Source organism: Hypanus sabinus, unplaced genomic scaffold, assembly GCF_030144855.1.
Source record: "Hypanus sabinus isolate sHypSab1 unplaced genomic scaffold, sHypSab1.hap1 scaffold_135, whole genome shotgun sequence".
Classification (NCBI taxonomy): Eukaryota; Metazoa; Chordata; class Chondrichthyes; order Myliobatiformes; family Dasyatidae; genus Hypanus; species Hypanus sabinus.
The window spans coordinates 7,334-79,422 of NW_026779420.1; positions in this window are offsets into that span (position 1 = coordinate 7,334).

Sequence of the window (72,089 nt, forward strand, 5' to 3'; positions counted from 1 at the left end):
GTAATCGGGAGTGAGATCTGAGGATGATTACGGGTAATTGGGAATGAGACCTGAGGATGGTTACTGGTAATCGGGAGTGAATTCTGAGGATGGTCACTGGTAATCGGGAGATAGATTTGAAGATGGTCACTAGTAATCTGGAGTGAGATCTGCGGATGGTTACTGGTAATCGGGAGTGAGATCTGAGGATGGTTACTGGTAATTGGGAGAGAATTCTGAGGATGGTCACTGGTAATCTGTAGTGAGATCTGAGGATGGTTACTGGTAATCCGGAGTGAGATCTGACGATGGTCACTGGGAATCGGGAGTGAGATCTGAGGACGATTATTGGTATTCGGGAGTGAGATCTGAGGATGATTACTGGTATTCGGGAGTGAATTCTGAGGATGGTTGCTGGTCTTCGGGAGAGAGATCTGAAGATGGTCACTGGTAATTGGGAGTGAGATCTGAGGATGGTTACTGGTAAACCGGAGTGAGATCTGAGAATGGTTACTGGTAATCGGGAGTGAGATCTGAGGATGGTTGCTGGTAATTGGGAGTGAGATCTGAGGATGGTTACTGGTAAACCGGAGTGAGTTCTGAGGATGGTCTCTGTGAATCGGGAGTGAGATCTGAGGATGGTCACCGGTAATCGGGAGAGAGATTTGTAGATGGTCACTGGAATTCGGGAGTGAGATCGGAGGATGGTCACTGGTAATCGGGAGTGAGGTCTGAGGATGGTCACTGTGAATCGGGAGTGAGATCTGAGGATGGTCACTGGTAATCGGGAGTGAGATCTGAGGATGGTTACTGGTAATCCGGAGTGAGATCTGAGAATGGTTACTGGTAATCGGGAGTGTGATCTGAGGATGGTCACTGGTAATAGGGAGTGAGATCTGAGGATGGGTACTGGTATTCGGGAGTGAGATCTGAGGATGATTATTGGTAATCCGGAGTGATATCTGAGGATGATTACTGGTAATTGGGAGTGAGATCTGAGGATGGTCACTGGTAATCGGGAGTGAGATCTGAGGATGGTTACTGGTATTCGGGAGTGAGATCTGAGGATGATTATTGGTAATCCGGAGTGATATCTGAGGATGATTACTGGTAATTGGGAGTGAGATCTGAGGATGGTTACTGGTAATCCGGAGTGAGATCTGAGAATGGTTACTGGTAATCGGGAGTGTGATCTGAGGATGGTCACTGGTAATAGGGAGTGAGATCTGAGGATGGTTACTGGTATTCGGGAGTGAGATCTGAGGATGATTATTGGTAATCCGGAGTGATATCTGAGGATGATTACTGGTAATTGGGAGTGAGATCTGAGGATGGTCACTGGTAATCGGGAGTGAGATCTGAGGATGGTTACTGGTATTCGGGAGTGAGATCTGAGGATGATTATTGGTAATCCGGAGTGATATCTGAGGATGATTACTGGTAATTGGGAGTGAGATCTGAGGATGGTCACTGGTAATCGGGAGTGAGACCTGAGGATGGTTACTGGTAATCGGGAGTGAATTCTGAGGATGGTCACTGGTAATCGGGAGAGAGATTTGAAGATGGTCACTAGTAATCTGGAGTGAGATCTGAGGATGGTTACTGGTAATCGGGAGTGAGATCTGAGGATGGTTACTGGTAATCGGGAGTGAATTCTGAGGATGGTCACTGGTAATCGCGAGTGAGATCTGAGGATGATTACTGGTAATTGGGAGTGAGATCTGAGGATGGTTACTGGTAAACCGGAGTGAGTTCTGAGGATGGTCACTGGTAATTGGGAGTGAGACCTGAGTATGATTACTGGTATTTGGGAGTGAGATCTGAGGATGGTCACTGGTAATCTGGAGTGAGATCTGAGGATGGTCACTGGTAATCTGGAGTGAGATCTGAAGATGGTCACTGGTAATTGGGAGAGAATTCTTAGGATGGTCACTGGTAATCGGGAGTGAGATCTGAGGATGGTCACTGGTAATCGGGGGTGTATTCTGAGGATTGTTACTGGTAATTGGGAGTGAGATCTGAGGTTGTTTGCTGATAATAGGGAGTGAGATCTGAGGATGGTTACCGGCAATCCGGAGTGAAATTTGAGGAATGTCACTGGTAATCCGGAGTGATATCTGAGGATGATTACTGGTAATTGGGAGTGAGATCTGAGGATGGTCACTGGTATTCGGGAGTGAGATCTGAGGATGATTATTGGTAATCCGGAGTGATATCTGAGGATGATTACTGGTAATCGGGAGTGAGATCTGAGGATGGTTACTGGTAATCCGGAGTGAGATCTGAGGATGATTACTGGTAATCGGGAGTGAGATCTGAGGATGATTACTGGTAATCGGGAGTGAGATCTGAGGATGGTTACTGGTAATCCGGAGTGAGATCTGAGGATGATTACTGGTAATCGGGAGTGAGATCTGAGGATGGTTACTGGTAATCGGGAGTGAGATCTGAGGATGGTGACTGGTAATTGGGAGAGAATTCTGAGGATGGTCACTGGTAATCTGTAGTGAGATCTGAGGATGGTTACTGGTAATCGGGAGTGAGATCTGAGGATGGTTACTGGTAATCGGGAGTGAATTCTGAGGATGGTCACTGGTAATCGGGAGTGAGATCTGAGGATGGTTACTGGTAATCGGGAGTGAATTCTGAGGATGGTCACTGGTAATCCCGAGTGAGATCTGAGGATGGTCACTGGTAATCCGGAGTGAGATCTGAGAATGGTTACTGGTAATCGGGAGTGTGATCTGAGGATGGTCACTGGTAATCGGGAGTGAGATCTGAGGATGGTTACTGGTATTCGGGAGGGAGATCTGAAGATGATTATTGGTAATCCGGAGTGATATCTGAGGATGATTACTGGTAATTGGGAGTGAGATCTGAGGATGGTCACTGGTAATCGGGAGTGAGATCTGAGGATGGTTACTGGTAAACCGGAGTGAGTTCTGAGGATGGTCACTGGTAATTGGGAGTGAGACCTGAGTATGATTACTGGTATTTGGGAGTGAGATCTGAGGATGGTCACTGGTAATCCGGAGTGAGATCTGAGAATGGTTACTGGTAATCGGGAGTGTGATCTGAGGATGGTCACTGGTAATCGGGAGTGTGATCTGAGGATGGTAACGCTTTTCGGGAGTGAGACCTGAGGATGGTCGCTGGTAATCGGTTGTGTATTCTGAGGATGGTTGCTGTTAATCGGGAGTGAGATCGGAGGATGGTAACTGGTAATCGGGAGTGAGGTCTGAGGATGGTCACTGTGAATCGGGAGTGAGATCTGAGGATGGTCACTGGTAATCGGGAGTGAGATCTGAGGATGGTTACTGGTAATCCGGAGTGAGATCTGAGAATGGTTACTGGTAATTGGGAGTGAGATCTGAGGATGGTCACTGGTAATCGGGAGTGAGATCTGAGGATGGTTACTGGTATTCGGGAGTGAGATCTGAGGATGATTATTGGTAATCCGGAGTGATATCTGAGGATGATTACTGGTAATTGGGAGTGAGATCTGAGGATGGTCACTGGTAATCGGGAGTGAGATCTGAGGATGATTACGGGTAATTGGGAATGAGACCTGAGGATGGTTACTGGTAATCGGGAGTGAATTCTGAGGATGGTCACTGGTAATCGGGAGAGAGATTTGAATATGGTCACTAGTAATCTGGAGTGAGATCCGCGGATGGTTACTGGTAATCGGGAGTGAGATCTGAGGATGGTTACTGGTAATTGGGAGAGAATTCTGAGGATGGTCAATGGTAATCTGTAGTGAGATCTGAGGATGGTTACTGGTAATCGGGAGTGAGATCTGAGGATGGTTACTGGTAATCGGGAGTGAATTCTGAGGATGGTCACTGGTAATCGCGAGTGAGATCTGAGGATGGTCACTGGTAATCCGGAGTGAGATCTGAGAATGGTTACTGGTAATCGGGAGTGTGATCTGAGGATGGTCACTGGGAATCGGGAGTGAGATCTGAGGACGATTATTGGTATTCGGGAGTGAGATCTGAGGATGATTACTGGTATTCGGGAGTGAGATCTGAGGATGATTATTGGTATTCGGGAGTGAGATCTGAGGATGATTACTGGTAATCGGGAGTGAGATCTGAGGATGGTTACTGGTAATCCGGAGTGAGATCTGAGGATGATTACTGGTAATCGGGAGTGAGATCTGAGGATGGTTACTGGTAATCGGGAGTGAGATCTGAGGATGGTGACTGGTAATTGGGAGAGAATTCTGAGGATGGTCGCTGGTAATCTGGAGTGAGATCTGAGGATGGTTCCTGGTAATAGGGAGTGAGATCTGAGGATGGTTACTGGTAATCGGGTGTGAATTTTGAGGATGGTCACTGGTAATCGCGAGTGAGATCTGAGAATGGTTACTGGTAATCGGGAGTGTGATCTGAGGATGGTCACTGGTAATTGGGAGTGAGATCTGAGGATGGTTACTGGTAAACCGGAGTGAGTTCTGAGGATGGTCACTGTGAATCGGGAGTGAGATCTGAGGATGGTTATTGGTAATCGGGAGTGAGATCTGAGTATGGTCACCGGTAATCGGGAGAGAGATTTGTAGATGTTCACTGGTAATCGGGAGTGAGATCGGAGGATGGTCACTGGTAATCGGGAGTGAGGTCTGAGGATGGTCACTGTGAATCGGGAGTGAGATCTGAGGATGGTCACTGGTAATCGGGAGTGAGATCTGAGGATGGTTAATGGTAATCCGGAGTGAGATCTTAGAATGGTTACTGGTAATCGGGAGTGTGATCTGAGGATGGTCACTGGTAATCGGGAGTGAGATCTGAGGATGGTTACTGGTATTCGGGAGTGAGATCTGAGGATGATTATTGGTAATCCGGAGTGATATCTGAGGATGATTACTGGTAATTGGGAGTGAGATCTGAGGATGGTCACTGGTAATCGGGAGTGAGATCTGAGGATGATTACGGGTAATTGGGAATGAGACCTGAGGATGGTTACTGGTAATCGGGAGTGAATTCTGAGGATGGTCACTGGTAATCGGGAGATAGATTTGAAGATGGTCACTAGTAATCTGGAGTGAGATCTGCGGATGGTTACTGGTAATCGGGAGTGAGATCTGAGGATGGTTACTGGTAATTGGGAGAGAATTCTGAGGATGGTCACTGGTAATCTGTAGTGAGATCTGAGGATGGTTACTGGTAATCCGGAGTGAGATCTGACGATGGTCACTGGGAATCGGGAGTGAGATCTGAGGACGATTATTGGTATTCGGGAGTCAGATCTGAGGATGATTACTGGTATTCGGGAGTGAGATCTGAGGATGATTATTGGTATTCGGGAGTGAGATCTGAGGATGATTACCGGTATTCGGGAGTGAGATCTGAGGATGATTACTGGTAATCGGGAGTGAGATCTGAGAATGGTTACTGGTAATCCGGAGTGAGATCTGAGGATGATTACTGGTAATCGGGAGTGAGATCTGAGGATGGTTACTGGTAATCGGGAGTGAGATCTGAGGATGGTGACTGGTAATTGGGAGAGAATTCTGAGGATGGTCACTGGTAATCTGTAGTGAGATCTGAGGATGGTTACTGGTAATCGGGAGTGAGATCTGAGGATGGTTACTGGTAATCGGGAGTGAATTCTGAGGATGGTCACTGGTAATCGGGAGTGAGATCTGAGGATGGTTACTGGTAATCGGGAGTGAATTCTGAGGATGGTCACTGGTAATCGCGAGTGAGATCTGAGGATGGTCACTGGTAATCGGGAGTGAATTCTGAGGATGGTCACTGGTAATCGGGAGTGAGATCTGAGGATGGTTACTGGTAATCGGGAGTGAATTCTGAGGATGGTCACTGGTAATCGCGAGTGAGATCTGAGGATGGTCACTGGTAATCCGGAGTGAGATCTGAGAATGGTTACTGGTAATCGGGAGTGTGATCTGAGGATGGTCACTGGTAATCGGGAGTGAGATCTGAGGATGGTTACTGGTAAACCGGAGTGAGTTCTGAGGATGGTCACTGGTAATTGGGAGTGAGACCTGAGTATGATTACTGGTATTTGGGAGTGAGATCTGAGGATGGACACTGGTAATCTGGAGTGAGATCTGAGGATGGTTACTGGTAATCGGGAGTGAAATCTGAGGACGGTTACTGGTAATTGGGAGAGAATTCTTAGGATGGTCACTGGTAATCGGGAGTGAGATCTGAGGATGGTTACTAGTAATTGGGAGTGAGACCTGAGGATGGTCGCTGGTAATCGGGAGTGAATTCTGAGGATGGTTGCTGGTCTTCGGGAGAGAGATCTGAAGATGGTCACTGGTAATTGGGAGTGAGATCTGAGGATGGTCACTGGTAATCGGGAGTGAATTCTGAGGATGGTCACTGGGAATCGGGAGTGAGATCTGAGGATGATTATTGGTAATCCGGAGTGATATCTGAGGATGATTACTGGTAATCGGGAGTGTGATCTGAGGATGGTCGCTGGTAATCGGTTGTGAATTCTGAGGATGGTTGCTGGTAATTGGGAGTGAGATCTGAGGATGGTTACTGGTAAACCGGAGTGAGTTCTGAGGATGGTCACTGTGAATCGGGAGTGAGATCTGAGTATGGTCACCGGTAATCGGGAGAGAGATTTGTAGTTGGTCACTGGTAATCGGGAGTGAGATCGGAGGATGGTCACTGGTAATCGGGAGTGAGGTCTGAGGAAGGTCACTGTGAATCGGGAGTGAGATCTGAGGATGGTCACTGGTAATCGGGAGTGAGATCTGAGGATGGTTACTGGTAATCCGGAGTGAGATCTGAGAATGGTTACTGGTAATCGGGAGTGTGATCTGAGGATGGTCACTGGTAATCGGGAGTGAGATCTGAGGATGGTTACTGGTATTCGGGAGTGAGATCTGAGGATGATTATTGGTAATCCGGAGTGATATCTGAGGATGATTACTGGTAATCGGGAGTGAGATCTGAGGATGGTCACTGGTAATCGGGAGTGAGATCTGAGGATGATTACGGGTAATTGGGAATGAGACCTGAGGATGGTTACTGGTAATCGGGAGTGAATTCTGAGGATGGTCACTGGTAATCGGGAGAGAGATTTGAAGATGGTCACTAGTAATCTGGAGTGAGATCTGCGGATGGTTACTGGTAATCGGGAGTGAGATCTGAGGATGGTTACTGGTAATTGGGAGAGAATTCTGAGGATGGTCACTGGTAATCTGTAGTGAGATCTGAGGATGGTTACTGGTAATCGGGAGTGAGATCTGAGGATGGTTACTGGTAATCGGGAGTGAATTCTGAGGATGGTCACTGGTAATCGGGAGTGAGATCTGAGGATGGTCACTGGTAATCCGGAGTGAGATCTGAGAATGGTTACTGGTAATCGGGAGTGTGATCTGAGGATGGTCACTGGTAATCGGGAGTGAGATCTGAGGATGGTTACTGGTATTCGGGAGTGAGATCTGAAGATGATTATTGGTAATCCGGAGTGATATCTGAGGATGATTACTGGTAATTGGGAGTGAGATCTGAGGATGGTCACTGGTAATCGGGAGTGAGATCTGAGGATGGTTACTGGTAAACCGGAGTGAGTTCTGAGGATGGTCACTGGTAATTGGGAGTGAGACCTGCGTATGATTACTGGTATTTTGGAGTGATATCTGAGGATGATTATTGGTAATCTGGAGTGAGATCTGAGGATGGTCACTGGTAATCGGGAGTGAGATCTGAGGATTTTTACTGGTAATTGGGAGTGAGATCTGAGGTTGTTTGCTGATAATAGGGAGTGAGATCTGAGGATGGTTACCGGCAATCCGGAGTGAAATCTGAGGAATGTCAGTGGTAATCGGGAGTGAGGTCTGAGGATGGTCACTGGTAATCGGGAGTGAGATCTGAAGATGATCACTGGTAATCGGTGGTGAATTCTGAGGATGGCTATTGGTAATCTGGAGTGAATTCTGAGGATGGTCACTGGTAATCGGGAGTGAGATCTGAGGATGGTTACTGGTAATCGGGAGTGAGATCTGAGGATGGTTACTGGTAATCGGGAGTGAGATCTGAGTATGGTTACTGGTAATCGGGAGTGAGATCTGAGGATGGTTACTACTAATCCGGAGTGAGATCTGAGTATGATTACTGGTAATTGGGAGTGAGATCTGAGGATGGTTACTGGTAAACCGGAGTGAGTTCTGAGGATGGTCACTGTGAATCGGGAGTGAGATCTGAGGATGGTTATTGGTAATCGGGAGTGAGATCTGAGGATGGTCACTGGTAATCGGGAGTGAGATCTGAGTATGGTCACCGGTAATCGGGAGAGAGATTTGTAGATGGTCACTGGTAATCGGGAGTGAGATCGGAGGATGGTCACTGGTAATCGGGAGTGAGGTCTGAGGATGGTCACTGTGAATCGGGAGTGAGATCTGAGGATGGTCACTGGTAATCGGGAGAGAGATTTGTAGATGGTCACTGGTAATCGGGAGTGAATTCTGAGGATGGTCACTGGTAATTGGGAGTGAGATCTGAGGATGGTTACTGGTAAACCGGAGTGAGTTCTGAGGATGGTCACAGGTAATCGGGAGTGAATTCTGAAGATGGTCACTGGTAATTGGGAGTGAGATCTGAGGACGGTTACTGGTAAACCGGAGTGAGTTCTGAGGATGGTCACTGGTAATCGGGAGTGAGATCTGAGGATGATTACTGGTAATTGGGAGTGAGACCTGAGGATGGTTACTGGTAATCGGGAGTGAATTCTGAGGATGGTCACTGGTAATCGGGAGAGTGATTTGAAGATGGTCACTGGTAATCCGGAGTGAAATCTGAGCATGGTCACTAGTAATCGGGATTGAGATCTGAGGATGGTTACTGGTAATCGGGAGTGAGATCTCAGGACAGTTACTGGTAATCGGGAGTTTGATCTGAGGATGGTCACCGGTAATCGGGAGTGAGATTTGAAGATGGTCACTGGTAATCGGGAGTGAGATCTGAAGATGGTCACTGGTAATCCGGAGTGAAATCTGAAGATGGTCACTGTTAATCGGGTCTGACATCTGAGGATGGTTACAGGTATTTGGGAGTGAGATCTGAGGATGGTTACTGGTAATCGGGAGTGAGATCTGAGGATGGTCACTGGTAATCGGGAGTGAGATCTGAGGATGGTTACTGGTAATCGCGAGTGAGATCTGAGGATGGTCACTGGTAATCGGGAGTCAGATCTGAGGATGGTTACTGGTAATCGGGAGTGAGATCTGAGTATGATCACTGGTAATTGGGAGTGAGATCTGAGGATGGTTACCGGTAATCGGGAGTGAATTCTGAAGATGGTCACTGGTAATTGGGAGTGAGATCTGAGGATGGTTACTGGTAAACCGGAGTGAGTTCTGAGGATGGTCACTGGTAATTGGGAGTGAGATCTGAGGATAGTTACTGGTAAACCGGAGTGAGTTCTGATGATGGTCACTGGTAATCGGGGTGAATTCTGAGGATGGTCACTGGTAATCGGGAGTGAGATCTGAGGATTGTTACTGGTAATTGGGAGTGAGATCTGAGGTTGTTTGCTGATAATAGGGAGTGAAATCTGAGGATGGTTACTGGTAATCCGGAGTGAGACCTGAGGATGGTCACTGGTAATCGGGAGTGAGAGCTGAGGATGGTCACTGTGAATCGGGAGTGAATTCTGAGGATGTTTGCTGGTATTCGGGAGTGAAATCGGAGGATGGTCACTGGTAATCGAGAATGAGATCTGAGGATGGTCACTGGTAATCGGGAATGAGATCTGAGGATGGTCACTGGTAATCGGGATTGAATTCTGAGGATGGTCACTGGTAATCGGGAGTGAGATCTGAGAATGGTCACTGGTAATCGGGAGTGAGTTCTGAGGATGGTCACAGGTAATCGGGAGTGAGTTCTGAGGATGGTTACTGGTAATCGGGAGTGAAATCTGAGTATGGTCACTGGTAATCGGGAGTGAGATCTGTGGACGATTACTGGTAATCGGCATTGAGATTTGGGGATGGTCACTGGTAATCGGAAGTGAGATCTGTGGACGATTACTGGTAATCGGCAGTGTGATCTGAGAATGGTCACTGGTAATCGGGAGTGAGATCTGAGGACGATTACTGGTAATCTGCAGTGAGATCTGAGGATGGTCACTGGTAATCGGGAGTGAGATCTGAGGATGGTCACTGGTAATCCGGAGTGAGTTCTGAAGATGGTCACTGGTAATCGGGAGTGAGATCTGAGGACGGTTACTGATAATTGGGTGTGAGATCTGAGGATGTTTACTGATAATCGGGAGTGAGATCTGAGGATGTTTTCTCCTAAATTCAGTCGGTCTTCTGAATTGATGGCCAAGATTGTCACGGACATAATATGAGGTGTTGAAGTGGTTCTGTTGGTGCTTGGAAAGTTATCCCCTTTGCTGGAGAAAATGCCACTCGCTATTTACAGCACTGAGTACCACGATAATTTCCATTGTTTGCAGTTCCATAACTGATTCACTAAAGTAACTAGAGTGATGCCCCGCGGGGATTGCACTTGCGTGATATAATCGGTTCGAAAATAACTTAAGCACCTGTAGTTTTAAATCTGTTAAACTCCGTCCTTGGGGAGTCGCAAAATGGTATTAAAACCTCAGGCATGCGCTGCCGCAGCACCTCATTCCAGGAGATCTCCTGTGATACACGGGGACAAATCACCGGCCGGAGAGGATGCCTGCATTGTTAGATAGGTTCTCGAGTGTCTATAAAGTATCGAACGTGTTCATTGCCGTCATCGGAGTTCCCGGTGAGTGAGCGGAGCAACTCGTGTTTAGTACGTCTGTGTGTTGACCGGTGTGAACCTGTTCAATGGGATTTTACGTGCATCTCACTTGGTGATCACAAGTCGGACTCCGGGAAGGTTCTGATTGTCTGTTTCTTCAATGCCTCCCTTTCCAGAGTTGAGGCAGTTCTGGGGACAGGGGCCTCCCGAGGAGGGTGTGATGAGGAGAGTTTTATTGGCAACGTTTCCAGACCTCTCCCAGTATTTTAGCCAGACAGTTCCATGGCAAGCGGTGACTATGAGAGATGCAGTCGGACTTTGCCCAGTGCTGGGGATAGGCCGCTCTCTGCGAAGGCGTGATGTGAAGATTTTGAGTGGAAGCGCCTTCCGGAGTTGTCCCGGGCTTGGGTCGGGCATCTCCCCGGAGAGATGTGAGTGGGGGAGGTTACCTTGCGAAGTTCACTGTTTCTGAGTGACTAATCTGATTGAACAGCTAGTCCTGTGTTTCACCTTTCCCCCTGTCACAGTCCAGCTCCCTGCCTGCTGGTCAGCAGTTGGGTCTCAGCACAGGAATATGTGTCCACGGATCTACTGACGAATTGAACTGCGCCGTGGAACTAATCCATTGCTGGGCACTCAGCATCTGATCACTGAGTTGTTGCTCCATCCCCTCCGTACCGTACGAGTGTTTCCTCCAGAAATCTGTGGGTTTACTTGCATCTCGATCCCTTTCCGGCCCGGTTCGCTGCTGAATTTAGTCACGGATTACCCACGCATCGTCTTGTCTCCACTCTGAAGAAGGCAGGTTAAAGATAATGTGACCTGTTACGTTTGTTAGACAAGCAGCCTTTTCGCCGAATCTAGCACACCTGAGATTTTTCCGAAAACCAATCCTACGTTCATTCCAAGAGAATATGTTCAATAATGCCCAATAACTGTTCTCTCTCTCTCTCTCTCTCTCTCTCTCTCTCTCTCTCTCTCTCTCTCTCTCTCTCTCTCTCTCTCTCTCTCTCTCTCTCTCTCTCACTCTCTCTCTCTCCCTCTCCCCCCACTCCCCCACACTCTCTGCAGTGAACTTAGTCGCGATTATGATCCTGTCCCGGGGAAAGTGCGGCCTCTCTACCTGCACCACGCGCTACCTGGTGGCCATGGCAGCGGGGGATCTACTGACCATTGTAATCGAGGTTATTTTGCGTCAGCTCATATACAGGTATAATTATCTTTCGTGGATTTTTCTGAACATTACCTCTGTGTGCAGCGTTCTCGAAGCACTGAGGCAGGCAGCCACCTCCTGCTCTGTCTGGTTCACCGTCACCTTCACTTTTGATCGGTTTGCCGCCATCTGCTGTCAGAAGCTGAAAACAAAATATTGCACCGGGAAAACTGCGGCCGTGGTTCTCACAACAACCGGCGTGCTGTCCGTTCTGAGAAACGTTCCCCGCTACTTCCTCTGGGAACCCAGACAGATAGTCAACAATGTGCCGTGGTTCTGTGAACTCAGGGCCAATACTTACACTGACCTCGGGTGGGTAGTTTACGATTGGCTCGACATAGTTTTAAATCCGTTCATCCCTTTCGTTGTGATTCTGCTGCTCAACGCTCTGACGGTCAGGCACATTGTTGTGGCCAGTCGTGTCCGTAAGGGGCTGAGGGGTCAGAGCAAGGGGGAGAACAGCAGGGACCCGGAGATGGAGAGCCGGAGGAGGTCTGTGGTTTTACTCTTCACCCTCTCCGGCAGCTTCATCCTCCTGTGGCTGACGTGGGAGTTAAATTTCATGTATTATAGGATCGCAGGAATACGATTCATGTATTTCAATGATTCTGAATGGATCTTTCACTACGTCGGAGCCTTGCTGAAGAATTTCAGCTGCTGCACGAACTCATTTATTTATGCGGTCACTCAGTCGAAATTCAGGGAGCAGGTGATCAGCGCGGTGAAATACCCGGTCACCTCGGTGTGTCAGTTGATTAATAAAGCCGCTCTCTGAGAGTAACCGCTAGGCGGCCACAGCGTCTGCAGTCCGGGTATCCCTGACATTCACCGCATGATCTCCCAGCTGTTATTCCCGGGTGTATTGACTGGGATCAGTGCACAGTCGCTGTAAACTCGTAGGATTTTGGTGAATAACACGTTGCCGAGTCGTTTCTAGTGTTCAGAAAAGCCGCGGACTTTTACTTCCATTACGAAGAAACCGAAAACCAATCGGCTTACACTGACCTCATTCCGTCAGGCAGGCGCCGTCACTCACACCGCTGTGAGTGTGAAGAAAAACATCTTGAAACACTCCTCTCTTTTAAACATCCGGAGTCTGGTGCAACATGACTGTCTTCAATTATACTAATTTCTTTTTCGGTTACAGTGCAGGGCAAATATACAGAGTTACAGGAAAATACAAAACAAATAAATTGTTTTAAAAACACTAATCAGGCAGTGTTCTCTCCTTAATTACATCCTCTCTGGGTGTGGACATTTCCTCCTGGGCAGATCATGATAAAGTTTCTCTGGAATCTCTCAACACTATTGATATCTACGTCAGTCACTGTCCAGTCTCCTCCTGTCCGGAGCGCTCCAGTCCCGGCCACAACAGTCCTGACTGCACACCGCGCCTCCCTACGTCAGTCACTGTCCAGTCTCCTACTGTCCGGAGCGCTCCAGTCCCGGCCACAACAGTCCGGACTGCTCACTGCGCCTTCCTACGTCAGTCACTGTCCAGTCTCCTCCTGTCCCGAGCGCTCCAGTCCCGGCCACAACAGTCCTGACTGCTCACTGCGCCTTCCTACGTCAGTCTCTGTCCAGTCTCCTCCTGTCACGAGCGCTCCAGTCCCGGCCACAACAGTGCTGACCGCTCACTGCGCCTTCCTACGTCAGACACTGTCCAGTCTCCTCCTGTCCCGAGCGCTCCAGTCCCGGCCACAACAGTGCTGACCGCTCACTGCGCCTTCCTCCGTCAGTCACTGTCCAGTCTCCTCCTGTCCGGAGCGCTCCAGTCCCGGCCACAACAGTCCTGACTGCTCACTGCGCCTTCCTACGTCAGTCACTGTCCAGTCTCCTACTGTCCGGTGCGCTCCAGTCCCGGCCACAACAGTCCTGACCGCTCACTGCGCCTTCCTACGTCAGTCTCTGTCCAGTCCCCTCCTGTCCCGAGCGCTCCAGTCCCGGCCACAACAGTCCTGACCGCTCACTGCGCCTTCCTACGTCAGTCACTGTCCAGTCTCCTCCTTTCCGGAGCGCTCCAGTCCCGGCCACAGCAGTCCTGACCGCTCACTGCGCCTTCCTTCGTCAGTCACTGTCCAGTCTCCTCCGGTCCCGAGCGCTCCAGTCCCGGCCACAACAGTCCTGACCGCTCACTGCGCCTTCCTACGTCAGTCACTGTCCAGTCTCCTCCTGTCCGGAGCGCTCCAGTCCCGGCCACAACAGTCCTGACTGCACACCGCGCCTCCCTACGTCAGTCACTGTCCAGTCTCCTACTGTCCGGAGCGCTCCAGTCCCGGCCACAACAGTCCGGACTGCTCACTGCGCCTTCCTACGTCAGTCACTGTCCAGTCTCCTCCTGTCCCGAGCGCTCCAGTCCCGGCCACAACAGTCCTGACTGCTCACTGCGCCTTCCTACGTCAGTCACTGTCCAGTCTCCTCCTGTCCCGAGCGCTCCAGTCCCGGCCACAACAGTCCTGACTGCTCACTGCGCCTTCCTACGTCAGACACTGTCCAGTCTCCTCCTGTCCGGAGCACTCCAGTCCCGGCCACAACAGTCCGGACTGCTCACTGCGCCTTCCTACGTCAGTCACTGTCCAGTCTCCTCCGGTCCGGAGCGCTCCAGTCCCGGCCACAACAGTCCTGACTGCTCACTGCGCCTTCCTACGTCAGTCTCTGTCCAGTCTCCTCCTGTCCCGAGCGCTCCAGTCCCGGCCGCAACAGCCCTGTCCGCTCACTGCGCCTTCCTACGTCAGTCACTGTCCAGTCTCCTCCTGTCCCGAGCGCTCCAGTCCCGGCCACAACAGTCCTGACCGCTCACTGCGCCTTCCTACGTCAGTCACTGTCCAGTCTCCTCCTGTCCCGAGCGCTCCAGTCCCGGCCACAACAGTCCTGACTGCTCACTGCGCCTTCCTACGTCAGTCACTGTCCAGTCTCCTCCTGTCCCCAGCGCTCCAGTCCCGGCCGCAACAGCCCTGTCCGCTCACTGCGCCTTCCTACGTCAGTCACTGTCCAGTCTCCTCCTGTCCCGAGCGCTCCAGTCCCGGCCACAACAGTCCTGACCGCTCACTGCGCCTTCCTACGTCAGTCACTGTCCAGTCTCCTCCTGTCCCGAGCGCTCCAGTCCCGGCCACAACAGTCCTGACTGCTCACTGCGCCTTCCTACGTCAGTCACTGTCCAGTCTCCTCCTGTCCCCAGCGCTCCAGTCCCGGCCACAACAGTCCTGACTGCTCACTGCGCTTCCTACGTCAGTCACTGTCCAGTCTCCTCCTGTCCCGAGCGCTCCAGTCCCGGCCACAACTGTCCTGACTGCTCACTGCGCCTTCCTACGTCAGTCACTGTCCAGTCTCCTCCGGTCCCGAGCGCTCCAGTCCCGGCCACAACAGTCCTGACTGCTCACTGCGCCTTCCTACGTCAGTCATGTCCTGTCCCGAGCGCTCCAGACCCGGCCACAACAGTCCTGACCGCTCACTGCGCCTTCCTACGTCAGTCACTGTTCAGTCTCCTCCTGTCCCGTGCGCTCCAGACCCGGCCACAACAGTCCTGACCGCTCACTGCGCCTTCCTACGTCAGTCACTGTCCAGTCTCCTCCTGTCCCGAGCGCTCCAGACCCGGCCACAACAGTCCTGACCGCTCACTGCGCCTTCCTACGTCAGTCACTGTCCAGGCCCCTCCTGTCCCTAGCGCTCCAGTCCCGGCCACAACAGTCCTGACCGCTCACTGCGCCTTCCTACGTCAGTCACTGTTCAGTCTCCTCCTGTCCCGAGCGCTCCAGACCCGGCCACAACAGTCCTGACCGCTCACTGCGCCTTCCTACGTCAGTCACTGTCCAGTCCCCTCCGGTCCCGAGCGCTCCTGTCCCCGCCACAACAGTCCTGACCGCTTACTGCGCCGTCCTACGTCAGTCACTGTCCAGTCTCCTCCTGTCCGGAGCGCTCCAGTCCCGGCCACAACTGTCCTGACTGCTCACTGCGCCTTCCTACGTCAGTCACTGTCCAGTCTCCTCCGGTCCGGAGCGCTCCAGTCCCGGCCACAACAGTCCTGACTGCTCACTGCGCCTTCCTACGTCAGTCACTGTCCTTCCTGAGAAGGTCGAACGGAGATGCAGGCAGTACTGCAGCTTTGTCATTCCGGTTCAGCACGGGATCAGGCCCGTTTCCTCACCGTGTTGTTCTGAACGAATGGAAGTGGGGTTTTCATGCCTCATTGATTCCAATTCTATCTGCCCGCACAAGGGGCACATACCTGCATTGTCCGCCCACACATGTCCTATCAAATAGCCTCTGTCGCATCTGCAAAATTCCAGACATACATCACTGTGAGTGTGAGAAAAACATCTTGCAACACGCCTTTAAACATATTTAAACATCGGGAGTCTGGTTCAACTTGGCTGTCTTCAATTATACTGATCTCTTTTTCAGTTGCAATGCAGGTCAAAGATACAGAGTTACAGGAAAATACAAAATAAATAAATTGTTTTAAAAACACTAAACAGGCAGTGTTCTCTCTTTACTTACATCCTCTCTGGGTTTGGACATTTCCTCCTGGGCAGATCATGATAAAGTTTCCCTGGAATCTCTCAACCCTTTTGATATCTTTCCTGTGGATCGGCGACCAGAGCCCCACACGGTAGCAAATGGATGAAGCAATTAAGACAGACTTCAGAGCTAAAGAAATCATGAGCAGTTTTGTGTGCAGTTATACAACTTGAACGTAACATCACTATTTATGTAACCAGTACTTTGGCTGTATGAACGGCCGTGTGCCAAGATCTTTCCGTACGACCCTCTCTACAGCCTTCTCTAGTAATTATGGAAATGTCTTCTCAGATGCCTCTGTCCGCGCTGTCATCTCATTTCCCGACATTCTCGGTGTCAGTCCTCCACTGGTCGGTCCTCCCAAAATGCAAAACCTCCAACGTTAAGTGCCTGCTCGGCACAGCACTGTGGGCCGAAGGGCCTGTTTTGTGCTGCAAGTTTTCCGTGTCCCTACCTCACGCTTGTCTGCATTAAATTCCACCCGCCACGGTTCCGGCCATGTCTTTCTCCAGCTGGCCCGCTCATGCTGCAAGTTTTGATAACCTGCTTCGCTGTCCACTACGCTCTGAATCCGGGTGTATCTGGACGTTCTGTAAAGCATATTACCAATGAAATCGAAATTCGTATAATCTCGTACGCTTTTCAGTTACTTAGCCTCGACTGACGTCAGGCTTACCAGCCTCCCGTTTCCCGGCTCATTCGTGGAGACTTCCCGGAACATTGGAATAACCTCAGCTATCACCCTACCCCCTTAACCTTGGCATTTGAAATACCTCTGCCATGGCCCCTGCAATTTCCGTACTTGCCTCTCACTAACGCCGAGGTGACACCCTGTCAGGATCCGGAATTTATCTGCCAGGGCTTGCCTCAAGTCAGCAAACATCTCCTCACAGAACATAGAACATTATCGTTCAGCGACAGCCCCCATGGCCCAGAGTGTTGTACCCAACCAGCTAAACTGTAAAAAATAACCCAGGAAGGAATTCCTCTTACACGCACAAAGTCCACGTCCCACTTCCTCATTTTCATGTGCCCATTCAAAATCGTCTCTCAAAAGCCTCTAATACAGTTGCCTCTGCCACCATACCGGGCAGCGTATTCTCTGCGTATAAAAGCTTTAACCCTCACATCCCCTTTGAACCCATCCCCACTCTCCTTCCCGGCATGCCCTCTGGTATCAGAGAGTTCTACCCTGGGATAACGATCCGCCTTTCTTCTCCATCTTTGCTTCCCGTAATCTTATAAACTTCTATCAGGTCTCGCTGCTCCAAAGGAAACTACACGTTTGACCAGCTTCCAAAGATAGCACACGTCCTCTAAACCAAGCTCCAAACCTCGTCCGCACCGTCGCCAAAGACTCAGCGTTGTTCCTATTCTGTGGTGAGCAGAAGGTATGCAATCATCCCCCATAATCCGTATCGTGCACCACCTCACTATTGCTTTCACCCATATTTGTCCAGGTGTCTGTCTCCCGAGCAAATAGAGGCGCAACAAATCTCTAACACCTTCCCCGTCTGTTTTGGCTCCATCCGTAGCTGACCCTGTGATTGCTACGATTCTTGTCCTTTGCCTTCACCTTGATCTTCATGTGACTCTCGAATCTCCGGGGAATGCCCTTTAACCCGTGTGCCGGGGAAAGCTCAAGCCTTCTCTAGCTCTAAATTCTCTCTCAATTGTTTCATGCATTCCCTGTATGCCTCCAGTACCTCATTTGGTCCCAACTGGCCATGCGTCCCCTTACTTCTTCTTAACCAGGGCCTTAACATCCCTCGAAAATCCGAATTCGCCAAAACCTTTTGTTCTAACAGGAGCATAACGCACTGAGAAGATCATCGGGGTCTCTCTTCCAGCCATCACGGACATTTACACTACACACCGCACCGCAAAGCAAACAGCATTATGAAGGACCGCGTGCACCCCTCATACAAACTCTTCTCCCTCCTGCCGTCTGGGAAAAAGGCTCCGAAGCATTCGGGCTCTCACGGTCAGACTGTGTAGCAGTTTCTTTCCCCAGGCCATCAGACTCCTCAATCCCCAGAGCCTGGACTGACACCTTACTGCCCTATTGTCCTGTTTATTATTTATTGTAATGCCTGCACTGTTTTCGCGCACTTTATGCAGTTCAGTGTAGGTCGGCAGTCTAGTATAGCTTTCTCTGTGTTTTTCTGTTATGTAGTTCAGTCTAGTTTTTGTACTGTGTCATGTAAACCATAGTCCTGAAAAATGTTGTCTCACTTTTACTATGCAGTTTACCAGCAGTTATGGTCAAAATGACAATGAAAGTTGACTTGACTTGACTTGACTTGACTTGACTTGACTCTTGAAGTTTTCCCGGCTGAGCATCTAAACCCAATCCACACTGGCCTGACCTCTTCTGATTTCAGTCAGGTTTTTGACAAAGTACCGCATGGAAGGCTCATCCAGAAATTTAAGTTGGGGGATTGTAATTAAAAAAAACACCAGAAGGTAAATAAAACGCCATAGGGAGAAATATAAAACATAAAGGAAAGCTAGCCAACAATAACTTCGAGTACCGTGCTCAGTTCTGGACGTCTGACTACAGGAAGGACGTGGAAGAAATAGAAAGGGCGCAGAGGATATTTACAAGGATGTTCCCTGGTTTGGGGAGCATGCCTTACGAAAACAGTTTGAGTGAAGTCGGCCTTTTCTCCTTGGAGCGAAGGAGGATGAGAGGTGACCTGAAAGAGGTGTATAAGATGATGAGAGGCATTGATCGTGTGGATATACAGAGGCTTTTCCCCAGGGCTGAAATGGTTGCCACACGAGGACACAGGTTTAAGGTGCTGGGGAGTAGGTACAGAGGAGATGTCAAGGGTAAGTTTTTTACGCAGAGAGTTGTGAGTGCGTGGAATGGGCTGACGGCGACGGTGGTGGAGACGGATATGATAGGGTCTTTTAAGAGTCTTTTAGTTTGTTACATGGAGCTTACTGAAATAGAGGGCTATGGATAAGCCTGGTAATTTCTGACATGTTCGGCGCAACTTTGCGGGACGAATGGCCTGTATTGTGCTGTAGATTTTCTACATTTCTGTTTTTTAACAATATTGAGGTGTCTAACAAAAGGTTTTTCAGATCTATTTAACGCCTTCGATAAGACAGATGTTCTACAGTTAATGCTGTAGGGCATTTCATTTTGTAGTTTTGTGTAGAAAGGCGTGTTCTGCTGGAAGTGTTTGGGTTTCAGTTAAATACAAGGGGACTGTGATATTCAACTTAGGAATGGTGTGTCAGCCAATCAGGTTGGTGGAAAGGGAGAAGAGTCTAGAGAAAGCTAGGCAGAGATCAATTCGTGAGAGACACTGGTAAGACTTTTTTTTAGCGGGTGCTGGAGAGAGAGGAAGATCGGGACAGCCTCATGGGAGGGTCTCCCAGAAGTTTGAGATGCAAAGGATCCAGTTGGCGTTTTGGATTCAGAATTGGATCGTCGTCGAGGACAATGGATAGCAGTGGATGGAATTTACTCCGGCTGAAATTCCAGAAGGGGAGGTGTTTCACAGGGATCCGTAATGGGACAGCAGGGAACATGGCCAGCGTGCGAAGTGGTACAGCTCGGGAGGCCAAAAGCAAAGGGACAAGTTACTCTGGGTGGAAAGCCCTTGAACAATGTTGTTGAGCCGACAGATTTTGGGGACCGAGCCCATATCTCCGTCAAAGTGGCTGAAAATGCCGAAAGGGCGGCGACAGAAAGATTATGACATGCTTGACGGCATCAGATGAGGAACCGATTTCAAGCGTCGCGATGTTATAAGACCAAGAGCATAAGATAGAGGAGCGGAATGTGACTAGTTAGCTCATCCAGTTAGTTCCGCCATTTCATCGTGGCTGATCCAATTTTCCTGTCAGCCCCAATCTCCGGCCTTTTTCTCCGTATCCCTTCATGCGCGGACTAGTTAAAATTAATCAGCTTCTGCCTTAAATATACATGAAGACTTGACGTGAACAGCTGTCTTAGGTAACAAATTACACAGATTCACCATTCTCTGAGGCAAGAGGTTCCTCGCCGTCTGAGCTCTAGCAGGACGACCCTCTATTCTGAGAGAGTGCGCTTTGGTCTGAGACTCGGCCACCATTGCAAGCATCCATTCCGTCCACTCGATCAAGGTTTTTCACACCTCATTCTTCTGAGTTCCAGTGAATTCAGGCCTTCAAGTCCTCTACATACGACAAGCCATTCAATCCGGGAATCACTAAAGCGAACCTCCTTTGAACCCTCCCTAATTTCAGCGTCTCATTTCTAAGATAATGAGTCTAAAACTGTCCTCAATGCTCCACGTGAGGCTTCACCGGTGTTTTATTCAGAGCCAACTGTAATATATGCGGAGTCCAATAGGGGGCGCTGTCACCTCGAAGAAAATTGATGACTCCGTTCTGGGCGACGGTCTCACCCCTATTTACTGGGAGGATCTCAAGTGGGTCACGTGACGCACCTGAGACTGACTGAGGGGTGTTTAAGGCCGGCGCCTGCTCTACCAGTTGCTCAGTCTTGGTAATCACACTGCCGGTCAGAAGCAACTATCAGAGACCCACGTCTCATTCCGTCTGAAGTTTTAGGATTTTCTCTGCCTCTCATCCCCTCTCATCCTGGAAAGGCCTGATCTCGGATGACTAAAATGATAACGGGTAATTTCAAAGTAGATGTGCGGGTGATTTTTCTTTCACACGGGGAGCGCTTGGGTGCCGGCAATCCACAAACTGCATTGGCGCTGGAGGCAATTATAGTAAAGGACTTCAAGATGTTCTCAGAAAGGGATATGCAGGAACGGGGCGGATATGGCTATGCAGGCGGTAGGAATTGGTTTATTGGGGCATCCTATCACCTGTTTGATTCCTGTGCTCTTCTGGTCCATGTTCTGGTTCTGAAATATCCTGTCTGCGGTCTATCCAACTGGCAGCTCGTCACACACATGTACCACCCTCTGGGTAAAGAGGTCGCCCCTCGGGTATGCTTTAAAGCTTCAAATTGGGTACAGTTAAACCTCTCACTTTTAGCATACTGCATCTCCTGTGGCTTTGTTGCCCCAGTTCCAGAGAAAGTACTGCGCGCATGCACCTGAACTTTGTCCCAGATGAGCTTCGAAGCCACTGTGAGGTACATACGGCATCGCCTTCAAGGCCTCGATAACTCGAGTTCACCGATTAGTCGAAGCATGTTACGCCTGTCGGGTGCTTTGAGTTATTGTCCTGTGTTGGGTTGATCTGAAAAAATTGCTTAATCCAACTTTTTTTGGTAAATAATCTTCAAAAAAATTATAATCGAATGACTTTTTTAAAAAATTTGAAACAATAGCGAGAGCAAGGTGAAAAAACGCAACCAGTTCTAAATTTGGAAAAGAGAATGTTGTATTACTAAGGAAAAGATACTCAGCTGCCAATATGAACGACAACAAAAGCATCGCAGCGATACTGCGGTTTGAAGTTTGCTGTTTCCCAGTAGATTCATTGGAGACGTTCACTGATGGGTCGAACTGAGGGCATGAGGGATCTGGTGACGTCATTGTCGATGCTTGTTGACGTCTTTGAACCATTTCAAGCTGCCGCTGCCGACTGCGAGCGTGGGTGCAGACTTATGAATTCAATCAAATGCGAATCCGTCAGGATGAGCTCATGATGATTACGCGGCACGATGGCGTAATGGTTGGCGTAACGCTTTACGGTACGGGCGACAGGGGTTCGTTTCCCGACGGAGACTGGAAGGATCACTACTCTCTTCCTGTGACTATGTGGGTTTTCTCCGAGAGCTGCGGTTTCCTTCCACAGTCCGGAGACGTTTCTATCGACGGGCAGATTTGTTCATTGTAAAATGTCCTGTGATTAGGACAGGATTAAACCCTGGGCGGCGAAAGCCGATCACACCGATTACCACTGATTCCGAACCACAGCAAATCCCATATCCCAAATTTCTGCTTTCGCTTAGTTAGTCAACTCTCAATCCATGCTAATATCTTACCCGCAACTCTCTGCATCTGTATCTTATGGATAAGTCTTTTATGTGGCACGTTCTCGAAAGCCTTCTGGAAATCCAAGTAGATAACATCCATCTGTCCCCCTCTATACACTGCCCTCGTTAAATCCGCAAAGAGCACAAATACGTTTGTCAAACAGGGCCTCTCTTTGCTGAATCCATGCTGCGTCTGTCTGAAGGATCCATTTCGTTCCAGGCGCCTCGCTATTTCTTCTTTCTTGATAGCTTCAAGCATTTTCCCAACCACAGATGTTACACTAACCGGACTATAGCTGCCAGCCGTTTGCTTACATGTTTTTTGAACAGTGGCGTGATATTCGCCGGGACCTGCCCAGAGTCGAGAGAGTTTTTGCACATTATCACCAAAGACTGTAGTATAACCTCTGCCATTTCTCTCAGTGTCCTGGGATGCGTTCCAGGAGGATCGCGGGCGGGGGGGGGGGGGGAGGTGTTTATGTATCTTTAGGCCAATAAGTTTGCTCAACACTACTTCTTTAGTGATAGCTGTTATATCGAGATCCTCAACTCCCATCGCACGCATAACATCTCTGTTGGGCCTGTTGGACGTATCCTCCAGCGTGAAGACCGGCACAAAATAATCATTCAATGGCTCAGCCATTTCCGCATTAGCCAATATCAATTCCCCCTTCCGTTCACATCAGCCGCCCTTTTCCGCTTTTTGTTTGTGACACGGACGCGGCAGGAAAACGAACCCAAGCGCAGGACTCGGACGCGGAGGTAGGATCAGGAGGCGGAATCTCCTTTGCGAGTGAAGAATCGGGACCAGGCTGAGCCAGGACCTGGGAGACTTGGTTTCTGGAGAGATACGGGGTCTGAAGACTTGGAGCGAGGTTCCTCTCCCTCTCCCTCTCCCTGAGAGTCGACCGACAATCTAGCAGTGGGTTAACCGGAGCTGTCGGGGTCTTATCCTCTGGTGACTAATGGAAACCAGGTGCTGGTGATTGAGGGGAATTGGGAAAGATTGGGAATCAAGTGCTGGGATTAAGGACCAACTAGGGAGGAAAGGGAAGAGGTGGGAAATGCCAGCCAGGACCATGACAATGGAATTATAAAACATCTTACTATCCCATATTTATATTTTGTGCTGGTTTGCTTTCATAACCTATCTTCCCTTTCTTTATGTTGCAGTCTGTGAAGGAAGAGAAGTGGGTGCAGTTACTGTTACAAGAGAGAAGGTGCTCAAAAAGCTGACAGACCCAAAGGTGCATAAGACATCCGGGTCAGAGGAGCTGCAACTTAGGGTTCTGAAATAGGTGGCGCTGGAGATCGTGGTGACGTAATAAATAATCTTTCAAAAGTCATTGGCTCTGGACTGGAAAATTGCAAATGTCACTCAATTAGAACCATAGAACCGCAGAACACAGTACAGGCCCTTCAGCCCTCCATGTTGTGCCCACCCATATAATCCTTTAAAAACGTACTAAACCCACACTACCGCATAACCCTCCATTTTTCTTTCATCCATGTTCCCGTCCAAGAGGCTCTTAAATACCCCTAATGTTTTCGCTTCCACCACCATCCCTGACAAGTCATTCCAGGCACTCGCAACCCTCTGAGTAAAAAAAAAACTTACTGTGCAAAAAGCAGTGTGAGAAGTTATTTAAGAAAGCAGGAAGACAGCAGAAGGGGAATTATAGGCCAGTTATTCTGACCTCCGCGGCTGTGAAGATGTCAGAGTCAATTGTTAAGGATGAGGTGATGGGGTACTTGGTGACACAGGACAAGGCAGTACAAAATCAGCATGGTTTCCTTCCGGGAAAATCCTGCCTGACGTTCTTTGAGGAGGTTACAAGTAGGGTAGATAAAGGGGACATAGCACTTGTTGTGTATTTGGAATTTCCGGAGGCCTTTGACAAGCTGCCACACATGAGGCTGCTTAGAAAGTCAGGAGCCCGTGGTGTGACAGGAAAGTTACTAAAATGGTGAGATCGGTAGGTGGCAGCGAGTGGTAATAGAAACATCCTTTTCTGGCCGGCTGCCAGTGACCCGGGTTCCGCAGCGGTCGGCGTTGGGACCACTTCATTTTATGCTGTATGTAAGTGATTTAGATGATGGAGTAGATGGCTTTGTTGCCAAGTTTGCGGTTGATGCGAAGATTGTTGGGAGGGGGCAGGTAGTGTTGAGGAAACGGGTCAGATGCAGAAGGACCGAGGCAGATTAGGCGAATGGGCAAGAAAACGGGAAATGAAATGCAATGTTGGGAAATGCACGGTCATACGCTTTGGTGGATGAAATAAATGTGCGGAGTATTTTTTGAACGGGGAGAAATCCAGGAATCTGAGATTCAGAGGGACTTGGGAGTCCTTGTGCAGAACACCCTGAAGGTTAACTTGCATGTTGAGTCGGTGTCGAGGGAGGCAAATGCCATGTCAGCATTCGTTTCAAGCGACCTTGAGTACAAGAGCAGGGATGTGATGCTGAGGGTTTAATAAGGCACTGGTGAGGCCTCACCTTGAGTATTCTGAACAGATTTGGGCCCGTCAACCTAGAATAAAATGTGCTGGGTTGGAACGGGTCCCGAGGAGGCTCACACGGACAATTCCGGGAATGAAAGGGTTATCAGACGAGGAATGTTGGATGGCTCTGGGTCTGTCTGTACTCGTGGGAATTCAGAAGGACGAGTGGGGATCTTATTGATACCTTTCGAATTTCGAAAGGCCGAGACAGAGGAGATGTTACCATGGTGAGGGGAGTCTAGGACAAGAGGGCACAGCCTCAGGATAGAGGGGCGCCCTTTCACAACAGAGAAGCGGAGAATTTTCTTCAGCCAAAGAGTGGTCCATTTGTGGGGTTGGTTGCCTCGTGCAGCTGTGGAGATCATTATGTTGGCTCTTGATCTCAGTCCCACGGTTGATGAAGGCCAACACACCTTCTTAACAACGCTCTGAATCTACACGGAGCCTTAACTGTCCTGTGGACAAGGACCTCAAGATCTCTCCTCACCCTCCTCAGTGCCAAGACTCCTACCATTAATACCATATTTTGTCTTCAAATTTGACAGACCAAAAGTGAACCATTTCACACTTACTTGCATTGAACTCCATCTGCCTCTACTCAGCCTAGTTCTGCAGCCTATCGATGCCCGGCTGTAACCTCTGACAACCCTCCAGACCATCCACAACACCTCCAACCTTTGTGTCATTGGCAAACTTACCAACCCACCCTTCTACTTCCTCATCCAGGTCATTAATAAAATTCACAACTGAACACCACTAGTGACCGATCTCCATGCAGAATACGAACCATCTACAACCTTCTTTTATCGGCAGTGGGCAAGCCAATTATGGATCTACAAAGCAATTTTCTCACGGATTCAATGTCCCCTTACTTTCTGAATGAGCCTTGCATAGGGAATCATATCAAATGCCCTACTGAAATCGGTATACACTACATCCACTGCTCTACCTTCATCAATGTGCTTCATCACATCCTCACAAAACTCAGTCAGGCTCGTAAGACATGAACTACCCTTGACAAACCCATGCTGACTATCACTAATCATATTATGTCTCCCCAAATGCTCATAAATCCTGCTTCTCGGGATCTTCAACAACTTCCTCACCAGTGAAGTAAGGCTCATTGCAGAGGGATTTGGGTCCGCTGGAAAAATGGGCTGACAAATGGCAGATGGAGTTTAATGCGGTCAAGTGTGAGGTATTGCACTTTGAAAGGACAAACCATGGTAGACATACAAGGTAAATGATAGGACACTGAGGAGTGCAGTAGAACAGAGGGATCTGGGAATACGGTTACATAATTCCCTAAAAGTGACGTCACAGGTAGATAGGGTCGTAAAGAGAGATTTTGGTACATTGGCCTTTATAAATCAAAGTATAAGATTTGGAATGTTATGGTGAGGTTGTATAAGACATTGGTGAGGCCAGATTTGGAGTATTGTGTGCAGTTTTGGTCACCGAATTACAGGAAGGATATTAATAAGGTTGAAAATTTGCAGAGAAGGTTTACAAGAATGTTGCCGGGACTTGAGAAACTAAGTTACAGAGAAAGGTTGAATAGGTTAGGACTTTATTCCCTGGAGCGTAGTAGAATGAGGGGTGATTTGATGGAGGTGTATAAAATTTTGATGGGTATAGATAGAGTGAATGCAAGCAGGCTTTTTACACTGAGGCCAGGGGAGAAAAAAAACAAGAGGTCTTGGGTTAAGGGTGAAGGGGGAAAGTTTAACGGGAACATTGGGGGGGCTTCTTCACACAGAGAGTGGTGGGAGTGTGGAATGAGCTGCCAGATGAAGTGGTAAATGCGGGCTCACTTTTGACATTTAAGAAAAACTTGGACAGGTTCATAGATGAGAGGGATATGGAGGGGTATGGGCCGAGTGCAGGTCAGTGGGACTAGGCAGAAAAATGTTTCGGCACAGCCAAGAAGGGCCGAAGGGCCTGTTTCTGTGCTCTAATGCCCTATGGCTCTATGGTTCTATGGTCTGTAATTTCTTTGATCATCTCTACTCCACTTCTTGAACAAGGAACAACATTTGCAACCCTCCAGTCCTTCAGTACTTCTATCCCTGGTGATGATGCAATGATCATCAGCAATATCCTCCCTCGCTTCCCACAGTAGCTTGGGGTATATCTCGTACGGTCCCGTTGCCGTCTATAACTTAATGCTTCTCAAAAGCTCCAGCACATCCTCTTTCTGAATATCTAAACGCTGATGCGTTATCAGTGCCCCAGCGCTCTGATGAAGGAGACAGAGTCGTGATCACTCCCTCCAAGATGTTCTCCCACCGAGCGATCTGCCGCCTGACCAGGTTCATTTCCCAATACCGTATCAAGTACCGCCTCTCCTCCAGTTGGCCTATCGACATACCGCGTCAGGAAACCTTCCCGAACACATCTAAACACACTGCTGTGAGGAGATGTCAGTCAATACTAGGAAAGTTAAATTCTCCCATCACAACAGCCCTGTTATTATTGCACCGTTCCAGAGCTTGCCTCCCCATTTTTATACAAATAAAAAGCAACCGGTCGGTTTATTGCCTTCTTCCTGTTTCAGACTTCCACCCACAGTGACTCAGTAGACCATCCATCCATGGCTTCCTCCTTTTCTGCAGGCGTGACTCTACCCCTGATTAGAAATGCCACACACCCCAACTCTGTGGCCTACCTCTCTGTTCTTTTTGAAATATCGAAAGCCTGGCACACTCAGCAGCCATTCCTGGCCCTGAGGCACCCTAGTCTCTAAAATGGCCGCAGCGTCATAGCTCCACGTCTTGCTCCTCGCTCTAAGTCCTTCCGACTTGTTTCCGATACTCATTGCATTGAAATAGACAGATCTCAAACCATCTTGCTGAGTACATCTTTGCTCTAACGTCTGCCTATCCTTCCTCACAAGCTCCCAACAAGCCCTCTTGACTTGTCCGCCCTTCGCACCATCCTCTGCCTCTCCATTTCGGTTCCCAACCCTTGCAAATCCAGATTGAATCCTCTTTCCCCAATAACATTAGCAAAAATCCCCGCCAGTATGTTGACACACCTCGGATTCATTGACAGCCCACAGTTGCCAGAGTAGAGGTCCAAATGATCCAGAGATCGGAATCCCTGCCCCTTGCTCCAATCCTTCAGCCACGCATTTATCTGCCTCCTGAATCTAGCCCTATACTCACTGTCACGTGGCACTGGCAGCAACCTCGAGATGACCGCCCTTGAGATCCTGCTTCTCAACTTCCTACACAACCGCCTGTATTGCGTTTCCAGTGCCCCCTCCCTTTTTCTACCCGAGGACGTTGGTACCGATATGCGCCACAGCCTCTGGCTGCTCCCCCTCTCATTTCAGGATACTGTGGACGCGTTCAGAAACATCACCAACCCTGCGGAAGCGAAAGGAATCTGGGACCAACACTGAGCCCAGAAGCCCCGATGCGTTCCCAATAGTGGTGGCTAGGAAGAGGAATGGGAAGGTACGGAAGTGTGGGGACCACAGGACTCTGAACAGGCTCACAGTCCCTGACCAAGATACTGTCCCGAGGGTCGAACACGCACTGGCCTGCCTGAGTGGTGTGAAGTGGTGCGGTGTGCCGGACTTGAGGAGTGGATGTTACCAGATCCCCGTGAGTGAGGCCGACAAAGAGAAGGCGGCACTTATCTATGTCCCCTGGGATTCTTCCAGCTCGAAAGGATGCCGCCGGGCATATCGGGATCCCCGGCTGCCTTCGGGCATGCCATAGAGCATAGGTGTCAAACACAAGGCCCGGCGTACAATTATATCCGGCCCGCGAGATCATTTTAGATAGATCTATTATTTTAATTATTAATGGCCCGGCGATATGAAGCGCTGATAACACACAAACTACAGATCCCGTAATGCAGCTCAACAGCTGCCGCTAGGCTACCCGGGAACATTCCCGCGTCAAGCGCCTGTTGCTGTATACAACGCTATTCTGTGTGAGAAGCTTTTCTCAGCGATGGAGATTAACAAAACATCACACAGGTGTCGTCTCACTGATGAACACCTGCAGTCCTTCCTGAGCATCTCCACAACACAGAGCCTCACACCAAACCGAAACGAACCCATTGCCAAGAAAAGATGCCAAGCATCCAGCTCTGACCAAACGGCATAAGGGCAAAGAAAAGTGAGAGTTTTGATTTGTTGTTGTTTTAACTTTTGCTGAAAAGCACAAATTTTATTTATATTTCCAGGGATGTTTTTGCAGCATGCTCATATTTCTAACTTGTATAATACTGACAGGAGATATTTTTATGGAGAGCAAAGTATTTAAGTTGTTTAAAGTTTTAGTTTATTTTTTCTGGAATAATATTCCTGTCTGTTTTTATTCATATTTATGTTAAAGAAATGTTTAGTTTTAGTGTGTCCAATAAATGTTTATCCTGCGACCTAAAGTGTGCGTTGAGTTTTGGCCCCATGTGCAATTGAGTTCGACGCCTCTGCGCATAGAGAGAGCTGTGGCGAATATGAACTTGCTTGAGGTGCCGGTCTACCTGGATCATCTCATCGTGCTCGGGTCCACCTTGGAGGAGCGCGGAGCGAGGCGACTGAAGGTGTTCGGCCGACTGACAGCTGAAGCACTAAAACCAGCCCTGGGCAAGTGCGGGTTCTGCCAGGCGCCTGTCAACAGTGTTGGGCACAGAGTCTCACGGGATGAAATAGCCAGAGGCAGAGGCAGCGACCACATGGCCAAGGGCCCGGAATGCGAGCGCTGTGCACTCGTTCCTTGGGTTCTGCGGGCTCTGTGGGAACGATCGGAGGTTGGTGAAGGACTGTTCTAAATTGTGGCACCGTTAGAGTGAGCTTCCCCTGGGGAAGGAAGGTGGGAGGACGAAGGGAGAGGATGATAAAAAATTTCAGACCTTCGGAGCCCTTTGGAGCGGGTTGGGATGCGAAACGTGAAGGGGGCTTTCAGTCGCTGCTTGGGCGGCTGCTGAGAGCGCCTGCGCCGGCTTTTGCCGACCCCCGATGGTCGCGTCCGCTGCGCGCAGACGCGGTGGGGTAGGCGGAGGGGTGGCGCTGTACCAGGATCGGTCCTCGGGGCTGAGACGTCTCGTTTTTCAGCTGGGTCCCGTCACCCTCTGAGCGCAGGTACCCCACGCACGGACTGCAGTTCCTGGCATTGAAATGGGCTGTGGTGGATAAGCCAAGTGGCTGTCGGTATGGAGCCAAGTTTGAGATGAGGGCGGCCAACAACCCGTTAACTTGTATCCCACCTTGGCGAAATTGGGTGCACCAGGCCATCGGTGATTGCCGGCGATGACTGCTTATGATTGCAGCATGAAGACCCGCCCGGAGAGTCGGAACATCGATACCGCCGCGTTGTACCGACAGGCGCAGGAACGGCCCGACAGGGAACTGAATCGAATAGAATTGCCTTTGTTACTTACAACCTTCATATACATGAGAAGTGGAAATATTTACATTATTCTCCGTCTAAATGTATAGAAATTTACAATAAATAGTGTGTACAACAGGATAGTTAATGCAACATAGAAATAGAATCGCGTCAGAATGAGTTAATCAGTCTGATGGCCTGGTGGAAGAAGCTGTCCCGGAGCCTGTCGGTCCTGGCTTTTATGCTGCGGTACCGTTTCCCGGATGGTGGCAGCTGAAACAGTTTGTGTTTTGTGTGACTCGGGTCCCCAATGATCCAGTAAATAATCGACTTTCCTTTGCCTCAATTGACTCGTATTTCCTCGGAGAATTTTATATGATTTTCAGGCGTGCCGTTACCTTAGTGGAAACATAGAGAAATTGTTTTACATGATAAGGTACATAAACTGATGTAACATTTTACCCTGAACAATGACCTTATCCAAATATGACATTTCCATAGGAAAGAAAAACTTAAGCTGCAGAGGCTCTGACTCCAATATACCACCACAACGTGTCAAAGGCGTGGTTAGAAAGATGGAGAATTGCTGAAGTTGTTTGACTACTGAACACTGCTTCTCCACAGAACTGAACTCTCCGGCTCCTCTATTCTTCCTACTTTACTCATCGCTGCGTGGCACAATTCCAATCTCACCTGTTGCGTTGTATCTCGAACGAAGGCGAATCCCAGTGTAGGAAGGATAAAGACTAATACCTAACATGATATCCTCTCCTTCAGTGTCAGCAAAACCAAAGAGCTGGGACTTGATTCCAGGAATGGCGCTATGCACATCCTCCTTCTGTGTGTATCAACGATTGAGAGCAGTGAGCCCTCCAAATTCCTCGGAGTAAACCTCACCAAAGAGTGTCCAGGTTTACCAAAGTGTTGTCACCCAACGTGGTCTGGCAACTCGTCTTAGTCCCAACCAATTGAAAATAATATTATTCCTCCCCGTCAACCCTCACCTATTTTTACTGATGCACCCGAAAACATACCCTCTCTATAATGTCTCACTGCTGATGTTATGGTTTCTCTGTAGCAGCATATTTAGGTTATGACTAGAGATAACGAGGACGGGAATGAGTGCCATCCAATGTGGGTCATTTATCCCTGTCATCCCTCACCAATTTTTAATGATGCTTCACAAAACACTCCCTGACTGTACGCATTACGGCATGATAACTGTTGTACACATGGCCGCAATTTGGTAGCTCAGCCTCCTCTCTGTGGGTTCTGACTATATTTTTCTCTGCCGCACTGAAACAACCTGAATAATGAAACCCACACGGACCATTCCCTCTTCCTCCTTCTTCCATCCGTTTCATAAGCGGAAAGGCACGTCCTGAGTGTTTCTAACGATATTTAATAAATACCGCCACAGAACAATAAGATGCAAGTTTGGCTTTGCAATTTATCTCGCTGTTGTTTTTACTTGCACCGCACTTTCTCTGCAGCTTTTAGAAGTTATTCTCCATTTGCTGTATTCATAACATGTTCCTCATGATCAAATAGTGTACCGCACACGCACAAAAAAAAACATATACGTTCTTCACCTCATTCCAAGCGCACTCTCACACCATTATCTCTCTCTCTCTCGCTCACACACACACACACACACACACACACACACACACACACACACACACACACACACACACACACACACACACACACACACACACACACACACACACACACACAGTCGCTACACATAGACGGACTTTGCTGTCTTCTTTTGCAGCTAACCTGGCCGTTATTGCGGTATTACTCCGCCGGTGTTGCGGTCTCTCCAGATGTATCACTGTCTACCTGCTGTCCATGGCGGTGACCGATCTCCTGGTCGTCATCGCCGGCGTGATACCACACCGGATTGTTCCCATGCTTTTACCGTTCAGTATTTTGACCACCGTTCCGGCCTCCATTACAAACGTTGTTTTAGTATTTTTCATAAGAGAATGTTCCATCTCGGTAACGGTGATGTCTACATTTGATAGGTATGTGGCTATTTGCTGCCAGAAATTAAAGACGAAGTATTGCACAGAGCGAACAGCCAATGCGGTGATCGGAACTGTTACTGTCGTCAGCTGCATCAAAAGTGTATTTAATGCTTTTGTCTATGAAGTTTCAAATAAAAATGAACGCACACAATGCAAGCTTAAATCCGTGTACTATACCTCTGCTGCCTGGATAGCATTTGACTGGATCGATAGTATTTTCACCCCATGTTTGCCATTCGTTCTAATCTGTCTATTCAATTTCCGAACCGTGAGGCATATTTTGAGGGCCATTAGAATCCGCAGGAGACTCCAGAGCGGCGGGAACAGCGAGAGTCAGAATGACCCGGAAGTGTGCAGCCGCAGGAAGTCTAACGCCCTGCTGCGAAGCATCTCGGGCATCTTTATCCTCTTGTGGCTGCTGCCGCTGGTATCAGTCCTCTACATTCGCACTGGCAAAGTCGCTTATTTTACAGGCTCCAATTTCAGTGAATCAATTCTTCCTCTGCGAGAAAGCTGGTTCGTACTTCAGTTCCTGTGTGCTTGGGTGAACCCATTCATCTATGCCGGGACACAGAGTAAGATCAGAGACGAGATAAAGTTTGGACTGAAATATCCACTCGCACTCGTTGATAAATTATTTTAAGAAACACACTGTTTGTAATTTTTCCAGTCTGTAGCACTTTATTCGGAAGATCTTTCCTTATACTCAGAACCCGGTTTCCTCGCTGATGGAGAATTCTGTGCTCTGAAACACGTAGTTTCTTTTGCTTTACGTCGGTCAATTGATTCAAAAGTTTTGTTGGGTAGGAAGAAGTACAGTTTATAAATCAGCGCATTCTAATAAATAAGGGGCAGTGGCTGCGGACAAACCAGTTGTTTTCTTCTTGCTATGAAGTCGATGGAATGAAGGCTGTCATTTTGTGAAGCTACTCTGTATCCTCCAATTTCTGAACTGGCATTACTCGGCTGAATCTGAATGTTAAAGTAGATTTTTTAGCCAGATATAGTCAGTCAGTGGAGTGCACTGCCACGGACTGTGAAGGACACGTTCGTGGGTATATGCTGACCGTTTTATGATCGGCCAGAGCATCAAGTGACAAGCGAGAAGGCGGCTGTATGTGTTATGTGCGATCCGGGATCAGCCATGATGAAATTGCGGAGCAGATCCGGTGGGCTGAATGGTCTCCTTCTGATCCTATGGCTATATGGTCTTTGCTCCGATGACCTCGAGCAATCGGGATCGAAGTGCAACATTTGAACTGTTAAGGAAAGTGTCAAACGATGTGAGGTTTGTAATGCGTGCGCTGTAAATTTTCGCTGCTCATGTATGGGTCTATCTGTAATGCTCCACTGCTAATGTAATGGTTTCTGTTTAGCAGCGTATTTGGGTTAGGACTGGAGGAAACTGGGACTTGGGAATGTGGGCCATCCAATGCGGATCTCACGTGTGGGTATATCCGAGGGAAGGAAGTCGCGTGCTTTTGTCGGCTGGAGATGACGAGAGAAGACGCGAATGGAGAAGGTTCGTAGACCGCCGGATGGATTGGACTTGCGGCAAGGATCCGAGGGTCGGTGACGCTCGGAGGATGTCGACCAGGAATGAATGAACGGAACCGTGAATTTCAACGTTGCGCGTTCGACTATTTCCTGAGAATGGGCCCCTCTCTTTGTTCTTATCATTACCGATCATAAAGTTATGAATTATAAAGCTCGACCGTTTAATTCCATATTGTGTACTGCATGCCCTTTTGTGCTATTGATTTGTACCAGGGAACACATCACGCAGAATCCATCCAGACAGGATTTAGTAGAATGTTAAATGGTTTTCAGCACCTCAGTTAGAGCGAAAGGTTGAACAAGTTAGGTCTTTATTCTTTGGAACGTAGAAGGTTGAGGGGAGACTTGATAAAGGTATTTAAAACTACGAGGGGGTAAGATAAAGCTGACGTGGATAGGCTTTTTCCAATGAGAATAGGGGGTATTCAAACAGGAGGACATCTGTTGAGATTTAGTGAGCAAAAGTTTACGGGTAACACGAGGGGAAATTTCTTTACTCAGACAGTGGTAGCTGTGTGGAACGAGCTTCCAGTAGAAGTTGTCGAAGCAGGTTCGATATTGTCATTTAAAGTAAAATTGGATAGGTTTACGGACGGGAAAAGATATGTGGCTTATGGACTGAGTGCAGGATGGTGGGACTAGGTGATTAAACCTCAGGCACGGACTGGAAGGGCCGAGATGGTCTATTTCGGTGTTGTAATTTTTATATTGTCATATGGTGATATGGATACTCGGAGGGAGGAGGCTGATCCACTCATCAACCCACCTAACGATCAGTCCACACTGGTTCTTAAGCAACATCCGGTGAGACCCACCCTGAGCAAAGTGAGTGCGAGTAAGGCATGTGCCGACCAGCTTGCGGAGTTGTTTACAAGTATATTTAACCTCTCACTGCAGCAAGCTGCTGTTTCACCGGGATTTAGCACCTCCACCATCATCCCAGTGCCCAAACTATCAACTGTGAAGTGCCTGAATGACTATCGCCCTGCAGCGCTGACACCCATAGTCATGAAGTGTGCTGAGAGACTTGTGCTCTCACACCTTAAGGCTACAATCCTACCCGATGTGGACAAACACCATTCTGCCTACCGGGAAAACCACTCCACAGAGGATGCAATCACAACAGCCCTCCATTTTGCGCTGACTCACTTTCAAGATCCGAACACTTATGTGAGGATGTTATTTGTTGAAATCAGTTCTGCATTTAACATAGTCATCCCCCATAATCTGATCTGAAAGCTGAAAGCTTGGCCTTGGTTCATTCCTGTGCTCGTGGGTCATGGACTTTCTCACAGACCGATCACAACAAGACGGAGTTGGTGAGCTCTACTCCACCACCTTCATCTTCAAAATAGGCATCCCGCAGGGCTGTGGGCTGACCCGTATGAGCTACTCACTTTTCACACATGACTGCACCCCCATCTACACCTCCAACTCCATAATTAAATTTGTGGGCGATACCACAGATGTTGGCCTGATCTCGGACGAGGATGAAACACCCTACAGGCTCGAGGTGCATCCCCTGACGGAGTGGTGTAAGGACAACTACTGGTCCTTAATACTTCCAAAACAAAAGAGACGATCATTGACTTGAGGAAATCAAAGGGCAGATTACACATCTCCCTCCAGATACATGGAGAAGTAGTGAAAAGTGTGGAAAGCCTAAATTTCCTTGTAGTTATGTTGTCAAAACAGCTGACCTGCACCACCAACACCTCACTGCTTGTAAAAAAGGCACAACAAAGACTCTTCTTCCTTCGAAAGCTGAAACAGGCCAAACTCCAAAAAAAAGCTGATGCTTAACTTGTACAGAATCACAATTGAAACAATCCTGCCCAACAGCGCCACCGTGTGGTATGCCAGCTGCTCAGCCGCTGAGCGACAAGACCTGCATCGCGTGGTGAAAGCCGTCCAGCGAATTGCCAGCATGGAGCTCCCAGGACCGGACACCGTCTATTCCGGCAGACTCGGGTGGAAAACAGTCAGCGTGACCAGACAGACTTTCTTCACGGAGATGGAACGCGCTCCCGGGGTTTTTCGGTCTCGCAAAAGCGCAGCCAAGAGGGCGAGTACGTGCTCGGGGTACTGAGGCTTCGCTGCCCTGTGGAAAAGTCAATTCCTGGCTGGTGACGCCGAATGAAGCATCGCAGGAGAAAACGTAATATCGGGAACAGCGGAACAGCTGGTGGAGGTTTCTCACTCTCACTCTCTCCCATTGGTAAAGGGGCGTTTGCTGTTGAGTCTCCAGTCAGGGAATTGAAAACTACGCGGCAGGCTTTAACACCGTAATCAGCGATTTGCGGATTCTAACGTTGTTCGTGTCGCATTTTTTGCCGTACTCTCCCGTTCGTTGATGTCTGCAAGGAGCTAAAATTTCAGCTTGTATATTGATATTCTATGGAGCTATTGATTAATGGTTGATATCAACAAGTTTATGTACAGAGGCCCAATGAAAAACTTATTAAGTGTTGAGATTCCAGATGTTCTTCATTCGTGATGGCAAAACGTTTCGTATTGACTTCCGTGCACCATAAATCTAACTGCAACTGCAGGAGTTAATTCTGGGCAGTGAACCATCAAATGTCTCTGTTAACACTGCTGTCTGCGGCTTTTTCTGCAGAGGTCAAGAGAAATCACTTCAAAACTGATGAGTGGAGTCATTTTTTTATAACAGTTTACCCGGTAATATTTTCACAGTTGCATAATTTCTGGCGGGACGTAACGCCGCACAATTCTCAGCAACCTATTGCTGGCTCCCTCTTCTGAAAACCGTAAACATAGGTCCAGTGTCCTCAATCACTGCATTTCATCAGAGTCGGTATCAGCATGGTGAATCTGTGCTGCACTCCCAACATAAGGGTTATATCCTTCTTCGAGTAGGTTGCCAAAACTTCACATTTTACTGAAGGTGTTTAACTGCCTTAGGGCATCGCTGTTTCTGTTCTCAAATCTATGGTTTTGATGTCAAACATGTAATTTTCTTTTTAAATACCTGTTGTATGTTCCATAACCTGGTTTATCCGAAAATTAATATCTGTACAGCTGTCAAAATGTTTAGATAATTATCTCCCTGGGAGACTTTGCTACAAAATTGACAACACGAAATTTCATAGCATTAAACATGCTTTACCCACCTGTGCATATCGTACTGATTTCGTTACTCGATCTTCACAGTCCAGAGCCCCACCTCGCTTTGTGCAATGTGGAAATGTGAAATTATTGCATTTAATCATTCAATGAACAGCTGAACAGTTAACTGCCGGTTAACTGTCGGCTAACTATTACTTGGATTGCACTACTTGTATGTAGAATCTATATTTTCATTTATATTTATCATTATTATTGTTATGAGCAGAGAGACAACATCTGCCGGAAGTAAATTCCTTGTATGTGCTCAGGTACTTGGCGATTAAAGTCTGATTCTGATTCTGATTCTGAAATCATTACAGTATATTGTGAGTTGCTGGGTACGGGTAATGTCCTGTGGTAACTTACTTGTCACTACTTATTTCTTGTTTTGTTTGCTCTTATCCTCCCACAGCCTGTGTAAAAACTTCCATAAAAATGCACGACTACCAACGGAAGCGCAGTTGATTTGAAGACTGTGCAAACTGGACCGTCAGCCCATGCTGAACAATGTACATTAATGCACGAGTCATATTCTAAATGGTCCCAGCCATATTCTATATATTCAGCAGTATAAATGCATTTTAAATATCCGTTCCACAACGTATTCGATCATTTTCGTTACCATCTGTTCCACCTGAATCACACAGCGTGTAAAGTTTCCCGTCGGTTATCATTTAAAATGTTCTCTTCTTTCCTTAAACAGGGCAGCCTGGATTTGAGGTGATCTACCCTGGAGCAAAGACGCATCTCATCTGAGCCCCTCATGGTCCATTAGTAAATAACAGAAAGTCACTACATAACCTCCCGCTTAAGAAAATAAACCCGACACACATCAGCAGAGAATCTGAGCTTCTCTACACACGGTCATAGTCTCTCCGTTTCTTAGCCGATTTCGGAACTTTTCTTGAACACTGGCTCAATATTGTATTTTACAACAAGTCTTTTGTATGACACTGCACCTCCGTTGAGTAAATCGCCAGCTTTACACCAACGTTTATTTCTCATGATGGTCCTTACCTTTTACTAGACAATTCCAAATTATTTAAATATCCGTTACCAAATGGTCAGTAAAGTCTGATTTGAATTTTCCATCGCTTCAACTGTTTTCTCAAATTCAGGGCAATTATAGATCTTCTTCGTCTGATGTCTGGGCCTTAATCCTGAAATATCCAATTTTCCAAAATGTAACGATTAATACTCATTTCGCTTTGACCATTTTCTTTGTCAAAATTGAACAGCTATGTGTCAGGAGGGGCCGGATGGTCCCAAATGCAGGACGCAGGCACTGAAGTACTAGGGGGAGGACAGGATGGGGATGCCATGGCACTTAAGGGTAGCTGGGGTTCAGACAGATGGATTTCAGGCAGGCGGAGCGGAGCGGCTCCCGACGTTCAGGCAGACATGCAGACAGCTCCCCGGGGTTCGGGCAGGCAAGTCCATAGGTCCCCAGGATTCAGGCAGGCAGACAGACAGGTCTAGGTGGCGACAGGCTAGCGGAGAGCCCTCCCTGGGCGGGCCACATGTATCCAGGGTAGGGGCGCCTCCCAGCCGGAAACACCGGAGGGATGGGCGACAAGCGGACCCCAAGGCGGGTGCGGAGCACTATCCCAGGGTTTGGGCGGAAGAGAAGGAGGGGGCAGAACCTCTGCTGGGCCACGACTCTATGCTTCATAATGTCTTCAATTCGGGATCATTCTGAATTACATCCACTGTGTTTGCTAATTCTATAATGTCAAAAGTATATTGTTCCATCCGGCGCAGTGAAGTGAGCCTAGCCGAGCTTCGTACAGTTACAGCAACCTTTTATGATTTCCTGCAGACACATAGAAACATAGAAATATAAGAAGCCTGCAGCACGATACAGGCCTTCGGCCCATAATGATCTGCCGAATATGTCCCTGCCTTAGAAATTACTAGGGTTACCTTTTCTCCTCCATTTGACTACGCTGCCTGTACCTGTCTAAAAGTATCTTAATAGACCCTATGGCATCCGCCTCCACCACTGGTGCTGACAGCCCATTCCAACGAATCACCACTCTCTAAGTAAAAGCTTTACCCCTGACATTTCCTCTCTAACTACTTCCAATCACTTTAAACGTCTGTCCTCTTGTGGCAACAATTTCAGCTCTGGCAATAAAGCCTCTGACTACCCACACGATCAATGCCTCTCATTATCTTATACTCCAACTTTCATAAAGGATTGGAAACAGGTATGGACTTTATACTGAATTATTCATCAAAACAATTATCGACATCAGCTGCTTTTAGCTTCTTATTGTAAATACGGCAATTAGATCAAGTTAATAATGTTGCCTCCAACAGATCCTGTCTGATGATTACTACTGGATATAAAAATATCAGGGTTACAAGCAGTGTATTGGATACTTAAAGGTTTCAATAACAATGCATCCACTTCCAACAATCTTGCCGTTGATCATTTACTACATCTTCATTGCGGTTATTTGTATTCCTGGTAAAATATTATTTTATTATCACTCTGCGAGATTTGCAAAGGTGCATAACCGTTGTGTTTACTTATATGGTCGCTTTCGGAGTGTTGATGGCTTTTTCCCTCATAGTTTTCTCCCATTCCCATGCCTATGTTGCATCTTTTGTTTTATTGGCGCTATTGTTTAATGGCATACATATCCCTTCAAATTGTATTTTCTAATTGCACTTTTGTCACAAATCGTCCTGTAGTTTAATTTTCTCTTTACAGTATGTAATCCTTAGTGGTTTAGATCCGTATTATATCATCTCTCATTCTGCTAGGAATCACCCAGCTAAATTAGGAGCAATTACGATCTTATGTCATCTGCACGATCAGTTTGAAACAGCATGCGTATTTGGTGTTGACATTCATTTATGACGGTAAAGTGTACAAAGGTACAGTCAGAAGCTTGCCATGCATTCTCTTCATACGTACATATCCGAGTCATTAACCAATGTTTCTAAGGAAGATTAAGGTAAAATAATAACAATGCTGGATAAGGTTTAGACGCAACTCAGAACGTGCGGTACAAGAAAATAATTCAGCTCACGTTCAGAATGACTGATAGCACTGATTTATTAAAATAAAGACTTGAACTCCAATCAAAGTATAATTTATTATTAACTTGGCCTATTGAAAGAAATTTGCTTAAATTGAAAAGTCAATTTTATGTGTTTGCGGATAAAGTTAATAAGCTATTGGCATTTCAATTAAAAGCAGCTAGAGCTAATAGACAAATTTTAAAATTTCGTCAGGCAGACGGTAGTTTAGCATGTAATTATGAAGATATTAATACAAATTTTCAAGACCTTTACATTGAACTTTATAAATTTTCCTGTTGATTCTTCTAAAATAATTGCCTTTTTACAAAAGATCGATTTTCCTAGAATTTCTGTTGAAGTTCAACGAACTTTTGATGCTCCTATTACAGAACCCGAAACTCATGAAGCTATCCTTTTTTCAATGCATTCTGATAAAGCTCCTGGACTGGATGGTTATTCTGTAGGATTTTATATAGAAAATGAAACATTGCTGTCTCCATATATTTTGGAAATGCTAAAAGATTCTTTTTATGATAGGAGAGCTACCTCCCACATTTTATGAAGCTTCTATTTCTTTAATTCTTAAGAAAGATAAAGACCCTTCTGACTGTGCTTCATATAGACCTATTTCACTATTAAATGTGGATGCTAAAATTCTTTCAACATTAATGGCTAAGCGGCTGGAGAATTTCCCCATACAGGTTTTATAAGGGCCCTTATTCTTTCTGTAATGTTCGGAGTCTGTTGAATGTAACATATTCATCCTTTTCTGTGACTCCACAACATGTTGTCTGCCTCGATGCTGAAAATGCATTTGACAAGAGTTGAATGGAAATACTTACTGTATTTAATGTTCTATTGAAATTCGTCTTGGTTATTAATTTTAATAAGTAGATCAGAATAATATATAAAAGGCCAAATGCTACTGTTATTACTAATAATTGCAGATCTCCTATTTTTCGTCATTCGCGGGGTACAAGACGACGATGTCCGTTAAGACGCAGGTTATTTAATTTGGTGTTGGAACACTTGGCTATTGCACTTCAGGAAGCTAAAGATATTCATGGAATTTTTAATACATGAGACTGTTCATAAAATCTCCCTTTATGCTGACGATATCTTAGTTTATATTTCGAATCCTGAAGAATCCATTCCTTGCTTGTTGAAACTATTAAACGAATTTGGAAAGTTTTCGGTATATAACCTAAACCTTTATAAAAGTGAATTATTTCCCCTAAACGATTCTGCTTCTATAAATGGTGACATTCCTTTCAGAGTTACTGAATCTTTTAAATATTTAGATATTATTATTATTATTACTAAAAATCATGAAGACCTTGATAAAACTATTTTATTTCCTTTAATGGATTTTATGAAGGAATTACTTTGTAGATGTAATTCACTTACACTTTCGTTAGCCGGCCGAATTCATGCAGTTAAAATGATGAATTTACCAAATTCTTTATATGTATTTCAAAATATACATTCTTCATCTAAGAAATTGTTTGATCAGGTTGACTCTATTATCACATCTTTTGTTTGGAATAATAAAATACCAAGAATCAGTAAATATCATTTACAAAAAATTAAAAGAAGGATGGAGGTATTGCTTTCCCTAATTTAAGAGTGTATTATAATGCTGCTAATGTACGTTATATGTGCTTTTGTCTGTGTGTTTGTGTTCCCGTCTGCGAGTATTCGTGTGAGCGAGTGTGTTCGTGTGTGCCTGGGTTAATTTGTACGTCTGAGGGAGGGAGATACAGCAGCAGCCATTCCACGTCATGAACAACTGGATCCACACACCTGACTGTCCGTTTGGGTCCATTGTCTCTGCCTGCTCCAGTCCGACTGAACTCGTGTCCGTGTACTGTGACTTCATTTTACCCCCCTCGGTCCAGTGCAATCCCGTCCACATCCATGACTCCTCACATGGCATCGATCTCTTCAACAAAATAAAATCCCTGGACACGATCGCTTCAATGTCTATCATGACTGCCCAGTACCGAAACACTTCAACTACCACCCCGCCAACCAAGAAATGTTTAAAGCGCTCCGCTTCCTTCTCGACAACAGACCCAAGCGGTTCCCCACCAACTCCCGTTATCCAGAATCACAGAACACGATAATATAGAAACAGACGCTTTTGTTCCTTTCCACGGCACCGAGTCCCGGGACTGTACCTGGACCACAACCCAACCAGACCCCTCTTATCCATGTGCTTATACAAAACTTCTCTCCAATTCAGTCAAACCCACATCCACCACTTCCGCCGGAAGCTCGTCCCATCGTCGCGCCGCCCTCAGAGTGACCAACTTGCCCTCAGATTCCCCTGAAATTTTACCCTTTTTACCCTAAACATGTGACCTCCTTTTCCGGTCGCACCCAACCTCAGAGGAAAAATATCCTGCCTGTTTTTACCCTCTCAAAAGCACGCAGAATGGGTGAGACAACACGACTTCACAAGTTACAATCGTATAACACATCTCAATAATTTTGAGACTGGCGAATGGTTCCTTTACAGTAAGTGATGCGACAACTTTGATGGTTCAGGCGCTGATGTTAATTCGCACAGATGGTGGCAAAGCTTCTGAGATGAGAGACCCCGGAAGCCCAAGGTTACTGTTGTGAGAGTTGACACGTGTACGGGCAGGGGGTGAAGGGTGAAGGATCAGAGGTTGGGAGATTACATCCGTTCAGTGTGGCGAGATGGTTCGCGCGGACTCTGTAGACAGAAAGGCCTGCTCCTGTGATTACCTTTCTCAATTCTCGGTACGTGTCAGAGAAATAGAAGGCAGCAAGATTTCCTTTCTCAGAGCAAACATTTCTCTCAATGGCGACGAACGTAGACATGTTCCAAACCCAGGACAAAGTCTGGTACATTTCACCCGAACACAAACCAGCTGAGGACAGTTACTGGTAATCGGGAGTGAGATCTGAGGATGGGTACCGGTAATCCGGAGTGAAATCTGAGGATGGTCACTGGAAATCGGGAGTGCGACCTGAGAATGGTCGCTGGTAATCCGGAGTGAGATCTGAGGATGGTCGCTGGTAATCCGGAGTGAGATCTGAGTATGGTCGCTGGTAATCCGGAGTGAGATCTGAGGATGATTACTGGTAATCGGGAGTGAGATCTGAAGACGGTTACTGATAATCGGGAGTGAGATCTGTGGATGGGTACCGGTAATCCGGAGTGAAATCTGAGGATGGTCACTGGAAATCGGGAGTGAGATCTGAGTATGGTCACTGGTAATCCGGAGTGAGATCTGAGGATGATTACTGGTAATCGGGAGTGAGATCTGAGGATGGGTACCGGTAATCCGGAGTGAAATCTGAGGATGATTACTGGTAATCGGGAGTGAGGTCTGAGGATGGTCACTGGTAATCGGGAGTGAGATCTGAGGATGGTCACTGGTAATCGGGAGTGAGGTCTGAGGATGGGTACCGGTAATCCGGAGTGAGATCTGAGGATGATTACTGGTAATCGGGAGTGAGATCTGAGGACGGTTACTGATAATCGGGAGTGAGATCTGAAGATGTTTTCTCCTAAATTCAGTCGGTCTTCTGAACTGATGGCCAAGATGGGCACCGACATAATATGAGGTGTTGAAGTGGTTCTGTTGGTGCTTGGAAAGTTATCCCCTTTGCTGGAGAAAATGCCACTCGCTATTTACAGCACTGAGTACCACGATAATTTCCATTGTTTGCAGTTCCATAACTAATTCACTAAAGCAACTAGAGTGATGCAACGCGGGGATTGTACTTGCGTGATATAATCGGTTCGAAAATAACTTAAACACCTGTAATTTTAAATCTATTAAACTCCGTCCCTGGGGAGTCGCAAAATGGTATTAAAACCTCAGGCATGCGCTGCCGCAGCACCTCATTCCAGGAGATCTCCTGTGGTACACGGGCACAAATCACCGGCCGGAGAGGATGCCTGCATTGTTGGATAGGTTCTCGAGTGTCTATAAAGTATCGAACGTGTTCATTGCGGTCATCGGAGTTCCCGGTGAGTGAGCGGAGCAACTCGTGTTTGGTACGTCTGTGTGTTGACCGGTGTGAACCTGTTCAATGGGATTTTACGTGCATCTCACTTGGTGATCACAAGTCGGACTCCGGGAAGGTTCTGATTGTCTGTTTCTTCAATGCCTCCCTTTCCAGAGTTGAGGCAGTGCTGGGGACAGGGGCCTCCCCGAGGAGGGTGTGATGAGGAGAGTTTTATTGGCAACGTTTCCAGACCTCTCCCGGTATTTTAGCCAGACAGTTCCATGGCAAGCGGTGACTGTGAGAGATGCAGTCGGACTTTGCCCAGTGCTGGGGATGGGCCGCTCTCTGCGAAGGCGTGACGAGAAGATTTTGAGTGGAAGCGCCTTCCGGAGTTGTCCCGGGCTTGGGTCGGGCATCTCCCCGGAGAGATGTGAGTGGGGGAGGTTACCTTGCGAAGTTCACTGTTTCTGAGTGACTAATCTGATTGAACAGCTAGTCCTGTGTTTCACGTTTCCCCCTGGAGTCTGTCACAGTCCGGCTCCCTGCCTGCTGGTCAGTAGTTGGGTCTGAGCACAGGAATATGTGTCCACGGATCTACTGACCTGTGTCAACGAATTGAAATGCGGCGTGGAACTAATCCATTGCTGGGCACTCAGCATCTGATAACTGAGTTGTTGCTCCATTCCCTCTGAACCGTACGAGTGTTTCCTCCAGAAATCTGTGGGTTTGCTTGCATCTCGATCCCTTTCCGGCCCGGTTCGCTGCTGAGTTTCCAGAGGCCCGGTTAGTCACGGTTCAATTTGTCAAAATGGTCGCATCGGCGACTGGAATCGGTACCAGTTCCGATCGTTGTTATTCCCGAGGACTTCCCACGCATCCCGTTGTCTCCACTCTGAAGAAGGCGGGTTAAAGTAATGTGACCCGCGACGTTTGTTAGACAAGCAGACTTTTCGCTGATTCTAGCACTCCTGAGATTTGTCTGAAAACCAATCCTGTGTTCATTCCAAGAGAATATGTTCAATAACGCCCAATAACTGTTCTCTCTCTCTCTCTCTCTCTCTCTCTCTCTCTCTCTCTCTCTCTCTCTCTCACTATCACTCCCCCCTCTCTCTCTCTCTCTCTATCTCTCTCTCTCTCTCTCCCTCTCTCTCTCCCCCCACTCCCCCACACTCTCTGCAGTGAACTTAGTCGCGATTGTGATCCTAAGCCGGGGAAAGTGCGGCCTCTCTACCTGCACCACGCGCTACCTGGTGGCCATGGCAGCGGGGGATCTACTGACCATTGTAATCGAGGTTATTTTGCGTCAGCTCATATACAGGTATAATTATCTTTCGTGGATTTTTCTGAACATTACCCCTGTGTGCAGCGTTCTCGAAGCACTGAGGCAGGCAGCCACCTCCTGCTCTGTCTGGTTCACCGTCACCTTCACTTTTGATCGGTTTGTCGCCATCTGCTGTCAGAAGCTGAAAACAAAATATTGCACCGGGAAAACTGCGGCTGTGGTTCTGACAACAACCGGCGTACTGTCCGTTCTGAGAAACGTTCCCCGCTACTTCCTCTGGGAACCCAGAGAGATAGTCAACAATGTCCCGTGGTTCTGTAAACTCAGGGCCAACACTTACACTGACCTCGGGTGGGTAGTATACGATTGGCTCGATATAGTTTTAAATCCGCTCATCCCTTTCGTGGTGATTCTGCTTCTCAACGCTCTGACGGTCAGGCACATTGTTGTGGCCAGTCGTGTCCGTAAGGGGCTGAGGGGTCAGAGCAAGGGGGAGAACAGCAGGGACCCGGAGATGGAGAGCCGGAGGAGGTCTGTGGTTTTACTCTTCACCCTCTCCGGCAGCTTCATCCTCCTGTGGCTGACGTGGGAGTTAAATTTCATGTATTATAGGATCGCAGGAATACGATTCATGTATTTCAATGATTCTGAATGGATCTTTCACATGGTCGGAGTCTTACTGAAGAATTTCAGCTGCTGCACGAACACATTTATTTACGCGGTCACTCAGTCGAAATTCAGGGAGCAGGTGATCAGCGCGGTGAAATATCCGGTCACCTCGGTGTGTCAGTTGATTAATAAAGCCGCTCTCTGAGAGTAACCGCTAGGCGGCCACAGCGTCTGCAGTCCGGGTATCCCTGACATTCACCGCATGATCTCCCAGCTGTTATTCCCGGGTGTATTGACTGGGATCAGTGCACAGTCGCTGTAAACTCGTAGGATTTTGGTGAATAACACGTTGCCGAGTCGTTTCTAGTGTTCAGAAAAGCCGCGGACTTTTACTTCCATTACGAAGAAACCGAAAACCAATCGGCTTACACTGACCTCATTCCGTCAGGCAGGCGCCGTCACTCACACCGCTGTGAGTGTGAAGAGAAACATCTTGAAACACTCCTCTCTTTTAAACATCCGGAGTCTGGTGCAACATGACTGTCTTCAATTATACTGATTTCTTTTTCGGTTACAGTGCAGGGCAAATATACAGAGTTACAGGAAAATACAAAACAAATAAATTGTTTTAAAAACACTAATCAGGCAGTGTTCTCTCCTTAATTACATCCTCTCTGGGTGTGGACATTTCCTCCTGGGCAGATCATGATAAAGTTTCTCTGGAATCTCTCAACACTATTGATATCTACGTCAGTCACTGTCCAGTCCCCTCTTGTCCCGAGCGCTCCAGTCCCGGCCACAACAGTGCTGACCGCTCACTGCGCCTTCCTACGTCAGTCACTGTCCAGTCTCCTCCTGTCCCCAGCGCTCCAGTCCCGGCAACAACAGTCCTGACTGCTCACTGCGCCTTCCTACGTCAGTCACTGTCCAGTCTCCTACTGTCCGGCGCGCTCCAGTCCCGGCCACAACAGTCCTGACCGCTCACTGCGCCTCCCTACGTCAGACACTGTCCAGTCTCCTCCTGTCCGGAGCGCTCCAGTCCCGGCCACAACAGTCCTGACTGCACACCGCGCCTTCCTACGTCAGTCACTGTCCAGTCCCCTCCTGTCCCGAGCGCTCCAGTCCCGGCCACAACAGTCCTGACCGCTCACTGCGCCTTCCTACGTCAGTCACTGTCCAGTCTCCTCCTGTCCCCAGCGCTCCAGTCCCGGCCACAACAGTCCTGACCGCTCACTGCGCCTTCCTACGTCAGTCACTGTCCAGTCTCCTCCTGTCCCGAGCGCTCCAGTCCCGGCCACAATAGTCCTGACCGCTCACTGCGCCTCCCTACGTCAGTCACTGTCCAGTCTCCTACTGTCCGGCGCGCTCCAGTTCCGGCCACAACAGTCCTGACCGCTCACGGCGCCTCCCTACGTCAGACACTGTCCAGTCTCCTCCTGTCCGGAGCGCTCCAGTCCCGGCCACAACAGTCCTGACTGCACACTGCGCCTTCCTACGTCAGTCACTGTCCAGTCCCCTCCTGTCCCGAGCGCTCCAGTCCCGGCCACAATAGTCCTGACCGCTCACTGCGCCTTCCTACGTCAGTCACTGTCCAGTCCCCTCCTGTCCCGAGCGCTCCAGTCCCGGCCACAACAGTCCTGACTGCTCACTGCGCCTTCCTACGTCAGTCACTGTCCAGTCCCCTCCTGTCCCGAGCGCTCCAGTCCCGGCCACAATAGTCCTGACCGCTCACTGCGCCTTCCTACGTCAGTCACTGTCCAGTCCCCTCCTGTCCCGAGCGCTCCAGTCCCGGCCACAACAGTCCTGACTGCTCACTGCGCCTTCCTACGTCAGTCTCTGTCCAGTCTCCTCCTGTCCCGAGCGCTCCAGTCCCGGCCACAACAGTCCTGACCGCTCACTGCGCCTTCCTACGTCAGTCACTGTCCAGTCCCCTCCGGTCCGGAGCGCTCCAGTCCCGGCCACAACAGTCCTGACCGCTCACTGCGCCTTCATACGTCAGTCACTGTCCTGTCTCCTACTGTCCCGAGAGCTACAGTCCCGGCCACAACAGTCCTGACCGCACACTGCGCCTTCCTACGTCAGACACTCTCTAGTCTCCTCCTGTCCCGAGCGCTCCACTCCCGGCCACAACAGTCCTGACCGCTTACTGCGCCTTCCTCCGTCAGTCACTGTCCAGTCTCCTCCTGTCCCTAGCGCTCCAGTCCCGGCGACAACAGACCTGCCCGCTCACTGCGCCATCCTACGTCAGTCACTGTCCAGTCCCCTCCTGTCCGGAGCGCTCCAGTCCCGGCCACAACAGTCCTGCCCGCTCACTGCGCCTTCCTACGTCAGTCACTGTCCTGTCTCCTCCTGTCCGGAGCGCTCCAGTCCCGGCCACAACAGCCCTGCCCGCTCACTGCGCCTTCCTACGTCAGTCACTGTCCAGTCCCCTCCTGTCCCTAGCGCTCCAGTCCCGGCCACAACAGTCCTGACCGCTCACTGCGCCTTCCTACGTCAGTCACTGTCCAGTCTCCTCCTGTCACGAGCGCTCCAGTCCCGGCCACAACAGTCCTGCCTGCTCACTGCGCCTTCCTACTTCAGTCACTGTCCAGTCTCCTCCTGTCCGGAGCGCTCCAGTCCCGGCCACAACAGTCCTGACCGCTCACTGCGCCTTCCTACGTCAGTCACTGTCCAGTCTCCTCCTGTCCCTAGCGCTCCAGTCCCGGCCACAACAGTCCTGAATGCTCACTGCGCCTTCCTACGTCAGTCACTGTCCAGTCTCCTCCTGTCCGGAGCGCTCCAGTCCCGGCCACAACAGTGCTGACTGCACACCGCGCCTCCCTACGTCAGTCACTGTCCAGTCTCCTACTGTCCGGAGCGCTCCAGTCCCGGCCACAACAGTCCGGACTGCTCACTGCGCCTTCCTACGTCAGTCACTGTCCAGTCTCCTCCTGTCCCGAGCGCTCCAGTCCCGGCCACAACCATCCTAACCGCTCACTGCGCCTTCCTACGTCAGTCTCTGTCCAGTCTCCTCCTGTCCCGAGCGCTCCAGTCCCGGCCACAACAGTCCTGCCCGCTCTCTGCGCCTTCCTACGTCAGTCACTGTCCAGTCTCCTCCGTTCCCGAGCGCTCCAGTCCCGGCCACTACAGTCCTGACCGCTCAATGCGCCTTCCTACGTCAGTCACTGTCCAGTCTCCTCCGGTCCCGAGCGCTCCAGTCCCGGCCACAATAGACCTGCCCGCTCACTGCGCCTTCCTACGTCAGTCACTGTCCAGTCCCCTCCTGTCCGGAGCGCTCCAGTTCCGGCCACAACAGTCCTGACTTCTCTCCGCGCCTCCCTACGTCAGTCACTGTCCAGTCTCCTCTTGTCCCGAGCGCTCCAGTCCCGGCCACAACAGTCCTGACTGCTCACTGCGCCTTCCTACGTCAGTCTCTGTCCAGTCTCCTACTGTTCCGAGCGCTCCAGTCCCGGCCACAACCATCCTGACCGCTCACTGCGCCTTCCTACGTCAGTCAGTGTCCAGTCCCCTCCGGTCCCGTGCGCTCCTGTCCCGGCCACAACAGTCCTGAATGCTCACTGCGCCTTCCAACGTCAGTCACTGTCCAGTCTCCTCCTGTCCGGAGCGCTCCAGTCCCGGCCACAACAGTCCTGACTGCACACCGCGCCTCCCTACGTCAGTCACTGTCCAGTCCCCTACTGTCCGGAGCGCTCCAGTCCCGGCCACAACAGTCCGGACTGCTCACTGCGCCTTCCTACGTCAGTCACTGTCCAGGCTCCTCCTGTCCCGAGCGCTCCAGTCCTCGGCCACAACAGTCCTGACTGCTCACTGCGCCTTCCTACGTCAGTCACTGTCCAGTCCCCTCCTGTCCCGAGCGCTCCAGTCCTCGGCCACAACAGTCCTGACTGCTCACTGCGCCTTCCTACGTCAGTCACTGTCCAGTCCCCTCCTGTCCCGAGCGCTCCAGTCCCGACCACAACAGTCCTGACTGCTCACTGCGCCTTCCTACGTCAGTCTCTGTCCAGTCTCCTCCTGTCCCGAGCGCTCCAGTCCCGGCCACAACAGTCCTGACCGCTTACTGCGCCTTCCTACGTCAGTTACTGTCCAGTCCCCTCCGGTCCGGAGCGCTCCAGTCCCGGCCACAACAGTCCTGACCGCTCACTGCGCCTTCCTACGTCAGTCACTGTCCAGTCTCCTCCTGTCCCGAGAGCTACAGTCCCGGCCACAACAGTCCTGACCGCACACTGCGCCTTCCTACGTCAGACACTCTCTAGTCTCCTCCTGTCCCGAGCGCTCCACTCCCGGCCACAACAGTCCTGACCGCTTACTGCGCCTTCCACCGTCAGTCACTGTCCAGTCTCCTCCTGTCCCTAGCGCTCCAGTCCCGGCGACAACAGTCCTGCCCGCTCACTGCGCCTTCCTACGTCAGTCACTGTCCTGTCTCCTCCTGTCCGGAGCGCTCCAGTCCCGGCCACAACAGTCCTGACCGCTCACTGCGCCTTCCTACGTCAGTCACTGTCCAGTCCCCTCCTGTCCCTAGCGCTCCAGTCCCGGCCACAACAGTCCTGACCGCTCACTGCGCCTTCCTACGTCAGTCACTGTCCAGTCTCCTCCTGTCACGAGCGCTCCAGTCCCGGCCACAACAGTCCTGCCTGCTCACTGCGCCTTCCTACGTCAGTCACTGTCCAGTCTCCTCCGGTCCCGAGCGCTCCAGTCCCTGCCACAACAGTCCTGCCCGCTCACTGCGCCTTCCTAATTCAGTCACTGTCCAGTCTCCTCCTGTCCCTAGCGCTCCAGTCCCGGCCACAACAGTCCTGAATGCTCACTGCGCCTTCCTACGTCAGTCACTGTCCAGTCTCCTCCTGTCCGGAGCGCTCCAGTCCCGGCCACAACAGTGCTGACTGCACACCGCGCCTCCCTACGTCAGTCACTGTCCAGTCTCCTACTGTCCGGAGCGCTCCAGTCCCGGCCACAACAGTCCTGACCGCTCACTGCGCCTTCCTACGTCAGTCACTGTCCAGTCTCCTCCTGTCCCTAGCGCTCCAGTCCCGGCCACAACAGTCCTGAATGCTCACTGCGCCTTCCTACGTCAGTCACTGTCCAGTCTCCTCCTGTCCGGAGCGCTCCAGTCCCGGCCACAACAGTGCTGACTGCACACCGCGCCTCCCTACGTCAGTCACTGTCCAGTCTCCTACTGTCCGGAGCGCTCCAGTCCCGGCCACAACAGTCCGGACTGCTCACTGCGCCTTCCTACGTCAGTCACGGTCCAGTCTCCTCCTGTCCCGAGCGCTCCAGTCCCGGCCACAACAGTCCTGACTGCTCACTGCGCCTTCCTACGTCAGTCTCAGTCCAGTCCCCTCCTGTCCCGAGCGCTCCAGTCCCGGCCACATCAGTCCTGACCGCTCACTGCGCCTTCCTACGTCAGTCTCTGTCCAGTCTCCTCCTGTCCGGAGCGCTCCAGTCCCGGCCACAACAGCCCTGACTGCTCACTGCGCCTTCCTCCGTCAGTCACTGTCCAGTCCCCTCCTGTCCCGAGCGCTCCAGTCCCGGCCACAACAGTCCTGACCGCTCACTGCGCCTTCCTACGTCAGTCACTGTCCAGTCTCCTCCTGTCCCGAGCGCTCCAGTCCCGGGCACAACAGTCCTGACCGCTCACTGCGCCTTCCTACGTCAGTCACTGTCCAGTCTCCTCCTGTCCCGAGCGCTCCAGTCCCGGCCACAACAGTCCTGACTGCTCACTGCGCCTTCCTACGTCAGTCACTGTCCAGACTCCTCCTGTCCACAGCGCTCCTGTCCCGGCCACAACAGTCCTGGCCGCTCACTGCGCCTCCCTACGTCAGTCACTGTCCAGTCCCCTCCTGTCCCGAGCGCTCCAGACCCGGCCACAACAGTCCTGACCGCTCACTGCGCCTTCCTACGTCAGTCACTGTCCAGTCTCCTCCAGTCCGGAGCGCTCCAGTCCCGGCCACAACAGTCCTGCCCGCTCTCTGCGCCTTCCTACGTCAGTCACTGTCCTGTCTCCTCCGTTCCCGAGCGCTCCAGGCCCGGCCACTACAGTCCTGACCGCTCACTGCGCGTTCCTACGTCAGTCACTGTCCAGTCTCCTCCTGTCCGGAGGGCTCCAGTCCCGGCCACAACAGTCCTGACTTCTCTCCGCGCCTCCCTACGTCAGTCACTGTCCAGTCTCCTACTGTCCCGAGCGCTCCAGTCCCGGCCACAACCATCCTGACCGCTCACTGCGCCTTCCTACATCAGTCACTGTCCAGTCCCCTCCGGTCCCGAGCGCTCCAGTCCCGGCCACAACAGTCCTGCCCGCTCTCTGCGCCTTCCTACGTCAGTCACTGTCCTGTCTCCTCCGTTCCCGAGCGCTCCAGGCCCGGCCACTACAGTCCTGACCGCTCACTGCGCCTTCCTACATCAGTCACTGTCCAGTCCCCTCCGGTCCCGAGCGCTCCAGTCCCGGCCACAACAGTCCTGCCCGCTCTCTGCGCCTCCCTACGTCAGTCACTGTCCAGTCTCCTCCTGTCCCGAGCGCTCCAGTCCCGGCCACAACAGTCCTGACCGCTCACTGCGCCTTCCTACGTCAGTCACTGTCCAGTCTCCTCCTGTCCCGAGTGCTCCATTACCGGCCACAACAGTCCTGACTGCTCACTGCGCCTTCCTACGTTAGTCATTGTCCAGTCTCCTCCTGTCCGGAGCGCTCCAGTCCCGGCCACAACAGTCCGGACTGCTCACTGCGCCTTCCTACGTCAGTCACTGTCCAGTCTCCTCCTGTCCCGAGCGCTCCAGTCCCGGCCACAACAGTCCTGACTGCTCACTGCGCCTTCCTACGTCAGTCTCTGTCCAGTCCCCTCCTGTCCCGAGCGCTCCAGAACCGGCCACAACAGTCCTGACCGCTCACTGCGCCTTCCTACGTCAGTCTCTGTCCAGTCCCCTCCTGTCCCGAGCGCTCCAGTCCCGGCCACAACAGTCCTGACCGCTCACTGCGCCTTCCTAGGTCAGTCACTGTCCAGTCCCCTCCTGTCCGGAGCGCTCCAGTCCCGGCCACAACAGTCCTGACCGCTCACTGCGCCTTCCTACGTCAGACACTCTCTAGTCTCCTCCTGTCCCGAGCGCTCCAGTCCCGGCCACAACAGTCCTGACCGCTCACTGCGCCTTCCTACGTCAGTCACTGTCCAGTCTCCTCCTGTCCCGAGAGCTACAGTCCCGGCCACAACAGTCCTGACCGCACACTGCGCCTTCCTACGTCAGACACTCTCTAGTCTCCTCCTGTCCCGAGCGCTCCACTCCCGGCCACAACAGTCCTGACCGCTTACTGCGCCTTCCACCGTCAGTCACTGTCCAGTCTCCTCCTGTCCCTAGCGCTCCAGTCCCGGCGACAACAGTCCTGCCCGCTCACTGCGCCTTCCTACGTCAGTCACTGTCCTGTCTCCTCCTGTCCGGAGCGCTCCAGTCCCGGCCACAACAGTCCTGACCGCTCACTGCGCCTTCCTACGTCAGTCACTGTCCAGTCCCCTCCTGTCCCTAGCGCTCCAGTCCCGGCCACAACAGTCCTGACCGCTCACTGCGCCTTCCTACGTCAGTCACTGTCCAGTCTCCTCCTGTCACGAGCGCTCCAGTCCCGGCCACAACAGTCCTGCCTGCTCACTGCGCCTTCCTACGTCAGTCACTGTCCAGTCTCCTCCGGTCCCGAGCGCTCCAGTCCCTGCCACAACAGTCCTGCCCGCTCACTGCGCCTTCCTAATTCAGTCACTGTCCAGTCTCCTCCTGTCCCTAGCGCTCCAGTCCCGGCCACAACAGTCCTGAATGCTCACTGCGCCTTCCTACGTCAGTCACTGTCCAGTCTCCTCCTGTCCGGAGCGCTCCAGTCCCGGCCACAACAGTGCTGACTGCACACCGCGCCTCCCTACGTCAGTCACTGTCCAGTCTCCTACTGTCCGGAGCGCTCCAGTCCCGGCCACAACAGTCCTGACCGCTCACTGCGCCTTCCTACGTCAGTCACTGTCCAGTCTCCTCCTGTCCCTAGCGCTCCAGTCCCGGCCACAACAGTCCTGAATGCTCACTGCGCCTTCCTACGTCAGTCACTGTCCAGTCTCCTCCTGTCCGGAGCGCTCCAGTCCCGGCCACAACAGTGCTGACTGCACACCGCGCCTCCCTACGTCAGTCACTGTCCAGTCTCCTACTGTCCGGAGCGCTCCAGTCCCGGCCACAACAGTCCGGACTGCTCACTGCGCCTTCCTACGTCAGTCACGGTCCAGTCTCCTCCTGTCCCGAGCGCTCCAGTCCCGGCCACAACAGTCCTGACTGCTCACTGCGCCTTCCTACGTCAGTCTCAGTCCAGTCCCCTCCTGTCCCGAGCGCTCCAGTCCCGGCCACAACAGTCCTGACCGCTCACTGCGCCTTCCTACGTCAGTCTCTGTCCAGTCTCCTCCTGTCCGGAGCGCTCCAGTCCCGGCCACAACAGCCCTGACTGCTCACTGCGCCTTCCTCCGTCAGTCACTGTCCAGTCCCCTCCTGTCCCGAGCGCTCCAGTCCTGGCCACAACAGTCCTGACTGCTCACTGCGCCTTCCTACGTCAGTCACTGTCCAGTCCCCTCCTGTCCCGAGCGCTCCAGTCCCGGCCACAACAGTCCTGACCGCTCACTGCGCCTTCCTACGTCAGTCACTGTCCAGTCTCCTCCTGTCCCGAGCGCTCCAGTCCCGGCCACAACAGTCCTGACCGCTCACTGCGCCTTCCTACGTCAGTCACTGTCCAGTCTCCTCCTGTCCCGAGCGCTCCAGTCCCGGCCACAACAGTCCTGACTGCTCACTGCGCCTTCCTACGTCAGTCACTGTCCAGACTCCTCCTGTCCACAGCGCTCCTGTCCCGGCCACAACAGTCCTGGCCGCTCACTGCGCCTCCCTACGTCAGTCACTGTCCAGTCTCCTCCAGTCCGGAGCGCTCCAGTCCCGGCCACAACAGTCCTGCCCGCTCTCTGCGCCTTCCTACGTCAGTCACTGTCCTGTCTCCTCCGTTCCCGAGCGCTCCAGGCCCGGCCACAACAGTCCTGACCGCTCACTGCGCGTTCCTACGTCAGTCACTGTCCAGTCTCCTCCTGTCCGGAGGGCTCCAGTCCCGGCCACAACAGTCCTGACTTCTCTCCGCGCCTCCCTACGTCAGTCACTGTCCAGTCTCCTACTGTCCCGAGCGCTCCAGTCCCGGCCACAACCATCCTGACCGCTCACTGCGCCTTCCTACATCAGTCACTGTCCAGTCCCCTCCGGTCCCGAGCGCTCCAGTCCCGGCCACAACAGTCCTGCCCGCTCTCTGCGCCTTCCTACGTCAGTCACTGTCCTGTCTCCTCCGTTCCCGAGCGCTCCAGGCCCGGCCACTACAGTCCTGACCGCTCACTGCGCCTTCCTACATCAGTCACTGTCCAGTCCCCTCCGGTCCCGAGCGCTCCAGTCCCGGCCACAACAGTCCTGCCCGCTCTCTGCGCCTCCCTACGTCAGTCACTGTCCAGTCTCCTCCTGTCCCGAGCGCTCCAGTCCCGGCCACAACAGTCCTGACCGCTCACTGCGCCTTCCTACGTCAGTCACTGTCCAGTCTCCTCCTGTCCCGAGTGCTCCATTACCGGCCACAACAGTCCTGACTGCTCACTGCGCCTTCCTACGTTAGTCATTGTCCAGTCTCCTCCTGTCCGGAGCGCTCCAGTCCCGGCCACAACAGTCCGGACTGCTCACTGCGCCTTCCTACGTCAGTCACTGTCCAGTCTCCTCCTGTCCCGAGCGCTCCAGTCCCGGCCACAACAGTCCTGACTGCTCACTGCGCCTTCCTACGTCAGTCTCTGTCCAGTCCCCTCCTGTCCCGAGCGCTCCAGAACCGGCCACAACAGTCCTGACCGCTCACTGCGCCTTCCTACGTCAGTCTCTGTCCAGTCCCCTCCTGTCCCGAGCGCTCCAGTCCCGGCCACAACAGTCCTGACCGCTCACTGCGCCTTCCTAGGTCAGTCACTGTCCAGTCCCCTCCTGTCCGGAGCGCTCCAGTCCCGGCCACAACAGTCCTGACCGCTCACTGCGCCTTCCTACGTCAGACACTCTCTAGTCTCCTCCTGTCCCGAGCGCTCCAGTCCCGGCCACAACAGTCCTGACCGCTCACTGCGCCTTCCTACGTCAGTCACTGTCCAGTCTCCTCCTGTCCCGAGCGCTCCATTACCGGCCACAACAGTCCTGACTGCTCACTGCGCCTTCCTACGTTAGTCACTGTCCAGTCCCGTCCGGTCCCGAGCCCTCCAGTCCCGGCCACAACAGCGCTGACTGCTCACTGCGCCATCCTACGTCAGTCACTGTCCAGACTCCTCCTGTCCACAGCGCTCCTTTCCCTGCCACAACAGTCCTGCCCGATCACTGCGCCTTCCTAATTCAGTCACTGTCCAGTCTCCTCCTGTCCCTAGCGCTCCAGTCCCGGCCACAACAGTCCTGCCCGCTCACTGCGCCTTCCTACGTCAGTCACTGTCCTGTCTCCTCCTGTCCGGAGCGCTCCAGTCCCGGCCACAACAGTCCTGACCGCTCACTGCGCCTTCCTACGTCAGTCACTGTCCAGTCCCCTCCTGTCCCTAGCGCTCCAGTCCCGGCCACAACAGTCCTGACCGCTCACTGCGCCTTCCTACGTCAGTCACTGTCCAGTCTCCTCCTGTCACGAGCGCTCCAGTCCCGGCCACAACAGTCCTGCCTGCTCACTGCGCCTTCCTACGTCAGTCACTGTCCAGTCTCCTCCGGTCCCGAGCGCTCCAGTCCCTGCCACAACAGTCCTGCCCGCTCACTGCGCCTTCCTAATTCAGTCACTGTCCAGTCTCCTCCTGTCCCTAGCGCTCCAGTCCCGGCCACAACAGTCCTGAATGCTCACTGCGCCTTCCTACGTCAGTCACTGTCCAGTCTCCTCCTGTCCGGAGCGCTCTAGTCCCGGCCACAACAGTGCTGACTGCACACCGCGCCTCCCTACGTCAGTCACTGTCCAGTCTCCTACTGTCCGGAGCGCTCCAGTCCCGGCCACAACAGTCCTGACCGCTCACTGCGCCTTCCTACGTCAGTCACTGTCCAGTCTCCTCCTGTCCCTAGCGCTCCAGTCCCGGCCACAACAGTCCTGAATGCTCACTGCGCCTTCCTACGTCAGTCACTGTCCAGTCTCCTCCTGTCCGGAGCGCTCCAGTCCCGGCCACAATAGTGCTGACTGCACACCGCGCCTCCCTACGTCAGTCACTGTCCAGTCTCCTACTGTCCCGAGCGCTCCAGTCCCGGCCACAACCATCCTGACCGCTCACTGCGCCTTTCTACGTCAGTCAGTGTCCAGTCCCCTCCGGTCCCGAGCGCTCCTGTCCCGGCCACAACTGTCCTGACTGCTCACTGCGCCTTCCTACGTCAGTCATTGTCCAGTCTCCTCCTGTCCGGAGCGCTCCTGTCCCGGCCACAACAGTCCTGACCGCTCACTGCGCCTTCCTACGTCAGTCACTGTCCAGTCCCCTCCTGTCCCGAGCGCTCCAGTCCCGGCCACAACAGTCCTGACCGCTCACTGCGCCTTCCTACGTCAGTCACTGTCCAGTCTCCTCCGGTCCCGAGCGCTCCAGTCCCGGCCACAACAGACCTGCCCGCTTACTGCGCCGACCTACGTCAGTCACTGTCCAGTCTCCTCCTGTCCGGAGCGCTCCTGTCCCGGCCACAACTGTCCTGACTGCTCACTGCGCCTTCCTACGTCAGTCATTGTCCAGTCTCCTCCTGTCCGGAGCGCTCCTGTTCCGGCCACAACAGTCCTGACCGCTCACTGCGCCTTCCTACGTCAGTCACTGTCCAGTCTCCTCCTGTCCCGAGCGCTCCAGTCCCGGCCACAACAGTCCTGACCGCTCACTGCGCCTTCCTACGTCAGTCACTGTCCAGTCTCCGCCGGTCCCGAGCGCTCCAGTCCCGGCCACAACAGACCTGCCCGCTCACTGCGCCTTCCTACGTCAGTCACTGTCCAGTCTCCTCCTGTCCGGAGCGCTCCAGTCCCGGCCACAACAGTCCTGACTTCTCTCCGCGCCTCCCTACGTCAGTCACTGTCCAGTCTCCTACTGTCCCGAGCGCTCCAGTCCCGGCCACAACCATCCTAACCGCTCACTGCGCCTTCCTACGTCAGTCACTGTCCAGTCTCCTCCTGTCCCGAGCGCTCCAGTCCCGGCCACAACAGTCCTGCCCGCTCTCTGCGCCTTCCTACGTCAGTCACTGTCCAGACTCCTCCGTTCCCGAGCGCTCCAGTGCCGGCCACTACAGTCCTGACCGCTCACTGCGCCTTCCTACGTCAGTCACTGTCCAGTCTCCTCCGGTCCCGAGCGCTCCAGTCCCGGCCACAACAGACCTGCCCGCTCACTGCGCCTTCCTACGTCAGTCACTGTCCAGTCTCCTCCTGTCCGGAGCGCTCCAGTCCCGGCCACAACAGTCCTGACTTCTCTCCGCGCCTCCCTACGTCAGTCACTGTCCAGTCTCCTCTTGTCCCGAGCGCTCCAGTCCCGGCCACAACAGTCCTGACTGCTCACTGCGCCTTCCTACGTCAGTCTCTGTCCAGTCTCCTACTGTCCCGAGCGCTCCAGTCCCGGCCACAACCATCCTGACCGCTCACCGCGCCTTCCTACGTCAGTCACTGTCCAGTCTCCTCCTGTCCGGAGCGCTCCAGTCCCGGCCACAACAGTCCTGACTTCTCTCCGCGCCTCCCTACGTCAGTCTCTGTCCAGTCTCCTCCTGTCCGGAGCGCTCCAGTCCCGGCCACAACAGTCCTGACTTCTCTCCGCGCCTCCCTACGTCAGTCACTGTCCAGTCTCCTACTGTCCCGAGCGCTCCAGTCCCGGCCACAACCATCCTAACCGCTCACTGCGCCTTCCTACGTCAGTCACTGTCCAGTCTCCTCCTGTCCCGAGCGCTCCAGTCCCGGCCACAACAGTCCTGCCCGCTCTCTGCGCCTTCCTACGTCAGTCACTGTCCAGACTCCTCCGTTCCCGAGCGCTCCAGTGCCGGCCACTACAGTCCTGACTTCTCTCCGCGCCTCCCTACGTCAGTCACTGTCCAGTCTCCTCTTGTCCCGAGCGCTCCAGTCCCGGCCACAACAGTCCTGACTGCTCACTGCGCCTTCCTACGTCAGTCTCTGTCCAGTCTCCTACTGTCCCGAGCGCTCCAGTCCCGGCCACAACCATCCTGACCGCTCACCGCGCCTTCCTACGTCAGTCAGTGTCCAGTCCCCTCCGGTCCCGAGCGCTCCTGTCCCGGCCACAACAGTCCTGAATGCTCACTGCGCCTTCCTACGTCAGTCACTGTCCAGTCTCCTACTGTCCGGAGCGCTCCAGTCCCGGCCACAACAGTCCTGACTGCACACCGCGCCTCCCTACGTCAGTCACTGTCCAGTCTCCTACTGTCCGGAGCGCTCCAGTCCCGGCCACAACAGTCCGGACTGCTCACTGCGCCTTCCTACGTCAGTCACTGTCCAGTCTCCTCCTGTCCCGAGCGCTCCAGTCCCGGCCACAACAGTCCTGACTGCTCACTGCGCCTTCCTACGTCAGTCTCTGTCCAGTCCCCTCCTGTCCCGAGCGCTCCAGTCCCGGCCACAACAGTCCTGACCGCTCACTGCGCCTTCCTACGTCAGTCTCTGTCCAGTCCCCTCCTGTCCCGAGCGCTCCAGTTCCGGCCACAACAGTCCTGACCGCTCACTGCGCCTTCCTACGTCAGTCTCTGTCCAATCCCCTCCTGTCCGGAGCGCTCCAGTCCCGGCCACAACAGTCCTGACCGCTCACTGCGCCTTCCTACGTCAGACACTCTCTAGTCTCCTCCTGTCCCGAGCGCTCCAGTCCCGGCCACAACAGTCCTGACCGCTCACTGCGCCTTCCTACGTCAGTCACTGTCCAGTCTCCTCCTGTCCCGAGCGCTCCATTACCGGCCACAACAGTCCTGACTGCTCACTGCGCCTTCCTACGTTAGTCACTGTCCAGTCCCGTCCGGTCCAAAGCCCTCCAGTCCCGGCCACAACAGCGCTGACTGCTCACTGCGCCATCCTACGTCAGTCACTGTCCAGACTCCTCCTGTCCACAGCGCTCCTGTCCCGGCCACAACCATCCTGACCGCTCACTGCGCCTTCCTACGTCAGTCACTGTGCAGTCTCCGCCGGTCCCGAGCGCTCCAGTCCCGGCCACAACAGACCTGCCCGCTCACTGCGCCTTCCTACGTCAGTCACTGTCCAGTCTCCTCCTGTCCGGAGCGCTCCAGTCCCGGCCACAACAGTCCTGACTTCTCTCCGCGCCTCCCTACGTCAGTCACTGTCCAGTCTCCTACTGTCCCGAGCGCTCCAGTCCCGGCCACAACCATCCTAACCGCTCACTGCGCCTTCCTACGTCAGTCACTGTCCAGTCTCCTCCTGTCCCGAGCGCTCCAGTCCCGGCCACAACAGTCCTGCCCGCTCTCTGCGCCTTCCTACGTCAGTCACTGTCCAGACTCCTCCGTTCCCGAGCGCTCCAGTGCCGGCCACTACAGTCCTGACTTCTCTCCGCGCCTCCCTACGTCAGTCACTGTCCAGTCTCCTCTTGTCCCGAGCGCTCCAGTCCCGGCCACAACAGTCCTGACTGCTCACTGCGCCTTCCTACGTCAGTCTCTGTCCAGTCTCCTACTGTCCCGAGCGCTCCAGTCCCGGCCACAACCATCCTGACCGCTCACCGCGCCTTCCTACGTCAGTCAGTGTCCAGTCCCCTCCGGTCCCGAGCGCTCCTGTCCCGGCCACAACAGTCCTGAATGCTCACTGCGCCTTCCTACGTCAGTCACTGTCCAGTCTCCTACTGTCCGGAGCGCTCCAGTCCCGGCCACAACAGTCCTGACTGCACACCGCGCCTCCCTACGTCAGTCACTGTCCAGTCTCCTACTGTCCGGAGCGCTCCAGTCCCGGCCACAACAGTCCGGACTGCTCACTGCGCCTTCCTACGTCAGTCACTGTCCAGTCTCCTCCTGTCCCGAGCGCTCCAGTCCCGGCCACAACAGTCCTGACTGCTCACTGCGCCTTCCTACGTCAGTCTCTGTCCAGTCCCCTCCTGTCCCGAGCGCTCCAGTCCCGGCCACAACAGTCCTGACCGCTCACTGCGCCTTCCTACGTCAGTCTCTGTCCAGTCCCCTCCTGTCCCGAGCGCTCCAGTTCCGGCCACAACAGTCCTGACCGCTCACTGCGCCTTCCTACGTCAGTCTCTGTCCAATCCCCTCCTGTCCCTAGCGCTCCAGTCCCGGCCACAACAGTCCTGACCGCTCACTGCGCCTTCCTACGTCAGACACTCTCTAGTCTCCTCCTGTCCCGAGCGCTCCAGTCCCGGCCACAACAGTCCTGACCGCTCACTGCGCCTTCCTACGTCAGTCACTGTCCAGTCTCCTCCTGTCCCGAGCGCTCCATTACCGGCCACAACAGTCCTGACTGCTCACTGCGCCTTCCTACGTTAGTCACTGTCCAGTCCCGTCCGGTCCAAAGCCCTCCAGTCCCGGCCACAACAGCGCTGACTGCTCACTGCGCCATCCTACGTCAGTCACTGTCCAGACTCCTCCTGTCCACAGCGCTCCTGTCCCGGCCACAACAGTCCTGGCCGCTCACTGCGCCTCCCTACGTCAGTCACTGTCCAGTCCCCTCCTGTCCCGAGCGCTCCAGACCCGGCCACAACAGTCCTGACCGCTCACTGCGCCTTCCTACGTCAGTCACTGTCCAGTCTCCTCCAGTCCGGAGCGCTCCATTCCCGGCCACAACAGTCTTGACCGCTCACTGCGCCATCCTACGTCACTCACTGTCCAGTCTCCTCCTGTCCCGAGCGCTCGAGTCCCGGCCACAACAGTCCTGACTGCTCACTGCGCCTTCCTACGTCAGTCTCTGTCCAGTCTCCTACTGTCCCGAGCGCTCCAGTCCCGGCCACAACAGTCCTGACTGCTCACTGCGCCTTCCTACGTCAGTCTCTGTCCAGTCTCCTACTGTCCCGAGCGCTCCAGTCCCGGCCACAACTGTCCTGACCGCTCACTGCGCCTTCCTACATCAGTCACTGTCCAGTCCCCTCCTGTCCCGAGCGCTCCAGTCCCGGCCACAACAGTCCTGACCGCTCACTGCGCCTTCCTACGTCAGTCACTGTCCAGTCTCCTCCTGTCCCGAGCGCTCCAGTCCCGGCCACAACAGTCCTGACCGCTCACTGCGCCTTCCTACGTCAGTCACTGTCCAGTCTCCTCCTGTCCCGAGTGCTCCATTACCGGCCACAACAGTCCTGACTGCTCACTGCGCCTTCCTACGTTAGTCATTGTCCAGTCTCCTCCTGTCCGGAGCGCTCCTGTTCCGGCCACAACAGTCCTGACCGCTCACTGCGCCTTCCTACGTCAGTCACTGTCCAGTCTCCTCCGGTCCCGAGCGCTCCAGTCCCGGCCACAACAGACCTGCCCGCTCACTGCGCCTTCCTACGTCAGTCACTGTCCAGTCTCCTCCTGTCCGGAGCGCTCCAGTCCCGGCCACAACAGTCCTGACTTCTCTCCGCGCCTCCCTACGTCAGTCACTGTCCAGTCTCCTCTTGTCCCGAGCGCTCCAGTCCCGGCCACAACAGTCCAGACTGCTCACTGCGCCTTCCTACGTCAGTCTCTGTCCAGTCTCCTACTGTCCCGAGCGCTCCAGTCCCGGCCACAACCATCCTGACCGCTCACTGCGCCTTCCTACGTCAGTCAGTGTCCAGTCCCCTCCGGTCCCGAGCGCTCCTGTCCCGGCCACAACAGTCCTGAATGCTCACTGCGCCTTCCTACGTCAGTCACTGTCCAGTCTCCTACTGTCCGGAGCGCTCCAGTCCCGGCCACAACAGTCCTGACTGCACACCGCGCCTCCCTACGTCAGTCACTGTCCAGTCTCCTACTGTCCGGAGCGCTCCAGTCCCGGCCACAACAGTCCGGACTGCTCACTGCGCCTTCCTACGTCAGTCACTGTCCAGTCTCCTCCTGTCCCGAGCGCTCCAGTCCCGGCCACAACAGTCCTGACTGCTCACTGCGCCTTCCTACGTCAGTCTCTGTCCAGTCCCCTCCTGTCCCGAGCGCTCCAGTCCCGGCCACAACAGTCCTGACCGCTCACTGCGCCTTCCTACGTCAGTCTCTGTCCAGTCCCCTCCTGTCCCGAGCGCTCCAGTTCCGGCCACAACAGTCCTGACCGCTCACTGCGCCTTCCTACGTCAGTCTCTGTCCAATCCCCTCCTGTCCGGAGCGCTCCAGTCCCGGCCACAACAGTCCTGACCGCTCACTGCGCCTTCCTACGTCAGACACTCTCTAGTCTCCTCCTGTCCCGAGCGCTCCAGTCCCGGCCACAACAGTCCTGACCGCTCACTGCGCCTTCCTACGTCAGTCACTGTCCAGTCCCGTCCGGTCCAAAGCCCTCCAGTCCCGGCCACAACTGCGCTGACTGCTCACTGCGCCATCCTACGTCAGTCACTGTCCAGTCCCCTCCTGTCCCGAGCGCACAAGACCCGGCCACAACAGTCCTGACCGCTCACTGCGCCTTCCTACGTCAGTCACTGTCCAGTCTCCTCCAGTCCGGAGCGCTCCATTCCCGGCCACAACAGTCTTGACCGCTCACTGCGCCTTCCTACGTCACTCACTGTCCAGTCTCCTCCTGTCCCGAGCGCTCGAGTCCCGGCCACAACAGTCCTGACTGCTCACTGCGCCTTCCTACGTCAGTCTCTGTCCAGTCTCCTACTGTCCCGAGCGCTCCAGTCCCGGCCTCAACTGTCCTGACTGCTCACTGCGCCTCCCTACGTCAGTCATTGTCCAGTCTCCTCCTGTCCGGAGCGCTCCTGTCCCGGCCACAACAGTCCTGACCGCTCACTGCGCCTTCCTACGTCAGTCACTGTCCAGTCCCCTCCTGTCCCGAGCGCTCCAGTCCCGGCCACAACAGTCCTGACCGCTCACAGCGCCTTCCTACGTCAGTCACTGTCCAGTCTCCTCCTGTCCCGAGCGCTCCAGTCCCGGCCACAACAGTCCTGACCGCTCACTGCGCCTTCCTACGTCAGTCACTGTCCAGTCTCCTCCTGTCCCGAGTGCTCCATTACCGGCCACAGTCCTGACTGCTCAATGCGCCTTCCTACGTTAGTCATTGTCCAGTCTCCTCCTGTCCGGAGCGCTCCTGTTCCGGCCACAACAGTCCTGACCGCTCTCTGCGCCTTCCTACGTCAGTCACTGTCCAGTCTCCTCCGTTCCCGAGCGCTCCAGTCCCGGCCACTACAGTCCTGACCGCTCACTGCGCCTTCCTACGTCAGTCACTGTCCAGTCTCCTCCGGTCCCGAGCGCTCCAGTCCCGGCCACAACAGTCCTGACTTCTCTCCGCGCCTCCCTACGTCAGTCACTGTCCAGTCTCCTACTGTCCCGAGCGCTCCAGTCCCGGCCACAACCATCCTAACCGCTCAGTGCGCCTTCCTACGTCAGTCACTGTCCAGTCTCCTCCTGTCCCGAGCGCTCCAGTCCCGGCCACAACAGTCCTGCCCGCTCTCTGCGCCTTCCTACGTCAGTCACTGTCCAGTCTCCTCCGTTCCCGAGCGCTCCAGTCCCGGCCACTACAGTCCTGGCCGCTCACTGCGCCTTCCTACGTCAGTCACTGTCCAGTCTCCTCCGGTCCCGAGCGCTCCAGTCCCGGCCACAACAGACCTGCCCGCTCACTGCGCCTTCCTACGTCAGTCACTGTCCAGTCTCCTCCTGTCCGGAGCGCTCCAGTCCCGGCCACAACAGTCCTGACCGCTCACTGCGCCTTCCTACGTCAGTCACTGTCCAGTCTCCTCCTGTCCCGAGCGCTCCAGTCCCGGCCACAACAGTCCTGCCCGCTCTCTGCGCCTTCCTACGTCAGTCACTGTCCAGTCTCCGCCGTTCCCGAGCGCTCCAGTCCCGGCCACTACAGTCCTGACCGCTCACTGCGCCTTCCTACGTCAGTCACTGTCCAGTCTCCTCCTGTCCGGAGCGCTCCAGTCCCGGCCACAACAGTCCTGACTTCTCTCCGCGCCTCCCTACGTCAGTCACTGTCCAGTCTCCTACTGTCCCGAGCGCTCCAGTCCCGGCCACAACCATCCTAACCGCTCACTGCGCCTTCCTACGTCAGTCACTGTCCAGTCTCCTCCTATCCCGAGCGCTCCAGTCCCGGCCACAACAGTCCTGCCCGCTCTCTGCGCCTTCCTACGTCAGTCACTGTCCAGTCTCCTCCGTTCCCGAGCGCTCCAGTCCCGGCCACTACAGTCCTGACCGCTCACTGCGCCTTCCTACGTCAGTCACTGTCCAGTCTCCTCCGGTCCCGAGCGCTCCAGTCCCGGCCACAACAGTCCTGACCGCTCACTGCGCCTTCCTACGTCAGTCACTGTCCAGTCCCCTCCTGTCCGGAGCGCTCCAGTCCCGGCCACAACTGTCCTGACTGCTCACTGCGCCTTCCTACGTCAGTCATTGTCCAGTCTCCTCCTGTCCGGAGCGCTCCTGTCCCGGCCACAACAGTCCTGACCGCTCACTGCGCCTTCCTACGTCAGTCACTGTCCAGTCCCCTCCTGTCCGGAGCGCTCCAGTTCCGGCCACAACAGTCCTGACCGCTCACTGCGCCTTCCTACGTCAGTCTCTGTCCAATCCCCTCCTGTCCGGAGCGCTCCAGTCCCGGCCACAACAGTCCTGACCGCTCACTGCGCCTTCCTACGTCAGACACTCTCTAGTCTCCTCCTGTCCCGAGCGCTCCAGTCCCGGCCACAACAGTCCTGACCGCTCACTGCGCCTTCCTACGTCAGTCACTGTCCAGTCTCCTCCTGTCCCGAGCGCTCCATTACCGGCCACAACAGTCCTGACTGCTCACTGCGCCTTCCTACGTTAGTCACTGTCCAGTCCCGTCCGGTCCAAAGCCCTCCAGTCCCGGCCACAACAGCGCTGACTGCTCACTGCGCCATCCTACGTCAGTCACTGTCCAGACTCCTCCTGTCCACAGCGCTCCTGTCCCGGCCACAACAGTCCTGGCCGCTCACTGCGCCTCCCTACGTCAGTCACTGTCCAGTCCCCTCCTGTCCCGAGCGCTCCAGACCCGGCCACAACAGTCCTGACCGCTCACTGCGCCTTCCTACGTCAGTCACTGTCCAGTCTCCTCCAGTCCGGAGCGCTCCATTCCCGGCCACAACAGTCTTGACCGCTCACTGCGCCTTCTACGTCACTCACTGTCCAGTCTCCTCCTGTCCCGAGCGCTCGAGTCCCGGCCACAACAGTCCTGACTGCTCACTGCGCCTTCCTACGTCAGTCTCTGTCCAGTCTCCTACTGTCCCGAGCGCTCCAGTCCCGGCCACAACTGTCCTGACTGCTCACTGCGCCTTCCTACGTCAGTCATTGTCCAGTCTCCTCCTGTCCGGAGCGCTCCTGTCCCGGCCACAACAGTCCTGACCGCTCACTGCGCCTTCCTACGTCAGTCACTGTCCAGTCCCCTCCTGTCCCGAGCGCTCCAGTCCCGGCCACAACAGTCCTGACCGCTCACTGCGCCTTCCTACGTCAGTCACTGTCCAGTCTCCTCCTGTCCCGAGCGCTCCAGTCCCGGCCACAACAGTCCTGACCGCTCACTGCGCCTTCCTACGTCACTCACTGTCCAGTCTCCTCCTGTCCCGAGCGCTCGAGTCCCGGCCACAACAGTCCTGACTGCTCACTGCGCCTTCCTACGTCAGTCTCTGTCCAGTCTCCTACTGTCCCGAGCGCTCCAGTCCCGGCCACAACTGTCCTGACTGCTCACTGCGCCTTCCTACGTCAGTCATTGTCCAGTCTCCTCCTGTCCGGAGCGCTCCTGTCCCGGCCACAACAGTCCTGACCGCTCACTGCGCCTTCCTACGTCAGTCACTGTACAGTCCCCTCCTGTCCCGAGCGCTCCAGTCCCGGCCACAACAGTCCTGACCGCTCACTGCGCCTTCCTACGTCAGTCACTGTCCAGTCTCCTCCTGTCCCGAGCGCTCCAGTCCCGGCCACAACAGTCCTGACCGCTCACTGCGCCTTCCTACGTCAGTCACTGTCCAGTCTCCTCCTGTCCCGAGTGCTCCATTACCGGCCACAACAGTCCTGACTGCTCACTGCGCCTTCCTACGTTAGTCATTGTCCAGTCTCCTCCTGTCCGGAGCGCTCCTGTTCCGGCCACAACAGTCCTGACCGCTCACTGCGCCTTCCTACGTCAGTCACTGTCCAGTCTCCTCCAGTCCGGAGCGCTCCATTCCCGGCCACAACAGTCTTGACCGCTCACTGCGCCTTCCTACGTCACTCACTGTCCAGTCTCCTCCTGTCCCGAGCGCTCGAGTCCCGGCCACAACAGTCCTGACTGCTCACTGCGCCTTCCTACGTCAGTCTCTGTCCAGTCTCCTACTGTCCCGAGCGCTCCAGTCCCGGCCTCAACTGTCCTGACTGCTCACTGCGCCTCCCTACGTCAGTCATTGTCCAGTCTCCTCCTGTCCGGAGCGCTCCTGTCCCGGCCACAACAGTCCTGACCGCTCACTGCGCCTTCCTACGTCAGTCACTGTCCAGTCCCCTCCTGTCCCGAGCGCTCCAGTCCCGGCCACAACAGTCCTGACCGCTCACAGCGCCTTCCTACGTCAGTCACTGTCCAGTCTCCTCCTGTCCCGAGCGCTCCAGTCCCGGCCACAACAGTCCTGACCGCTCACTGCGCCTTCCTACGTCAGTCACTGTCCAGTCTCCTCCTGTCCCGAGTGCTCCATTACCGGCCACAGTCCTGACTGCTCAATGCGCCTTCCTACGTTAGTCATTGTCCAGTCTCCTCCTGTCCGGAGCGCTCCTGTTCCGGCCACAACAGTCCTGACCGCTCTCTGCGCCTTCCTACGTCAGTCACTGTCCAGTCTCCTCCGTTCCCGAGCGCTCCAGTCCCGGCCACTACAGTCCTGACCGCTCACTGCGCCTTCCTACGTCAGTCACTGTCCAGTCTCCTCCGGTCCCGAGCGCTCCAGTCCCGGCCACAACAGTCCTGACTTCTCTCCGCGCCTCCCTACGTCAGTCACTGTCCAGTCTCCTACTGTCCCGAGCGCTCCAGTCCCGGCCACAACCATCCTAACCGCTCAGTGCGCCTTCCTACGTCAGTCACTGTCCAGTCTCCTCCTGTCCCGAGCGCTCCAGTCCCGGCCACAACAGTCCTGCCCGCTCTCTGCGCCTTCCTACGTCAGTCACTGTCCAGTCTCCTCCGTTCCCGAGCGCTCCAGTCCCGGCCACTACAGTCCTGGCCGCTCACTGCGCCTTCCTACGTCAGTCACTGTCCAGTCTCCTCCGGTCCCGAGCGCTCCAGTCCCGGCCACAACAGACCTGCCCGCTCACTGCGCCTTCCTACGTCAGTCACTGTCCAGTCTCCTCCTGTCCGGAGCGCTCCAGTCCCGGCCACAACAGTCCTGACCGCTCACTGCGCCTTCCTACGTCAGTCACTGTCCAGTCTCCTCCTGTCCCGAGCGCTCCAGTCCCGGCCACAACAGTCCTGCCCGCTCTCTGCGCCTTCCTACGTCAGTCACTGTCCAGTCTCCGCCGTTCCCGAGCGCTCCAGTCCCGGCCACTACAGTCCTGACCGCTCACTGCGCCTTCCTACGTCAGTCACTGTCCAGTCTCCTCCTGTCCGGAGCGCTCCAGTCCCGGCCACAACAGTCCTGACTTCTCTCCGCGCCTCCCTACGTCAGTCACTGTCCAGTCTCCTACTGTCCCGAGCGCTCCAGTCCCGGCCACAACCATCCTAACCGCTCACTGCGCCTTCCTACGTCAGTCACTGTCCAGTCTCCTCCTATCCCGAGCGCTCCAGTCCCGGCCACAACAGTCCTGCCCGCTCTCTGCGCCTTCCTACGTCAGTCACTGTCCAGTCTCCTCCGTTCCCGAGCGCTCCAGTCCCGGCCACTACAGTCCTGACCGCTCACTGCGCCTTCCTACGTCAGTCACTGTCCAGTCTCCTCCGGTCCCGAGCGCTCCAGTCCCGGCCACAACAGTCCTGACCGCTCACTGCGCCTTCCTACGTCAGTCACTGTCCAGTCCCCTCCTGTCCGGAGCGCTCCAGTCCCGGCCACAACTGTCCTGACTGCTCACTGCGCCTTCCTACGTCAGTCATTGTCCAGTCTCCTCCTGTCCGGAGCGCTCCTGTCCCGGCCACAACAGTCCTGACCGCTCACTGCGCCTTCCTACGTCAGTCACTGTCCAGTCCCCTCCTGTCCGGAGCGCTCCAGTTCCGGCCACAACAGTCCTGACCGCTCACTGCGCCTTCCTACGTCAGTCTCTGTCCAATCCCCTCCTGTCCGGAGCGCTCCAGTCCCGGCCACAACAGTCCTGACCGCTCACTGCGCCTTCCTACGTCAGACACTCTCTAGTCTCCTCCTGTCCCGAGCGCTCCAGTCCCGGCCACAACAGTCCTGACCGCTCACTGCGCCTTCCTACGTCAGTCACTGTCCAGTCTCCTCCTGTCCCGAGCGCTCCATTACCGGCCACAACAGTCCTGACTGCTCACTGCGCCTTCCTACGTTAGTCACTGTCCAGTCCCGTCCGGTCCAAAGCCCTCCAGTCCCGGCCACAACAGCGCTGACTGCTCACTGCGCCATCCTACGTCAGTCACTGTCCAGACTCCTCCTGTCCACAGCGCTCCTGTCCCGGCCACAACAGTCCTGGCCGCTCACTGCGCCTCCCTACGTCAGTCACTGTCCAGTCCCCTCCTGTCCCGAGCGCTCCAGACCCGGCCACAACAGTCCTGACCGCTCACTGCGCCTTCCTACGTCAGTCACTGTCCAGTCTCCTCCAGTCCGGAGCGCTCCATTCCCGGCCACAACAGTCTTGACCGCTCACTGCGCCTTCTACGTCACTCACTGTCCAGTCTCCTCCTGTCCCGAGCGCTCGAGTCCCGGCCACAACAGTCCTGACTGCTCACTGCGCCTTCCTACGTCAGTCTCTGTCCAGTCTCCTACTGTCCCGAGCGCTCCAGTCCCGGCCACAACTGTCCTGACTGCTCACTGCGCCTTCCTACGTCAGTCATTGTCCAGTCTCCTCCTGTCCGGAGCGCTCCTGTCCCGGCCACAACAGTCCTGACCGCTCACTGCGCCTTCCTACGTCAGTCACTGTCCAGTCCCCTCCTGTCCCGAGCGCTCCAGTCCCGGCCACAACAGTCCTGACCGCTCACTGCGCCTTCCTACGTCAGTCACTGTCCAGTCTCCTCCTGTCCCGAGCGCTCCAGTCCCGGCCACAACAGTCCTGACCGCTCACTGCGCCTTCCTACGTCACTCACTGTCCAGTCTCCTCCTGTCCCGAGCGCTCGAGTCCCGGCCACAACAGTCCTGACTGCTCACTGCGCCTTCCTACGTCAGTCTCTGTCCAGTCTCCTACTGTCCCGAGCGCTCCAGTCCCGGCCACAACTGTCCTGACTGCTCACTGCGCCTTCCTACGTCAGTCATTGTCCAGTCTCCTCCTGTCCGGAGCGCTCCTGTCCCGGCCACAACAGTCCTGACCGCTCACTGCGCCTTCCTACGTCAGTCACTGTACAGTCCCCTCCTGTCCCGAGCGCTCCAGTCCCGGCCACAACAGTACTGACCGCTCACTGCGCCTTCCTACGTCAGTCACTGTCCAGTCTCCTCCTGTCCCGAGCGCTCCAGTCCCGGCCACAACAGTCCTGACCGCTCACTGCGCCTTCCTACGTCAGTCACTGTCCAGTCTCCTCCTGTCCCGAGTGCTCCATTACCGGCCACAACAGTCCTGACTGCTCACTGCGCCTTCCTACGTTAGTCATTGTCCAGTCTCCTCCTGTCCGGAGAGCTCCTGTTCCGGCCACAACAGTCCTGACCGCTCACTGCGCCTTCCTACGTCAGTCACTGTCCAGTCCCCTCCTGTCCCGAGCGCTCCAGTCCCGGCCACAACAGTCCTGACCGCTCACTGCGCCTTCCTACGTCAGTCACTGTCCAGTCTCCTCCGGTCCCGAGCGCTCCAGTCCCGGCCACAACAGACCTGCCCGCTCACTGCGCCTTCCTACGTCAGTCACTGTCCAGTCTCCTCCTGTCCGGAGCGCTCCAGTCCCGGCCACAACAGTCCTGACTTCTCTCCGCGCCTCCCTACGTCAGTCACTGTCCAGTCTCCTCTTGTCCTGAGCGCTCCAGTCCCGGCCACAACAGTCCAGACTGCTCAATGCGCCTTCCTACGTCAGTCTCTGTCCAGTCTCCTACTGTCCCGAGCGCTCCAGTCCCGGCCACAACCATCCTGACCGCTCACTGCGCCTTCCTACGTCAGTCAGTGTCCAGTCCCCTCCGGTCCCGAGCGCTCCTGTCCCGGCCACAACAGTCCTGAATGCTCACTGCGCCTTCCTACGTCAGTCACTGTCCAGTCTCCTACTGTCCGGAGCGCTCCAGTCCCGGCCACAACAGTCCTGACTGCACACCGCGCCTCCCTACGTCAGTCACTGTCCAGTCTCCTACTGTCCGGAGCGCTCCAGTCCCGGCCACAACAGTCCGGACTGCTCACTGCGCCTTCCTACGTCAGTCACTGTCCAGTCTCCTCCTGTCCCGAGCGCTCCAGTCCCGGCCACAACAGTCCTGACTGCTCACTGCGCCTTCCTACGTCAGTCTCTGTCCAGTCCCCTCCTGTCCCGAGCGCTCCAGTCCCGGCCACAACAGTCCTGACCGCTCACTGCGCCTTCCTACGTCAGTCTCTGTCCAGTCCCCTCCTGTCCCGAGCGCTCCAGTTCCGGCCACAACAGTCCTGACCGCTCACTGCGCCTTCCTACGTCAGTCTCTGTCCAATCCCCTCCTGTCCGGAGCGCTCCAGTCCCGGCCACAACAGTCCTGACCGCTCACTGCGCCTTCCTACGTCAGACACTCTCTAGTCTCCTCCTGTCCCGAGCGCTCCAGTCCCGGCCACAACAGTCCTGACCGCTCACTGCGCCTTCCTACGTCAGTCACTGTCCAGTCCCGTCCGGTCCAAAGCCCTCCAGTCCCGGCCACAACTGCGCTGACTGCTCACTGCGCCATCCTACGTCAGTCACTGTCCAGACTCCTCCTGTCCACTGCGCTCCTGTCCCGGCCACAACAGTCCTGGCCGCTCACTGCGCCTCCCTACGTCAGTCACTGTCCAGTCCCCTCCTGTCCCGAGCGCAAAAGACCCGGCCACAACAGTCCTGACCGCTCACTGCGCCTTCCTACGTCAGTCACTGTCCAGTCTCCTCCAGTCCGGAGCGCTCCATTCCCGGCCACAACAGTCTTGACCGCTCACTGCGCC